Source organism: Mustela nigripes, chromosome 4 (genome assembly GCF_022355385.1).
Source record: "Mustela nigripes isolate SB6536 chromosome 4, MUSNIG.SB6536, whole genome shotgun sequence".
In the NCBI taxonomy this organism is placed as follows: Eukaryota; Metazoa; Chordata; class Mammalia; order Carnivora; family Mustelidae; genus Mustela; species Mustela nigripes.
The window spans coordinates 74,887,449-74,956,694 of NC_081560.1; the positions used below are offsets into that span (position 1 = coordinate 74,887,449).

General features: G+C 38.8%; 1 protein-coding gene and 1 long non-coding RNA gene across 3 annotated transcripts in view; one reads left to right on the forward strand and one right to left on the reverse strand.

The window, feature by feature from the left end:
- The first annotated feature begins 12,728 nt into the window (after positions 1 to 12,728).
- On the forward strand, positions 12,729 to 38,593 carry STEAP4 (STEAP4 metalloreductase). Of its 2 annotated transcripts, none has more exons than XM_059396898.1 (5): positions 12,729 to 12,911; positions 30,414 to 30,871; positions 31,720 to 32,247; positions 33,600 to 33,764; positions 35,649 to 35,812. In XM_059396898.1, the coding sequence occupies exons 2-5, from the start codon at positions 30,416 to 30,418 to the stop codon at positions 35,724 to 35,726; spliced, it is 1,227 nt and encodes a 408-aa protein (XP_059252881.1). In that variant the 5' UTR covers positions 12,729 to 12,911; positions 30,414 to 30,415; the 3' UTR covers positions 35,727 to 35,812. The 2 variants fall into 2 exon arrangements, with proteins under 2 accessions (XP_059252881.1, XP_059252880.1); XM_059396897.1 differs by having other exon boundaries at positions 12,732 to 12,911; positions 35,612 to 38,593.
- A 29,559-nt stretch (positions 38,594 to 68,152) lies between these two features.
- LOC132015971 (uncharacterized) overlaps positions 68,153 to 69,246 on the reverse strand; it is a 5,005-nt gene continuing 3,911 nt past the window's right edge. The window contains exon 3 of the long non-coding RNA XR_009403842.1: positions 68,153 to 68,221. This is a non-coding gene — a long non-coding RNA (uncharacterized LOC132015971). The remainder of the gene's footprint in view (positions 68,222 to 69,246) is intronic.

Here is a 69,246-nt window from a genome sequence, read left to right on the forward strand (position 1 = left end):
AGAAAAAAAAAAAAAAAAAAAAAAAAAAAAAAACAAAGACAAAAAAACAGGTACACATGATGTAAACAAAACGTAAAGTAACTAAAAAGAATAGGTGCTTAGTCATTTTTGGAAAATTGGAATGTTACTTACTGCCATTTGTCGATGCCCTTGAAGGGAACCGTGCTAAATAAGCCAGGTCTGCAGAAGCAAATGATTTGGTGGCCTCAGACCTTAGTTGTCTAAGAGCTAGGGCAAAGCAAGTTTCTTAAAATTTCCTGTGCCATTGACCTCTTTGGCATTCTGGTGAAGCCCATGGGCTCCTTCTCAGACTAAAATGTATAAACACATAAAATAAGTTTACAAAAGCAACCGAAATTAAATTATAATTGAGTTTCAGTTTGTGTTTCATAAAAAATAGAGAATTTCTGCTGTGAACCTAAATTCACAGACTCCAGGTTAAGAACCCTTGGTTGTCCCTTTTATAAATAGAACAGATATAATTCGTGTTCACCAATGATGATTATTACCAAAATATACACAAGTTTTTGCCTTCTAGAACCATTTGGATGTCAGTGAGAGCTCAGAGAGCAAAGACACAGAACTGTGACTGCAGCTGGCACAGGAAAGATGAAAGTCCACGGATGCAGAGAAATTCTGATACGCTCTGACAAGCAACATCCAAGAAATACACGTTACCACTAAACTGGCTCCTGAAAGTCCTGGAAGAAGGATGAGCACGGTGGTGTTCCTTCGGTGATTCTAGCCTCACATGATTTACTCTCTGTGTCCCCAAAACTCATAATGTGCACGTGACAGTCTTAACTATCCAAAATCATGTTGCCAAGTATGTTTCTTTCTGCAATATTTTGATTAAAATTCTCCCAGAACAAAGATCTGTTTCACCAAAATTCTAAGTTAGGCATTGTTAATTAAAATATTTTAAAATGTTGTTTATAATAATACACATTAAATACTTAAAAAGCAAAGCCACAGAACTACAGATTTCTTTTTGTTTGCTTGGTTGGTTGATTTCGTTGGTATCAGGTTGTCTTTATTGCAAAGGTTGGGAGCAACTGCCTTAACCAAAATATCACAGCGAAAGTGGGCAATTAATGAGATATGAGACAGAAAATAACCATAAAAGAAGCAGTAATCAGGAATAGCTGAGGATCTTCATGACCAAGAATTTGTTATTTTCCCACCTAAAACCAAGTATATTTATTTCCTAGAACTGCTAAAAACCACAAAAATGTATTATCTCATGGTTCTAGAAGCCAGAGGTGAAAGTCAAGGTTTCAGTAGGGTTGGTTCCCTCTCAAAGCTCTAAGGAAGAATCTGTTCCAGGCCTTTCTTGCAGCAACACTTAGCACCCCTTCACCCCTTCACTTAGGTCTGCATAACATCCCTTTGCTTTGGTCTGCTTCTGTCTTCACCTAATCCCTTTCTCTGTGTCTCAAACCATTCTCTTACAAATATCACAGACTTGTGTGTGTCTTACAATATGTAAGACTTGTGTCTTACAAGGACACAAGTTATTGGATCAAGAGTCCACCCTAAATCCAGGATGATCCCAAGATCCTTAATTACTTACATCTGGAAGGACCCTATTTCCAAATACATTCACATTCTCAGGGACTCACAGGGCTGAGGACTGGGATATATCTTTTAGGGGGACACAAATTCAACTTACTATACCAAAGAATCTTAAAATTTCATACATGCTAGCTACTGATGCTTTTGGTAGATGATGACAGGAGATAATGCAAAGTATAAAGCATTTTTTTTCTTACACATAGTCTCAGTAGATACTTCTGTATTTTTAAAAAACTGCACATCATAAATTCTTAGCACTGCAGATCTGAACAATAAACACGGGGAGTATATGTAGCCACAGAACTGAAATAGAGCTGGTGCAGACTGTGTAGCTGAAACAGAAAGTTAAGATATTTTAGGGACTTAACTTTGAGAAATTATAGACACAAACCAGAAACTCCCAGTAATCATCTCTGAAATGAGCTGTGCCCAGGCCAGTCCTGGAAGGTGTGGGCTAGTGTGGGATGGAAAAACAGGATGAAGACAGATGTCTCCTTAGTCACTGCTGCTTAAGGGTGTTCCTCGTTCTTGAAGGAAACAGGCTGAGTATCACCCACCACGTGTTGGAGCTATGACTGAATTGTTTAAGATATGCTGTCTATATTTGTTCTCAAATTACCACTTTGTGAGTTTTCAAAAATTTATAGTTCATCTAATGGTATGTAGCCAACTCTGCTAAACTAAGGTTTTTATGTTTACATAAAGTCCTAAAAAAGTGGGGAAAAGACTCTTAATGAGGTGTTAAGAAAAATGGTATCTAAGCTGGGTAGACCAACTGATACTTGCATTCAGAAAAGGGAGACTGCTTGATGCCCAAATATGGAAGTTTTTGTTTGGATCCAACACCTCTTTATATACCCTAAGACTCTGAAAGCCAGGGGCCAAGGTACGGTGATGTGGCTTTTGGCCATATATCGAACTTCATGAATATTTTCCATGTCTTCAGGATAGAATGAATATTTTCACCTAAAATATAGAATTATACATTCAAAGGTGTAAATATTTTGTCAGTTTGTTCACCTTACTTATTGATATTATACAGTCCTTGGTAAATTCACAGTCCTTAGATTTATTAAACAGATTAACCCTGCCTTTCCAGAAAGGACCCAGTCTTATTCTTCTTTGGCATCTCCTGTGATGCCTAGCACAGTTCCTGGGGTATAGTGAATCCAAGATCAATAGTAAACTACCAGATTGCCTGATAATTCATACGAACTGCCTATTCCTTCTTATAGAGATGACCACCTGCAAATGTGATCATCTGAGGGGATTTATGAAAGAGAAACACAGCTCAACAATTAAGCCTGAGTTTGGGAAACACCTAAGTGTGCTGGTACATTCTATGCCTCAGTCTCCTCACCTGCTGTACATGCTTCAGATTGTTGTTGTGAGGTTTAAATAAATTAATAGTTGAAAAGTGTCCAAAAGGATGTCTGGTATATTGAAATTTCTATATAAGCATTTTTCTTAGCAGTAGTGTTCACATTACTCTCTTCCACTAGCCTTCCAGAAATGGATTTGTTTGAACAAGAAAACATAATAATATACCTTTCATCTGCATTGCTGGGGAACAGTGTCTTCCAGATTATTGTAATTACTTCCTTTAAGTTGTCAGTCAGTCAATCCATCAGTCAGTATTTATTGAGCACCTACTGAATGCCAGTGACTGTTCTCCAGCAATACAGTAACACAATAGTGGAGAAGAAATGATCTCTGGCCTTCAATAAGCTTAAATTCCAGTGGGAAAAGAAACACATAAAGACATCGATAAAAAGTTAGGTACTTTCAGATAATATGTAGCATGAGGAACATAAAACCATGTAATTTGTGACATACTATGCCTACCTGAATGGTAGTGGATGGAAGAGCTAATTTGAGCTAAGAAGGTCATTAAAAGCAACAAGAAGAAAACCCGAGCTGAGACCAGAATAATGAAGTAGTCACTTGTAGCTCTGAGCAAAGAGTTTCCAAGTAGAAGCAGAAAGATGGGGAAGAGGAAGAAGATCCCTGGAGGAGTGGTCTTTATGCAGGTAGCATGGGGTGGAATCCAGATCATACCTGGAGAAAATGGCCTCAGGGGCAAAAGGACCTGGCAGAGTATGTGAGTATGAATTGGTGGGTTCTTAGAACTAGTGGTAGGAAAATTAGATCATGGTGACTTCACAACATGTGACTGAGTGGGGCAGGAAAGTGGAGATTTAAGGAGTCATTTCAGAGAGTTAGACATTGAATATGCTTGCCAGGTAAAGTAGGATGTCACTTAGTGTAATGTGCTATGTGTGGTCATGGTTTTGAAATGACTCCAGCCAGTACAACTATGTGATTTACTCCTGCAACACTTAGCTGCTTTGAGTGGAGGTGCAAAGTAGGCAGCTGACTGGGGGAAACCAAGGTTGAGATTTTGCCAGATAAGGGAAATGCACAAAGAGATAGCCAAGGGCATCAAAAAGCATTTGAAAGAAAAGAGTCATAGTAGTATATGGAATCTCAGCTGGGTAAGAGAAGTGAAAAGATGGGGGAAGCAAGAGCAAGTGACAAATAGAAAAATAAGTAAGAGCAGGAATTGGAGGTGTTGATGAAGCTAGAAACTAGCAAGAGTGCGACAGATAGGGTGAGTGGGCTGAAGGGACAGAGGTCATGATGAGAAAATGAGAGGTTCTAAATGAAAGCGTGGCAGTTATTAGTTATGAAAAGGTGGATATGCTTGTCTATGAGTGGTTTCTTGGGAAGGAAGGTGGGTCAGTATAAAAAAACTGACTTTATGGGACACTTGGGGGTCTCAGTCGGTTAAGCATCTGCCTTCGGCTCAGGTCATGATCCTGGGGTCCTGGGATTGAGTCCTACATCAGGCTCCTTGCTCCGTTGGGAGCCTACTTCTCCCTCTGCCTGCTGCTCCCCCTGCTTGTACTCTTGCTCTCTCTCTCTCTCCTCCCACCCAACAAATAAATAAAACCTTTAAAAAAAAAAAAAACCTGACTTTATGACAATCATTTTGGATAGAAATGCCATTAAAATGGTTTTTATACCATTCCTCATATTATTGAAGCACACTAAACATAATGTTTCTTGTCATTCTAGAGCTATTAATATAAAGATTAACATCTTATAACATAGATGGTAATTCCCTTAGTATTTCTTGATTATTTTGCTTCTACAATAAAGAATCCCAGATAGTCATATTTGGAGCCCTTGCGTCTGCTTTTTAGAGTTTTCCTGTTTCTTCCTTTTCCCTTTCAGGCAGAGTAGCCTCGAACCTGGACTTCTTAGAATTCACTAAAATGTCCCTGAGTGAGAGGATCTGTCACAGGTACGCTAGGACGGCTCACCCACCAGCTGTGTCTTTCCATAATGTCAGCTGTGTTCAATCATAAAGCAAAGTTAAATTGCAATTACAGAACAGGTTCAGGATTCCAAGCTCAGTGACATCGCACGATGTGATTAAACTTGGCTTCTTACATGGCACACAGAGCAGGACAGAAGACAAGCCATAAACACATAAGGTAACAAAAGGGTGCAGCAAGTGAACAAACCAGGGTCAGTCTGGGGGCATGCAGCTGAGGTAAGACTTTGGGCTGGTCCAGGTCAGCTCTCCACACTCACTGCTTCTCATGTTCAAGCCGGAAAGGATCCCGGTTCTGTTCCAAGGATCCATCGGGCGGAGCCTTCGGTGGCAGCTGCCTTTTTTTAAGTGGTCAGATGTAGAGGGGTCATGTTTGAGGAGTCTGACAGTTTGCTGCCCAAATCTTCCCTTTTGTAAGGGGATTTAATAGGTTTCAGGCCCCCACAGACTTCCTCTGTTTCTGCCCATTATCAGTTCTGGGGTGTCAGCTGACATTGGTTCCAAAACCTCATAGGTGCTATACCTTAACTGATTGTGTTGCTTGACACAGGCCCCTGCTTGACATGAGAGACTCCATTTTGCTCTCTACAGGGTTTTAATGGCACTACAGTTGAAGTCCATGAACTATACCAAATCTGGGTTTCTTCACTGGCTTCCTTCCTTCCCTCCAGTCAAATGAGGCTTTATTCTCTGAAGGGGAGAAAAGGCACCAGGATCAACAGATGTCAACCTCTCAAAAAAATAATAAGCTTTTATTTCTAGCAAGTGGATTCTGATGGCATTTGACAAACTTCTCTATTTAAATTTCTTGTGCTTAATTAAAACATGTCTCTTGCTTTCTTCTTAAAGGAATAGCCATTAAGATAGGATTGGCCCTGGATTTCAGTTCAAAGTTAAAATAGTTCTGATCTATTGTTTAAAGTAATTCCTATTTGAAGGACATAAAAAGTTATAACTTACCCCTCCACTACCTCCAAATATTCTTTCCTGTGTGGCCTCCTTCATGTATCAAATCAGTTATATAAATCACTGCTTTACAAAATGCAAGAAAGCACAAATTAAGAATATTCCAAATAGCCGTGGGCCCCACCAAATCAGATATCTACCTAAACAATGCATTTACCTTGTTTTCCTCCACCTCCTTTTTTTTAAACATGATTCCAGACTTTTTTTTTTTTTTTTTTAACTTAGGCCATTTGCAAGCATCTGTCCAACATCCCTTTGTCCTGTAATCATTATATAAAAACACAGGTGACTCTTCTGATGAATCCAAACCCCTTCGGTACCTCCTGTATGGTCCCCAAATGTGAAGAGGGTGTGCTCTCCTTCCTTTTCTATAATGAATACTGGACATCCTCCCACAGCCTGTTTACAAGCGCTAACTGCTGGGACTTAGTAAGATATCTTACTACAAAGACGCTTTCAGAAAGAAGACCCAGGCACTCCATTACATTTTCACAAAATGCTACTGCAGACGTAGGAGATACGGACGGAGCTGGGAGGGAAGTAATTAAATGAAAAGGTTAGAGCTGAAAAAGAAGTCTGGGGGGGGAAGAAAAAAGCAGAACGCTGGGAATAGCAAAGATAAGTAGCCAGAGGCATTGGCCTTTTCTGAACAATTTTAGCACAAAAATGTTTGGCAATCAGCAAAGGCAGTTACTTGAGCTTTCCGCTTCTGCTGGGGAAGGGCCGATTTAATCACATCAATATAGTTTTTACATGAATGTTTGCAAAGATCTTCAATTTCTACATATTTCTCTATGGGTTTCTTTTTTTTTTTTAAAAAAGATTTTATTTATTTATTTGACAGAGAGAAATCACAAGTAGACAGAGAGGCAGGCAGAGAGAGAGAGGGAAGCAGGCTCCCTGCCGAGCAGAGAGCCCGATGCGGGACTCGAACCCAGGACCCTGAGATCATGACCTGAGCCAAAGGCAGCAGCCCAACCCACTGAGCCACCCAGGCACCCTCTCTATGGGTTTCTACCAACGCATCATTTTTCCTTTGAAACACTCACTCATTCATTCATCCATTCATTCACCAAGATTTATGGAGACCCTGCTATGTGCCAGTCACCATTCTAGGTGTTACATACACAGCGGACCATAAACGGCACAAAAATTCTTTGTCCCTATGGCTCCTGCAATCCAGTGGAAAGACAAACAATAAACATAGTAAATCATTCAATTACAGCACAATAGAAAGTAATGAGAGCCATGGAAACAAAGTGGAGAAAGGGGGGAACAAGTAAAGGGAGCTGGGCCTGTAAGGGCATAAATTCAAATAGGCCTGCTTTGACTGTTCTTGCTGAACAGTCTCTAAATTGCATGGTTAAGTGAAAAAAAGCAAGGCGTAGAATGTGACTAGTAGGCTACCACTTGGATTTTTTAAGACTAAATAGATACGTTTTTATATGCATAGCCTGTCTGTGAAAGGAATCCAATAAATAATCAACAGGGTTGCCTCTGGGCATGAGAACTCAATATCTGGGGGAAAATGCTTTCTAATGCACTACTTTCAAATCTTGAATTTTGGACCGGTGCATCAATGTTTCAAACATTTTAATTAATCCTTTAAAATGAAGTTTTACATAACCTAAAACAATCTACAGTAGTGAAATCAACTATTTGGCAAATAATCTATATATATATAAAATAAATCATCTATATTTGGCCTTTCCTTACCAGCATGATAAAGTTCTATAGTTATTTTTAAGGCAATCTCAAGGAAGAAAAATAACTCTCAGCAAGTAATTGATCTTTATAAACAGTCAAAAGTATGCAGGGAAAAAAATGTCCTCGTATTTTCATTATTCTTGTCCTTTTCCTCCTGTGATCTGCTTTATACTCATTTCATTGCAAATTCTGTTTGAACAGAACAAAGGATTAAGCAACATTCACTTTTTTTTTTCCTTTCACTATGTGACAATTCAACAATTCAGCTAACCATCTTCACTGGCACCAGGCACAGATAAGCTCGCTATACTGGATACACCTTTACCAATAATATTTTCAGTACTAATAGACGCTACCACCACTGTTGAAACAAGACTATCCCAGCAGCTTGGCAATCAGCTTCTTTACCAGGAGACTGAGATAAAGCTTATTTTCAGTTTTTGAATTACAAAAGAACACCTCTCTTAATATATAAAAATACATATCATTTATCAAAAATTGCATTTACCAAAACATTAACTTCGCTTCAATATTTCATCTCTTCAAACTTTGAAGATCTGTTCTTAAAAAAAAAAAAAAGATTTTATTTATTTATTTGAGAGAGGGAGAGAGAGAGAGAGAGCGCGCTTGCGCTAGCAGGGAGAGGGAGAAACAAACTGAGCTGAGCATGGAAACGAAGGCAGGGCTCAATCCTAGGACCCTGAGATCATGATCTGAGTGGAAATCAAGAGTTGGATGCTCAACCCACCGAGCCACCCAAGTGCCCCTGAAGGTCTTGTTCCTTGATTATATCATGGCCAAGTGACCTCCTCTGAGTTCCGCAGGTGCGGCTTAGGCCACTTTCAGATTTCTCTTGGGGAAGGTCAGTCCATAGCTCTGCCAAAGAACCACAGACCCTGTGACTCAGAGAGTCAGAGACTCAGATAGAGAGGACAGGGATTCCTTCCCCATTTCCAAATCCCAGAAGTAGCTGCCCTTTACCTCTAGTCGGTGGCCTTTTAAAGTATGATGATTCACTCATCTCAACTCAACACTCAACTCTTGTACTTTTACCTGCACGGGAGTTTCACAGACTCCAGTCTGTGACTCCTCAGGGCAGGTTTTATTTTTAAATTCTTTATTGTCATTCCTGACATCATCGCCTAGCCCAGTCTCCAAGTATCGGAGTCAAGTGTCTGGCATATTTTCCCATCAGTGCTTTTCTCGGGTAACAGGTAGGTGGCAAAATGTTGTTTGGTTTTGCTTCCTGTTCTGGGTTGGCAGGAATCCTAGAGATTGGTACAGTAAATAAATTCAGGTCATGAACCTGGGTTTAGCCCCTCACAGTTTCACAGTTCCGAGGGGAGAGAAGGCGGTTCTATTAGCCCAGGAGAGTAGGAAAGAAGTAGAAAAAGAAGATGGCTGGGATAAGAAATTAAATTCACATATCCACCAAAAAGTAATTGCGAAACCTCGGGCAGAGATTATTTACTCAAGTCCCAAATCTGTTACAAGAAAATTCAGAAAGTTGGGGTATTTTTTTTCCCCCCACAAACAACAAATGTCATCCTCATTCCGGCTGTGCGGTGTGATGAAGAGACCTTAGCAGGCAGTCTGACTGGAGCAGCCAGACTGCGCAGGCGCCCTTCTCACCTCACCCAGTCTCACTTTGTCAGGCAGCACCGCGCAGCTAACCAACACACAATTACTGACACAGGCAACTCAAAAGCCCAGGGTGGAGAACCTCTCCGGTGCAGAGTTCCAACAACTTCAGAAATCTGTCCCTTCTCACCTCTTCACCCTCCTTTGCACTGACTGGCTTCTTTCTCAGGATCACTCTCTCCTCACAGTGACCTAGGTTTACCTTCCGGCAGCCCCACAACCTTCTGTAAAGAGCAGGCTTCCTTCTGAGTTGTTCTAGGAAAAGTACTGATTGGCCCAGGCTAGGTCACATGTCGCCACTGAACCAATCACTATGGACAAGGCTCTGTGTTTTGATTGGCTAGGCCTAGGTCATATGTCTGTTCTTGAACCCACCCCCCTAACTCTCAGGGCTGTCACTTCCACCTGGACCACAGGGGCTGCGATTGTGCCAGGGTGTGTTTCAGAGGAAAATAAAGATACGAATAGCAGAAAGGAAAAATGGATTCTGCAAGGCTAGGACAAGAAGTCAGTGAAGCAAACGAGGGGCCTAAAATTAAGGAGACATTCATTTTCTGGCTCATGGAGGTCTATTTTGAGAGTGAGCCCCTCCTCAAGTTTTGTGCCCTAGGCTCCCTATTTATCTCACCCTAGTCCTGACAAAATACTCATTATACCCATGTCCAAAAATATCTCCCAGAGTGCCTGAAATCTGTCGCCCCTCCATTAGAGATTTATTTCTTTGGATAAACCAGAAATCTCCAGGATTCCTTCAGTTTTGTTTTGTTTTTCAAAAGCAGCTAGAGGACAAATTTTAAGGTCAATAAGAGTTTCTCATATACATGCTAACTATAGACTATCAAGTCAGTCACCTCGAGAGCCGGCCGCCTTTGATGATGTGTGATGCACTGTAAGGAGAGGCCTTGGAGAAGAGGGAGGAGTGGTCGAGACCTGAGACTGCACAGAAAACAGCCCCTAAAGAGGAGAAAAATGACAAAGAAAAGGAGATACGAGGTTAAAGGCATATTTTCATTCGATCATTTAATACTGGACCTACGCCTACTTGATCAATTTTCCTAAGTTCTGCCACACAGAGAAAGGGAGAGAGCAGGCTGGCAAGTGACGACATGGTAGAAGAGACTCAGGACAGAGTAAATATGGAAATTTCTAAACAGGAATGCTTTGGTGTGTGCAACATCTGGGAAGGCTTATCTGGAGTTCTGATGATAAGCTTTCAGGAGAAGGATGAATTCGGCCAACAGCAAAGCCTTGTGTCTTCAGGTTGCTAGCATCTTTGAAAGTTTAATTTTCCCGACAGCAAGGAAAGACTAGGAGAATTATGAATTTTGTGTCCCTTTAGGACCAAGGGAAACACCAATCTTTAAACCACAAGATAAATAAGCCAAGCACCTCTTAAGTTTAGTACTAATAAAGACAATTTCTTCTATCCTTCATATTCCAGTAATTTCATCTTCCCTTTCTGGGACTCTGGTTGCCTTTGGCAAAGAAAAGAGCTTACATAACTGAAATATATCTGCTTCTCATAAAAATTGGGTTTTAGAATTTTTTGCCCACCCGAAAATAAGTATAAAAAACAATGATTCTGTTATTAGTTGGAGGCTGCATTTGAGAATATGATTGTCCATATGTCAAACAATCATGGATCCAAACACCACCCAGAAACCAGAGTTACCCGGACCACAGACCCAGCTACATGCTCCTGCACCAGATAGGTCCTGGTGGTGTCAGTGTGGATGGCTAGATGCCAGCAACCTTGGGATCTGATAACTCTCTTCCCGTTTATAGAGCAGACTTCTGTATAAAATGGTTTCCTCCGGATGTGTCTCCAGGGAAAGAATGTGATGGTTAGAATGTTTGATGCCCTCAGCAACTATATTTTCACAGTAGTTATTTCTTTTATAGTCCACTGACAACAAACAGATCAGCATTCTGGTTTTAAGTATCAAGTTTAGTGTGCTAAGAATCAAGTTTCTGTGCCCCAAGGCTTAAAGTCAGAAGTTAGACCAGGGGCAAGTAACCAAAACCCTGTTGATCAACCATGAGGCCTCTTAGGGACACACCAAGAAAGAAGGAAGCCTCCTTCTTTCCTAGTTGCAACTCTTTCTCTCACCCTCTCAGTCTTCAAGCTGGGAAAATTGACGCTATAACATCAATGAATACCCCTTCAAGTTCTTCCTCATCCAAAGAATACTATCAGATGATCCTTTTACAAAATATAATTAACAGTAAGTTTATTAAGGAGTGCAATAAATCCTGAGTGCCTATTATAAGCAAGGCACTGTGCTAGGTGTGGTGGAGAATCCCAGGCTGAAAAGATACAGTGTCGGCCACTGAGCTGGCCATTCAGGAGAGGAGATATGGACACAATAACTCTCCTAATAGTCAAACCATCCTAACTGCCGTATTGGAACTATCAACTACACTATATGGAGAAAGAAACGTTTAATTGAAACAAGAGGTTCAGGGGCACCTGGGTGGCTCAGTCGGTAGCTGCCTTCAGCTCAGGTCATGATCTCAGGGTTCCTGGATGGAGTCCCGCATCAGGCTTTCTGCTCAGCAGGGAGCCTGCTTCCCTCTCTCTCTTTCTCTCTGCCTGCCTCTCCATCTACTTGTGATCTCTCTCTGTCAAATAAATAAATAAAATCTTAAAAAAAAAAAAAAAGAAAGAAAGAAACAAGAGGTTCAGAGAAGACTTCTTGGAAGATGTGGGGTCTGAGCTAATACCACAAGATACTCTGGGGAGAGCTGCAATTCAGGCAAAGGAAGGGTTGGCTCAAAAGTGCTGGGAACAGGACTTCATGTGGCTGAACATCTGGGTATTAGCGAGTAGGCCACGGAACTTAAGACCAGATGGCTAGGCAACAGCCAGATTGGAGGACTCTATGTTCTAAAATGCAGAGTTTGAGAGTGCAAGGGTGCTTTGCCCCACAGGGTATCATGGTGAATTAAATCTTAAAGCCCTCTGGGCTATAGCTTTTGAGTTCCTCCTACAAAAAAGACATATCAATCCAATTGCATATATATAAAATTATGCAATATATTACTATTAAGTATATTCGATATTATATAGATGTATATCAACAATAAGGTATGTGCACCATCACCCCTCTCTTTCATTTGGCTTGTTTCTTTTGAACCATTTAATCTACCTAAATTAAAACCTCCAAATCCAGGATCATCCCTGCTATGGGCCCCAAGAGAACCCAAGGCTTCCAGACAGAGGAGGAAAGATGTCACCTCTTACGGCTGAATTGAGACAAAATGGCAACGGAGAACTGCCTCGAAGCCTAGAGCAGGTAGTGTTTTTGCAGTTACTCAGAGCTGTCTGGCTTCTTCGGGAGAGGGATCCGCCTCAGCCTCAGCTTCCATCTGCCTGGAATGCACAGCTTCCAAGGACTGGGGAAAACCCTTGAAAACTCTCGCAGGCTGACACCATCAGCAACATCTGCAACAACCGCAGCGATAGAGCACCGGAAATTCTAGTTCTTCCAGTTGCCCGGGATTCCCACTTTGAACTCTTCCTGGAAGCGCTTTCTTCACCCCTTATCTTGCGAAATCTAGCGGGCCCTCCCTCCGCTCTGTCCCGCCTCTTATAGCTTCGAGAGGCGCCACCCGCTGCTCTGAGCTGAGCCGCAGCTGCGCGTGACCCCGGCCGCCTCGCCTCCCAAGCGCTTCCCAGCAGGTGGGTCCCGTCGCCGCTCTTGCCTCGTACCTTTCGCCACGCTGCCCCGCTCCCTTCTCTGCTTCAGCCCAGCTCGAGCCCCTGCTTCCAGGACCTCACTCCCTCGCCAGCTCGCACCGGGAAGGAGGTGCTGGCGAACTCCCTGCCGCGCCCCCCTGCGCCCCTCTCCAGGAAAGACCATCCAAGGGTGTCGCGCGTTGAGTTAAGCAATGCAGCAAGCATCTAGCTTCCTGGAGTTTTCTCGCTCATCTCTACCCGAGGGTGCCGAGAAACCCAAAGGTGGAAGGCTTAGGGTTTGTATTACTCTCTGTGCCTTATCTCGACAAGAGCAATCTTGTGGCGCTCACCCAGAAGGGAGCCTGGAAGAATGTGGTTTTGGCAATCTCCGCAGTCTCAGATCTTCACCAAGAGCTGAAATTTGTCCTGAGATCTGCAACACTTCCGTCCTTGATCTTGACTTAAAAATCTCCTTCTGAAATTTATCGATTGCTTTTCCAGATAAATATCGTTTACAAGTAATTTATTGTGAAGAATAAATACAGCCTCGTTTCCCTTGTTTGTCCAGAGGCAGCTAGAAAGTAGTCCCCCCCCTCCCCCCGGTGGTAATTTAGGAATTTTTTTTAAAAAGATGACTATAATGAATGTGAATTGGATGGAGAGTAGGGGAGGGAACTTGAAGAAGTCTATTGCTAAATCTAACTAGCAGTTCACCACCTCTGCCTCCGTTTCCACATTTGTAAAACAAAAGGCTGTTGGACCAGATGATCCATGCAGTCCCACACTCTAAATCTAACAAGGTGAAAATCCATGACCAAAGATGCTTGCTGGTTTGAAACATACTGAAAATCTCATTAATGCAATAAGTATGGCCAAGTGATTGCTTTCTTCATAATAATGCAAGTTTCATTTTTATGGGGAGAGTACCCAGTTGTGGAGCATCTCTTCGCATACAAGTATCTTAGACATCTGCCACATTTCCCATTCAGAGAATACGTTCAGCTTTCTTTCTTTCTTTCTTTCTTTCTTTTTTTTTTTTTTTTTTTTTAGGGTTTTATTTATTTATTTGGCAGAGAGAGACAGGCAAGAGAGGAACACAAGCAGGGGGAGTGGGAGAGAGAGAAGCAGGCGCCAAGCAGTGAGCCCGATGCGGGGCTGGATCCCAGGACCCTGGGATCATGACCTGAGCCAAAGGCAGATGCTTAGTGACTGAGCCACCCAGGTGCCCCTACTCTCAGCTTTGAAAACCATTCTTCAGCCATGCTATGTGAGAATGTCCTATTCCCTATAAATGGCAGTCATATAAATGTCACTCACATGAAAGAACATTTTTTCTGATACAGTAGGTGTAATTTTATAAAATGGCACATTTATTTGAAGCAGTAACTTTTTTGAGATATGGCCTTTTGCAAGGCCCCGAGTTTTTCAGAATGCTGTGATTTAGCACAGAATGAAATTCCACCTGTGTGTATCCTACCTGCATGGCAAACATTGCCAACCCAGAAAACGGGATGAAGCTTTCCCCTATTTATCAGGCTTCGAGGTTGTAAAGTAAATGGTACATGTGTACAGAGAAATTGGGTCATAGCACTTTCTCCACCGGCAATGTTTATGGTCCTGCTGAAGTTCATATAGAAACTGCAGGTTCAAAAACTAATGTGTATAAGACCTAACCCCTAACTTGAGAATAATTTCCTGATTTGTGCCTGGCTTAAGCTTGCTAACTGGTGTTAGAAGTAGCGAAATACATTTTTATAAGCCTGTTGATAAATTGAAAACCCTGAGCCTTGAGCCTTGTTCTGCGCAGTTTTAAGAAAAATAGATCCATATGTCAGAGAATTTTAAAATTGAAGCAATGCTGGGCAGTCATTTTGCTCTTCCCTGTCTCCTGAAGGACCACCCTTAGTCACTCTACCATTGTTAATGCCATTATTAAAAGGACATACATTCTCCTTTTAAAATCTCCCAAGTAGCTGATTCTGCAGTCTCCCACAGAAACACAATCCAATGTTTCATGATCCTCACCATCTGGTCCTCTTTGCAAGTCATTCGGATCTTTTGTCAACTGCTATTTAAAAATCATTTCCTTTTAAAATCTTAAGAAGACTTAAGCCACTGTCAGATTTATGTACCTAATCACCTTTCAAACTTGAAGACTTGCTAGAGTATCTTGTACCTTGTTTCCTCTGGGTTGTCCTCCAAGAAGGAGGTCATTCGCCATGTGCCTGCACCACGTCTACCTGTAATTCTTACTGTGAGACTCTACACAGTCTATGAATAATGTAGTTGTCTGGGTGGGAGGGTTTTTTTGAAGTTACAGTTCCTCAAGAAATGACAGAAATTAGACTTTACAAAGATGAGAGCTCTGAAGTCACCTCTTTGACACTGTTCTTTGTAAATCCAAAGAATATGAGTCAATAGTTAATGATTAAGACTTTCTGAACAGTTCTGCATGATGTGTTAAACCTACTCAAGATATTTTGAATGACTTTTAGGACATTTCTGAAATGTTCAGAATTCGCACTTGTTCTTTTGTTGACAAGAAATCACTTCTGGAAGGAATAAAGCCAAGTAAGGATAATTAATGCTCAAAACAATGCATGATGGGGTGCCTGGGTAGCTCAGTTAGTCAAGGAACTGCCTTCGGCTCAGGTCATGATCCCAGAGTCCAGGGATGGAGTCCCACATCAGGCTCCAGTTCCAGGGGGAGTCTGTTTCTCCCTCTGACCTTCTCTCTCATGCTCTCTCTCACTCTCTCTCTCAAATAAATAAAATCTTAAAAAAAAAAAAAAAAGACAAAACAATGCATGATAAGAAAACATACTTGGCCTATATACCTAAACAATTTGTTCTTCCAAAATCATTAAGGAAAAGAGAACAAAGATTGGGTGTACTGTTTGAAGATCATCTTTCAGAAATATATAACTGCAAAAAAAAAAAAAATGCACTACTCTAACAGAAGTATTTCCACTCTAACTAGGCAGGACATTGACACCCTGATCCAAATGCTTCTCCACAATAAACTCCCAGAAGAGTTTATTACACCATGTGTGAGATTCTTACCACATTGTACTTTGACAGTCACATATTTCTACAAACTTACTTTGAGAGAAATATGTTTCTTTTAAATGTAGATTGTATGAACCATCCTAATGCCAGGCTAAAGTAAAGTCCACTTTTCAACTTAAAAGGGAAAAAAATGTGACAAAAGGTAATTTTGAAAAGTTAGGAATTATAATTTTAAAAAAAGAAACTAAGAGGTAGCAATGTCATTGCATATCACATTTCATAGGTTATTAGAACACAATTAGGTAGTCTCTTTTGCCTGAGTGCCAAATACTGAAGGGAAAAAAATCGCAGGGGGTTCCAGTCAGGTCTTCAGTGATGTTGGCACTAATGCTGGGAATCCAAGGGGGCACTTCACAGTCCATGCTGATTCTGCGTGTTTCACCTCGACCTGCTCTTTTTACACAGTGTGGAAACAGCTTTGAACCCAAGTTAAACAGTGGCTGAAGCCATTTTGCACAGACTTTAGTATACTTTCTTGTCCTGTTTCCCAGGTAAATTAGTTCCCAATCTTTAACATGGGGTCCACTGTGTACCTTCCTGTGCTTGGGTCCTTACAGGTCACATTAGAGCAGTTTGATTCTGCGTCTACATCCTCCCCAAGACTAGAGCCTGGCACGGTGCCTGGCACGGTGCCTGGCACAGACAGTCTGTTCACAAAGTTTACTGAAAACATGGAACCCCACAAGATATTGATCAAACTGATTCTGAAGTTTGGAATACATGAACCCTCATGGATGTACTGGGTTATGAGCCCGGATGCCCCCTGCGCTATACTACCTAAGGTCAAAGTGTCCAGAGTTCAACTGCTTGCCATTTGAGGAAAAGCATGAGCTTGCTATGTACTGTACAGTACATATAAAACAAAGGGTGGGAATTGTTATTTTTTAAAAGAAAGAAGAAATTGGCAGGAACCTTAGTGTTTCTTCTCATTAACCTTAATTTTAGTGACCTTATTATGTTGCTATACTGGGTAAGTTTCATTAAAAAAAACTGTAACTATAATACTTCAGAGTCTAATTCATTTTAAGGAGTGATATAATATGATTAAAGCATTTAACTGAGGTCATGAAAATTGGAATATTGAATTCTTAATGGTTTTAATTAGTTTAACTTAAGTAAAACATGTTAACCCTTCTTTAATACCTGAAAGCATGGCATAAGATACAAAGCCTAGTGAACAGTTCAAAAGAATTGTTACACCAAGTCATTCTTATACCAAAAAAAAAAAAAAAAATGGATTATGCTCCCAGTTGTTTCTTCATAGGAAAGGAAAGGATGTTGAGGTGAAAGCAGTTCACAGGTTGGCAAGTGGTTCAATTCAGTTAATGATGAAAGGTGCCAGTTGCCTCTAGTTTTCCCAAAGTGTGATCCCCAATTGTGCATTCTTGAAGCATATCTGGAAAATGGGAACGTATGTGTTTGGGGATGGAATTCACAAAGATGTTCCTGTTTCTGTCTCCCCGAGGGAAGCAGGAGTCTAGAAGGATCAGATTCACAGTCAGCATTGTGTTCATTCCATGTGTGGGGCGGAGAGGGTGTGGGCCCTTTGCCGGGGTAAGAGGGAGCCAACATGGACCCTGTTTTCATTAAAGCCTAGGAGCTTTCTGAGAAGGGAGGCTCCTAAGGAAAGAGATTTAGGGCTAAGTTGCAGACAGGACTGGAAAAGTGTATCATCCTATCAGCCAAATTATTTTCCAATTTCCCTGGTCACATGCCATTCTTAAGGAGAAGGGATAAGAGGGAGGGAAAAAGCCAGTGGAGTGCTGGTAAAGGACTCTCTAAGGAAGAAAAAAAGAAAAAGTCCTGATTTGTAGCATTTGCTGATTCCTGTGGTGTGGAAACTCCCACCATGGCTGATTTCAAGACCTCACCTGGCAAGCCAGTCTCCAACCATACCATTGAAAAGAGCTGAGATTGAAAACCAAGGAATTTTAAAAAGGTGCTGTCTCATTAAAGAAATATTTTAAACTAGCACAGCTCTCAAGCTTGTATATTAGAGTGTAACACAAGGAAAGGGGAAGGAGTTTCAAGAGCACTTTGTCCCCTGGGGTAAGCCAAGGAAAGTCTGCAAGGCCAGATCCTGCCCTGAAGCTCAAGCTGATGGGTCTTGGCAAACATCAGAGGCACTATGGCCCCTGAGGAGTCCTCGCCTCTGAGAGCCAGCTTAGAAATAAAAGAAAATGATACCCCAAAGATGGAGACTATATTCCTAAGAATGTGTAAATCACTCCCAGGAGATTTTTTCTTTCTTTCTTTCCTTTTTTTTTTTTTTTTTCCAGATTTATTTATGTGTTTGAGAGAGAGAAAATACCTGCACTGAAGAGCTGGGGGAGGAGCAGAGGGAGAGGGAGAGAATTTCAAGCAACTCAATGCTGAGCACACAGCCTGAGGGGAGCAGGGGCAGGGGAGTAGGCAGGCTCGTTCTCATGACCCTGCAATCATGACCCAGGGGGAAACCAAAAGTTGGACACTCACCCAACTGAGCCACCCAGGCTCCCCAGCCCCAGGAAATTTCTAACAAATGATAAGATAGATAATGTGAAGCAGAATGAGTTTCATCAGCAGGGACTTCGGAGTGGGATCAGATCCAGAGCAAAACTCCTCTACCCCAAAACTAATTTGGCAATTCAGATAATTATATTCAGATAATTTTTAGTGGCCTCAATACGAAGATAAATGACTATTCATAGGAAATTTACTGAAACAACGTTCATTCAAAATTGAAATGATCAAGGGCACCTGAGTAGCTCAGTGGGTTAACTCTGCCTTCAGCTCAGGTTACCATCTCCAGGTCCTGGGATCAAGCCCCAAATAGGGCTCCCTGCTTGGTGGGGAGTCTGTGTCTCCTTCTCTCTCTGCCTCTCCCCACTTCTGGTGGTCTCTCTGGCATGCTCTGTCTCTTACTCTTGCATATAAATCAATAAAATTTTCAATACCAAAAAAATGGAAATGATCAAATCTTTTGCTAAATGTCTCTGGCCATAGTAGTCCTAGAAAAAGCAAAACCCACTAACTGACACTGAATACTAAGTGGGTTGTTGCAATCACCAAAGTATCCAATAAGCAAATGCTTATGTAGCCTGTATGAGCCAAATGTCACGTAATCAGTGAGACAGAGCTGTTTTTCTGTTGGTGACAGTCCAGGTTCTGTCCTGATGCTGAATCTTTGGTGAACTACAGATTCCTAAGAAGTTGTTCGGCATTTAGAAGGTAAATAGAGGTCAAGACAAATTAACTCAGACAAGACTAAATTCCTGACCTTGTCATCATGAGCCCCAGGCTTTAATCAAATGAACTAACTATCCTAGTCAGCGGATAATGAACCTACATGATAAAATTCTTGGCCAGGAAATCAGAATACAGTCTTCATTTATCCCAACAGATGCACTGAGATCTAAATGCAGAAACATGTATTAATAAGATTTCTGGATGAACTAGAATTTCATGAAGAACTTAAATTAAAAATAAATAATTTTTCTTTTAAAGTACAATTAAAATAGATAACAGAGTTCTGCATCTCCTTGCTGTCTTGGTAATTCATTGGGTGGTAGTAAAATGCTACTAACAGAATCATAGCTATGGCACAGGCCATAGCTGGTTCTAGTTACTAGCAATTCCTGAGGAAGTATATTTACCCATAAGAACATAAATGTGAAGGTTAGATTTAGTTGTGCTCTTGTGACTTGATCAAACCATACAAGTTAAGATTACTGTTTCCTTTTGTATTCTACTGGCTAGCAAAAAAAAACAAATCATCAGTAAACTTGGTTGCTATGAGATAAATAACATTTTCTTACAAAATAACTGAAATAATTTATCAGATTTTCAGTAAACAACCTGCAGTTGGTTATTTAGATTAAATGCATTAGATGCTAGATATGTTAGTCTGTGACTATCACTAAGTGAGGTACTTCTAATATAGAGGCTAAAATAAGAAATACACTATTATATTTTCAAATAACATATAGACACTGAAAACTAAATGTCAAACAAACAATTAGTAGAAAAATCCATTGATCGTAGATATGTTACATTTTTCATAAACTGCAATCAGAGGTCTTTTTAGGTCAAAGTCTTCTGGTTTTACTGCAGTAATATATACTTGTCAGAAAAGGATATCGGCTTAACTGTGGATATGCTTGCTTTCCCTGAAGAACCTTGATCTCACTAAATACAGAAATAGCTCAGTGAATAAGTTGGATGAGTTCATGTGTTAGTGGAAGCTTTTAAATTTTTAAAACTATTTTTTTGCTTTCCATTTGTCCCTGGGATATATTAAAACAAATGTTTTAATCACACAAAGACTGGCACCGTTGCAGAACTCCCTCCTGCCCCTATGCCTTGAGATGAAAGGAAATACTTGATAGATGGGTTTCAGCTCATTACAGATATGTTGTCAAGTCATGTAGGGCTTTCAGGTCAAAATTCAGAAGGAATAATAAAACAGAAGGAAGAAGTTAAAAAAAAAAAAAGTCCCTATTTACAGGTCTCAAATTAAAATGAAAAATCATGTCACATCTTGCAGAGTTTAAAAGCGTTGTTTATACTCTAGCTCTCCGGAAGGAGCCAAGACAGATCACTGGATTTGTGTGCTACGACCCCAGTGGAAGTGTACGAGTCCAGTGGGGGCACTACTTGTGGAAGAATCCAACATCTTGGATGAACAATCATTTCAGGATTCAAAGTGAATTCTTAAGTGGGGACTATCTTTAATAGTGATTTCATCCAAATGATAAAGGAGGGAGTGTGTGGCCCTATGTGAGAATCAGTGTTCAGGAGTACTCTAGGACATCGGTGGGGGGATTTGACCCAAAGGACTTTGTGGCTCATGGAGAACAACTTGTCAGGGTTTCCTTGAGGCAGTTACAGAGCAAAGCCTTCCTGCAGTCTGACACCAAGCCCTGAGACCTACTCCCTTGATTCTCTTTCCTGTGGGGACTACATACACATTCGTCCCTCTGGTTTTCATAAAAATATGAATTCTTGCCTCTCAGACTCAGCCAATGACTATTTTGTGGAAAAAGTTGTGGTAAAGCAGGTGAAATGTTCCTGCAACCGCTTACAACCTCATCAACACCCTGCTTTCTCTCCGACTTTTCCTTCCCTACCATCCCTCTCCAAAAAAGATAGCCTTATCTTTTTTCATTTGCAGTGGTTCTCAGTCCTGGGTGCTCCTTCAAAATTGATTGCTTGTTTGGGTTGGGGTTTTTTGTTGTTCTTGTTTGTTTTCTGTGGTTGGTTGGTTTTTAGAATACAGATGTCTGGGCTCTACCTCAGACCAATTGATTCAGAATCTCAGGGGGCAAGGCCCTAGCATTAAATATCTACCTAGCTGATTTTAATGTGTGACCAGGGAAGAGAACCACTGTAGCAGGCCATTAACTGAAAGCTAACAAATGGGCAATGGTTCACAATTTTGGCTCAACAGTAGAATTATCTGGGGGAGCTATTTTGGAGGAAAAAAAAAATGCCTCTGCTCTACCCTAGACCAGTTGACTGAGAGTATCCAAGAGTTTGGTCATCTGCATTTTATACAAGTTCTCTTTGTGATTCTACCATCCACCAGGATTGAGAAGCACTGGTTTCTAGCATAACCCTTGGTAGTAGTATTTGCATCTTATAAACCTTGGTGATTCTAAGAAGTTGCTTTGGTGGTTGAACAAAGGTCTGGAAGGAGTGCCAGGGAGATATCTCACTGTCTGTACCACCATCATAACCCCGTCTCCCTGCATTCCCACCCAAACCAAATTCTATAAAGAGTTTCTGCTTTGCCTACTTATAGTCTTTATGGTTCCCAGCACACTATTTCTATTACCCCAAATTGTGCATTATGATGATAGTTTTATCTTTATAGTCCTTTTCATGATTATCTCCAAATCGTTTTAGAGAAAGAATTTTTTTTTGCATTTTTAGTTTGTCTAAAAAATATAAAATTGGGTAAACTGAAAAACAATATAATACTATGTATAACTAAGTTTGAATCTTTATATAAAATAATTTGCCTTAATTTGTATTTTCTATAAATTTCTCAGAATAAAAAACATAAGAGGATTCATGGAGGTTGATTTTTCCTTTCAGGTATATCTGCACCTGAGAGGGAGGGGGGATTTTCTTTCCTCTTCTCATTTTTACAAGTGGTCTTATATTCATAAATATTTACATATTTTCCCCTTCACTCTCTGAACACATTAGGGGAAACAAAAGGCCCATTTTCAAAAAACAAAACAAAACAAAAAAGACAAGAAAATATTCACCGTTCAGAAGTGGCATGGTTGGGTTGTTGATTCCTGTTCTTCTTACTAAAAGGAATGATGAATAGGGTCTCTTCCAGGGCAAAGAGAAGGGAGAAAGGTCAATTTGCTCTCTTGCTGCTGATACACAGGGATTTTAAAATTTTATTTTGACGTATTCTCCAAATGAGGGCTATGCATATACAGAAATATACTGCTTAAGATGAAAAGAAGTCCATTATACAACTTTAGATTTATTAGATAACTGTATTATCTATTTATTAGATAACTGTAATATCTATTTATTAGATAACAGTACACTGCCACTACGCTTTGACATGAATTAATATCATAATAAAGATTGTGGTTATCTCCTAAACAAACCAAATAGGCTGCATTGTATTTTTGGAATATGCCAAAAATCATTGATTTGTTAAGTATAAGCATTTAAAATAAACAATTTTTTATAGCTATGGACAAGATTATCCTAAAACTTCTATGGGAAGGCAAAGGAACTAGAATTTCTGAAATAATTCTGAAAAATGAAAAATAATAAAGTGAGAAGAATCAGTCTACCTAATTTTAAGTCATCAAAACCGCATAGCATTGACAGAGGGTAGACACATTGATCAATGGAACAGAATAGAGAACCCAGAAATAGAGCCACATGTGTATGGCAACTGATTTTTGAAAAAGGTACAAAAGTAATTCAATGAAAGAAGGATGGTCTTTTAAACAACTGATAGGGAAGTAATTAGATATTCATAGGGAAAAAAATGAACTTGGCTTAAACCTCAGAATTTATACAAAAATTAACTCAAAACAGATAATGGATTTAAATGTAAAATATAAAACTATCAAGTTTTGAGGAGAAAATATTCAGGACTAAAGCCTAGGTGAGGAATTCCTAGATATGAAATGAAAAGCATAATATATAAAAGAGAAAAGGCAATATGTTAAATTTAATCAAAATTAAGCACTTCTGCTCTGTCAGCAACCCTGTTAGGATGATGAAAATACAAGCTACATATCTAGAGGAAGTATTTGAAGGCCATGTATCTGACAAAGACCTCATATCTAGAATAAACAAAAATTCAACAGTGAAAAAACAAAAATCCAACTAGAAAATGGCCAAGATGAGATGACTTTTCACCAAACAGGGCATATAGATAGAAAAGAAACAAATGAAGGAGCCTGTACAGTGGACCACTACTCCACAAGAAAAAGGAACCAACTGATAGGCTTACCTGCTTGGAAGGACCTCGAGGGCATTATGGGAAGTGAAAAAAAAAAATTTTTTTTTGTGAAAAGGTTACATGTTGTGTGATTTTATTTATAAAACTTTCCCCAAATGACAAAATTAAAGATTTAGACAGCAGATGGATAGCTTCCAGGGGTTAGGAGAGCAGAGATGGAGTGGCACTGAATAGTTCTGTATCCTGATTGCCCCTAGTGGATCCACGAACCTACCTTTGGGATAAAATGACATAGAACTATCCGTACACGTTACACCAATGTCAGTTTCCCAGTTCTGACTTTGCTCTGTAGCTATGTACAATGTAACCATTAGAGCAAACAAAGGATTTGCAGGAACCTCTGGTACTATCTCTAAGACTTCCTGTGAATCTATAATTATTTCAAATAAAATGAGTCTTTTGTTAGTAGCACTGATTTATTAAGTATAAACATTTAAAATATGCGATTTTTGTTTTCTTGTTTGGACATTTCCACGTTTCTCACATGCTGGAATTCTCCTAAATTGGGACCCTCTCTAATCTCTGACTCTGGGAAGTGACAGAAGTAAACCGCAAAAGCCAGACAAGTGCTAACATCCTCATGGGATGCTTCATTGGAATGTCCCAGAAGAAGGCCTCCTCAGGCCTGGGGTGGGATCTGCAGACCGAGGGGCTTGGCATCTACATGACCCACACCTGATTCCCCCCAGGCCATGTACAGATGTGCATGCATGCGCGTGTGCACACACACACACACGCTTCTCCAAAGTCATCTTTGCCATCTTTGCATCTGTGTTGTTGGTTATCAGTCTCTTAATCTATATGAACACCAGGTGTAATCACTTTACCTGTGTTGGCCCCACAGTCTCCACCAGCCTCTCTAGGAGACGCAAAATCGGTCCTGGAGATTTTCCAGTCCAGAGGTACTCTTGTTATGCTTCCTGTTACAGAACTGAGGTCTGTAAAGAGCAGAAGGAAAAAGAAACTGCCCTGCTATGTTTTAACTATCTGAACCCCCTTTCCCTTAGTAACTCTGCTTCCTGTGTACTACCTTTCTTATTTTCTTTATTCCCTCTTCCTACATCTAAGAGTAAAATAGGATTAGGAAACTTTTTTTAAGTCATTGCATAAGAAATCTTACACTACTTCCATAAATCCATGTTTACACATGGGAGCTATTTTGAATTACAAATAGTCTGAAATAGGCATAACTTCCTTATTTACATAGTACTTACTGTAAGACGAACCCTCAACTTGATCTCCCTTGTGGTTTAGATTATGCATACATCTCATTTTTATGAACTCCTATTATTAGAATTTTTTCCGAGAGTTCAGAATGAAATTCTTCCAAAGAATTACCAACTTTTTTATTTTTTACATGTTATTTCATCATCCCAGTTATGGGAACTGAGGTCTGCTCATTTTTCTTTTTCCACACACAAAAATAACAACAATAATAATAGCAACAACAAAAATGTTGTTCTTGTCCTGGGTTGATTTGCAAGCAGAGCTGGTGACAGTGGTTTGCAATGCAAATAGTTTACCAGGGAAGTGATTCCAAGGAGCAGGAGTGAGAGGCAAGGGGCTCTCACTCGGCTCATAAGAAAGGTCGCAGGAGAGAATATTAAGTCAGCCACCCCTATAGAGGAGTGGTGCTCTATTCCATTGGGGCTTTCTTTCTTTTTTTTTTTTTTAAGATTTTATTTATTTATTTGACAGAGAGAAATCACGAGTAGACAGAGAGGCAGGCAGAGAGAGAGAGAGAGGAGGGAAGCAGGCTCCCCGCTGACCAGAGAGCCCCATGCGGGACTCGATCCCAGGACCCTGAGATCATGACCTGAGCTGAAGGCAGCGGCTTAACCCACTGAGCCACCCAGGCGCCCCCATTGGGGCTTTCTGAGGAGCTTTATAAAATGTGTCAGAACTGAGTGCCAGATGATGAAAGTGTAAGCACCTGTTTATTCATGGATTCCTATTCTCCATTGGTCTGTGGTGGCCCCACGGGTCATACATGTCTGAATGCTAAGCAGGTATGGGTATCAGAAAAGTCTCGGGACAAGAATCCAGAAACACAAGATGTGGGTCCCCAAAGTGGACCTCTCTGTTAGGCAATGGAAGTTCAGCAGATCTCCATTACTACCCAATGACCGGAAATAGAACGTAGAGGATTTAAAGAACTCAAGATGTCGCCAACACAATTATCAACCTTCGAACTTCAACAACTTGATAAGGACTAATTGCCCAATGGAATGACTCTATTTCTTTCTAAGTCAATCAGTGATATTTTAATATTTCCTTACTGTCTTTGTACCTATAATTTGCCCAGTGAAGTGTGTGAAAGTTTAAGAAATTGAAAACAATTTCAGTGGTTGGTATAACAGCCCAAGTGTGTTACACTGGATTGCCAAGCTGCATTTTAAGAGGGAAAAATTAAAATGAGTAAGAATTACAAATGAGAGAAATTCACACTTGAGCTGTTTATACATCTGTGTTTTGATAAACTCATATGTTCTAAAGTCTTTTCTTATAGGGTTTCATTTGTACGAAATAAGTGGGGAAAGCAGAAACTTCTTAAGAATTATTGAATGTTATTTCAGATAAATTTTATCTATTTCCAATATTCAGTTAAAGAAGCATAATTAACCCTTAATTTATAAAATTTATATAAAGGTTATATTAATTAGGTAATCAATAGATTGAAAAATTAGAAAATCACTAGATTATTTGAATAATCTATTAATGACAGCCCATTTACTAAGTACTTACTATGTCTCAAGAAACGTTTTAAGATACATTAACTCATGGGGCACCTGGGTGGCTCAGTTGGTTAAGCATCTGACTCTGATTTTGGCTCAGGTCATAATCTCAGGGTTGTGAAATCAAGCCCCTCATGTGGCTTTATGCTGGAAGGGGTGCCTGCTTGGGATTCTCTCCTCGCCCCCCCCACCCCCCGCCAAAAGAAACAAAATATACATTAATTCATTTAATCCACACAATGTCTCCAAAGCAGGTGCTATTAATCTCTCATCTGAAAGATGATGAAACTGAGACATCCAGAGTCTCACACTTGAGAGACTCACTGAGAGTCTCTGAGAGTGCCAGCAGGAGTTGGAGCAACAACAAAAAAAAAACCAGTGCTGTTTAGTTAACATCTCCATTAAAAAAAAAAAAAAAAATGTTTATGACAGGTCAGAATAAATTAAGGTAGTGGCCAAATTGTCAAAGTAGAGTCTGGACTCTCTGTTTGCAACGATTAAGGTGATCCAAGTGAGAATATGTCAATAAAGATAGCATCCATCCCATTAAAGGACACTGGTAACTTTATCATATCTTTATTTTACTTGCAAATGTCTGTCTGAATAAAAGAGAGAGAAAAATAATATATGAGGGGAAAACGCTGGATAAAAAGTGAGGGGATAGTCAGCCAACTGACATTCTTTGAACACATTCATAATAATGAAGGCATCATTCACCAGTTTGAGAATTTGAGCTCTAACAAGTAGGTATGAACTGATTAGCAGCTTATATTACAAAAGTAGTGACTTATATTATAAATTGTTAAAGTAGTTTGCATTGGCAGATGCTACAGAGAATTTCGGAAAGACCCAGCTATGTTTTCATAGGAGAGGCTTGGTGTCCTCTTCAGGCATTCCTCCAACCTTGCTCATGCCCTTCTCTGACTCAGTGTAGGCTGTCCGTCACTAGCTAGTTCTACAAATGACTCAGCTGTGGTGATTCAATCAATTATTCAAAGAGTTTCAGTGGAAGTACAGGGTAGTCTTATATTTCCTGTCCATTTCTTCCATGACTTCTCACTACCTACAAAGCTCTAAATGGTCTGCTTATGATACAGGTGCACCTTTCGATAAGCTCAGGTAAGAATATAGGTATTTTCCAAAGGCTACAATGGAAAGGGCAAATTTCTGAAATCTCATTAAAAAGGTGTGAGCTTCCTGTGCTCTACAATTGGCATGAAATCCACCATGTAAGAACTGAATAGTGACTACATCTGGTTTAAATTTCACAGCAAATTCACTGACGGTTTCTTGAAAGCCATTTGGGTGATAGAAGCAATGTCTTTACCACATCCTCCCAACTTCTTTCCTTCTCCCTTATTCTTCCCAGTGGTTACACTTTAATCACTCACCCTTCTCTTCATTATGTGTCCTACACTGTGCCTGGCACACAGAGCAAAGAGCTCCTTCCAACACCTCCATTCCACCTTTCTAATATCACTCAACAAATTTTGTCAAGGAGTGCCCTTTCCATCATAGTCAGTGCTCTTACTAGCACTGGGGATACATTACTGAACAAAAGAGACCAAAGAAAGAAAAGAAAGAAAGGAAAAGGTAAACTGAAAATTTACACTAAAAGATAAATGTTATTTAAAATAAATAATTTTTTGAGAAAAATTCATTACTGAAATAAAAAAATAATGTTCTTCAGAATAACCTAAACTATATTATTGGACCATGGGAATTTGAGCATTTTTATTTCGTTTGTCTTTAATTTAAATTTCAAAAGCTTTTAAAAGGTAACTCACATGCTTTATAACAATATTTCAGTTTAGTTTTAATTTGCATTTCTTTTATTTTGAGTAAGATTAAAATTTTTTTTACTATATTATATCACCTTAGGATGAAAATCAACTTATATCTTTTTCCCAATTTTCTATTGGGCGATGTTTTTTTTAATTTTTAGGAGTTAAAAATATTTTTTGTTCTTTGTTGATGATCTTCTGACTTTGCTTACAGTGGTTTCTGCTTTGTAGGTATTATTCATTTTTATGAAATCACAGTTTTATGTAATATATATGACAATTTTTACTTTTAATTTAGATACTAGATTTCAGGTTGAGAGAGATATTTTGTGTTTTTGTTTATTCCTTTATTCTTTACCGATTTCAGGGATTTGTGGTATAGAAAAGGGCCATTTCCCTCTAAAGTTACAAAAGAATTCTCCATAGTTCCTTCTAGTTTTATTATAGTTCTATTTAAGATAGATAGATAGATACAGGGGCACCTGGGTGTCTCAGTCATTAAGTGTCTGCCTTCAGCTCAGGTCATGATCCCAGGGTCCTGGGATCTAGTACCACATCGGGCTCCCTGCTTGCTGGGGAACCTGCTTCTCCCTCTCTCCTTCTGCTTGTATTCCCTTTCTCACTGTGTCTTTATTAAGTAAGTAAATAAAATATTTTAAAAAATAGATACATAAGTAGATACATACATACATACATACACACATGATTTAAATCTTTAATATATTTTAAATTTCCTTTGAAGAGGAGTATGACATGTAGATTCAACTTTTTCTCCCAATTGGCTATTTAGCTGTCCCAATATTTGCTCCTGAATAACCTTCTTCTCACTGACTTGAGATGACATCTTTATCATATATGCAGAGGTCAATTTCTGTACTTTTTACTATTTCACTGAACATTTTCTATTCCTGTGACACTGCCATATTACTTCATTATTTTAGCTTTATAGTATTTATTTTTTAAGGAGTTTATTTATTTATTTGACAAAGAGATCACAAGAAGGCAGAGAGGCAGGCAGAGGGAGAGTGGGAAGCAGGCTCCCCACCGAGCTCGATCCCAAGAACCTGAGATCATGACCTGAGCCAAAGGCAGAGGCTTAACCCACTGAGTCACCCAGGTGCCCCTTAGCTTTATAAAAAGGTAACTCGCATGCTTTTTAACAATATTTGTTGTTATAAAGATAACATATAAAGATAATTTGTTGTTATAAAGATAAATTAAAAATTATATAAATTCAACAATATTCAATAGAACTAGCCCTCTATTCATTACTTTGTTTTTCAGAATTTAGAAATTAATTTAGGGAAAACTGAGAGCAGCATAAAGTTGATCAGCCCATCCAAGAACATGCCTTTAGATTTACATAAACCTTCTCTGGGTCTTAAGGGAATTTTATATTTTTCTTCATATATATCTTGTACTTGTCTTGTTATCTTGCTAGATTTATTCCTAAATATTTTCCCTATTCTGCTACAGCTTTAAGTAGAGTCCATTTGCAAACTAATTTTTTTAGTATGCGAAGAATATTGATATTAATTGGGCTCCTAAACAAGATCCTGGATTGATTTTATATATATGGTACTTCTTCAGTTGACTTTCACAAGTTCTCTGAGACTACAGTTTCATCATCCACAACCCCTTTTGAATTTCTATACCTAAGATTTTTTTTCTGTGGTCTAGTTGTGTTAGCTAGAATTTCCAAACAATAAAATAAAGTGGTCAAAGCAGATACATTTGTCTGGCTTATGGCCCATCTGGTTTATGGCTTTATTGGGAGGTTTCTGGAATTTTCTTTTTCTTGGTAATTCTCTCTTAAGTTTGATTCTAGATTTTAGGTTGAAAGAGATACTTTATATGTTAAGGAAATACTTGTCTACTCCTTTTTTTTTTAAACTATAAGTCAAAAATAAATGTCAAATTTTAACATCTGCCCATTTAGCATCCACAAATAGGACTATTTTTCTCTTTAAATCTTCTAATATGGCGAGTTAAATTAATAGAGTTTCTAATACTGAGTTTACAGAACTCATCTTTACATTCCTAGAATAATCCCCATTTGATCAATGTCCATTTTCTTTTAACAAGCTGCTGGATTCTGTTTGCTGATGTTTTATTTAGGAATTTTTGTATCATGAAACATAAAGAAATTGCTCTACAGTTTCTTTACTAGTGCATTCTTTGCTAGAGTTTGCTCTGAGAACACTTGGAACTGTTAGGTTTTGGGCAAAGTTGGTATCATTGCAACACATATCCGTAGTTTAAAGCATCCACCAACAAGTGTCCTGATTTTTCACTGCATCTCTTTATCCAACAGAAGAAGTTTTTGACTAGTGATTTTTTTCAATCAGACACATATGAGAATATATATGACAATAATTTTTCCATGTTGAACATTCCTGTATTGTTGGCTATTTCTGTTATTATCTTTCAGGTATGGAAAAGACTTCTACAGGTGCATTTCCTTCTACTATGAATTCTTCAGAAAAGCAAGAGACTGTATGTATTTTTGGAACTGGAGATTTTGGAAGATCACTGGCACTCAGAATGCTCCAGTGTGATTATTCTATTGTTTTTGGAAGTAGAAACCCACAGAAGTCCAGTTTGCTGCCCAACGGTGCAGCGGTCCTGAGCTACTTAGAAGCAGCCCAGAAATCAGACATCATAATCTTAGCAGTCCACAGAGAGCATTATGATTTTCTCAAAGAACTAACTGAGGTGCTCAAAGGAAAAATATTGGTCGACATCAGCAACAACCTCAAAATTGATCAGTATCCGGAATCCAATGCAGAGTACCTCGCTCAGTTGCTGCCAGGAGCCCACGTAGTAAAAGCATTTAATACCATCTCAGCCTGGGCTCTCCAGTCTGGAGCACTGGATGCAAATCGGCAGGTACGGTTAAATTATTAATTTACATTCAATCTTTAAAAGGTGAAGGTTTTGGGGTGCCTGGGTGGCTCAGTCAGTTACGCCTCTGCCTTTGGCTCAGGTCATGATCTCAGGATCCTGGGACTGAGCCCACCATTGGGCTCCCTGCTTAGCGGAGAGCCTGCTTCTCCCTCTCCCCACCACTCATGCTCTCTCTCACTCTCCCTGTCTCTCTCTCAGATAAATGTATAAAATCTTTAAAAAAAAAAAAAAAAAAGCAAATGTTTTAATGCACACTTACCTCAAAAATGCCAAAACAGAATTCCAAAATAAAACACCAACTAAACATTTCCATTTGCTAATATGTGCTGCAGATAATTTTCTTGGGTTTAACCAAGTAAAGTCGTCGATGTTGTGATTTATTCCTCATTGTCAGGACTCTCAGTTTCTAGTTTGATGGAATCCAATGACGTCAGGTTCCATGCACGTACTAAAAAATAACACTGTTGATGGATAACCTTTCCATTCCTATAACACTATATGAAACTGATTCCATTTATTCATGGAGATTAAACATAATCTGTAAGTGTTCTAGCACCCATGAATACAGAAGAAAAACCATTCACCCTGTGGAGAACCAAGTCCTATGGTATCAGTGTGATATGCTTAGAACCACTCTCAACTTGAACCCTGGTACTTAACCATCTAGCACATTTGTCCAAGTTTAAAACATACTGTGTCCATGCCCTTGTCTGAAAAGCATGTTCTTATTTTCTTGTTTGGCATGGTGCTTACACAGACTTTCAAAGTAATGCCCAAAGTAAAGAGTAAATATTATTTCATTATTTATTAATTGATTATTCTTAACCCAGGTGTTTGTCTGTGGAAACGACAGCAAAGCCAAGCAAAGAGTGATGGATGTTGTTCGTACTCTTGGACTTACTCCACTGGATCAAGGATCTCTCCTGGCAGCCAAAGAAATTGAAAACTACCCCCTGCAACTATTTCCAATGTGGAAGCTCCCCTTCTATTTGTCTGCTATTCTGTGTGTCTTCTTCTTTTGCTACTGCGTTATAAGAGACGTACTCTACCCTTACGCTAATGGCAATCAAGACAGCACATTTCGCTTGGCTATTTCCATTCCAAATCGGATCTTTCCGATAGCAGCACTTACATTGCTTGCCTTGGTTTACCTCCCTGGTGTTATTGCTGCCATTCTGCAACTGTACCGAGGGACAAAATACCGCCGATTCCCAGACTGGCTTGACCAGTGGATGCTCTGCAGAAAGCAGCTTGGCTTGGTGGCACTGGGATTTGCCTTCCTTCATGTCCTCTACACACTTGTGATTCCTATTCGTTATTATGTACGATGGACCCTGAAAAACAGAACCATTACCCAGGTAAATCTTTACTCATTTGCATTCTCCAGTTCCTTAAATCAAAGAGAAGTCTTGCTACATCATATTCCATTTCACAATTATAGAAAATTGCTCTCTCCTAAGCATCTTTATTTTTTAAAGTCCTAGACCTCCTGTTAGGTTTGGGTTATTTTCTCTTTTGTTGTTGTTGTTGTTGTTGTTGTTGTTGTTGGTTTGGTTTGGTTTTTGGTTTTTGATTTGTTTTTTTTTTTTTTTTTTTAATGAATGCAGTTGAGACATTATACAACTATTGAGAATGAAAGTTAGATTCCCAGGTTCACTTGGATCCAGATGTGCATTCCCAGGACTCATAGGGCTACCGGCAAACTGACAGATTTGGGGGCTCAGGAAACCTAATAACACCTACTTGAATTCCTTGGGGAGGGGGTACAGTCAATAAACATAAACCAATGTGTTTTCAAGCTTCTATTTTTATGCATGCTGCTTGCTTTTGGAAGTCAACACCAACTACCTTCTAAGTAAGGGGGCTATTCAAACCTGTGTCACAGGAAGGTAAACAAATTCACAAAAGGGTGCTTATAACTTCATTAATGTTTGACTTGCAGAGAGCCATCCTCAATAACCAGAAAACTAAACAATTCTGAGCAAATGTCAAATACTATTTTCTGCATAGTCAAAAATGCAGAGAGAATCAGCGCAGAGAGTTTTAAAGCAGTCCCAGAGGAAGTGCTATCCATCCATTCTAGTTTGGAAATAATTGGTTTTGATCAATCTTACTGCATTTTCAAAGTTTATGAGTCGATAACTCATTGATGGGACTTATGTGGAATTTTCTACATTATTTCCCTCACAAATACACGGGAAGTTCTTGGGTAGGAGTCCCATCTTAAGGGCCTGATTTTTCTCAATCTGTGGTGTGACAGACTTGATGCTATATTATGACAAAAATAAACATGAAAGAACCCAAACTTTGTGTGTGTGAATAATCAGCATATAAAGCAGAAAAACAGAGTCCTGATACAATCATTTGAGAACAACGAGTTTTGCTTGGGGAATGAGAAACCATATGGTAAAGAAGGTTTAAGTAAATGTTTACTTTGTTTTAGAATTTATAGGGTCAATTAAAACTTTCTACACAACTCCTAGAGTCAACTATTATAATAAAGTCCCAGCAGAACCAATTACTATTTCTACCAAGAAATATCATTTCCAAGTGTATTTTTCTCTACAGCTATTTTTAAGTGATTATTAAGAAATACATACAATTCACTGGGAGCCAATACACCCTGCAGAAGTATTTTTCAGTCCCCTTAAAAGTTTGGGCAATTTGTAAAAAAATTTAATTTTTAAAAATTGCTTTTAATTTTTCTTAGGCACTAGCCAAGACAGACGATCCATTTAGCACCACTACTGCCTGGCTTAATGATTCGTACATAGCTTTGGGAATCCTTGGATTTTTCCTGTTTGTCCTCTTGGGAATCACTTCCTTGCCATCAGTTAGCAACATGGTCAACTGGAGAGAATTCCGATTTGTCCAGGTAAGGACTTCTAATATTTAATCTCCTTTATATTGCAAAATAATTCTGATTTTACAAATATTTTCATTTTTCTCTCTTACTATGCATAAATTTTCATTTTGCTCCTTCACTTCCCTAGCAATGTCACAAAAATAGCAATTGAACCAAATTCAAGTGAGAAAATGCTAAACTCTGGTACCAAAAGGCATACCATAATAGTTTTGTTTCCTAGCTGGGCATCACATGCCAAGATCACTGCCTACTCCCAGAGCCACAGGTCAGAGGAGAGAGTGAAAAATACCAACACTATTAAACTTTGTATGTAGGAATGTGCTAGATGCAATGTGAAGAGACCCAAAGACAAAATTTCTACTTCTGAAAATCAACCTTAACATCTGTACTGATAGATATTGATACAAAAGGGCATATACTAAACTCAAGTTTAAAACCATCAAAGCAAGCTATGTTAGACTGTAATCATACCAGACCCAGTGTTGGTCTGTAAGGGGGAAAATTGTTGTTTCCCACGTATCAACCACCAGATATCTCACTAAAGGCACCTAATTATCATTCTTATAGACCAGTAATACTCCAAGTGTGGTGCCTAGAACCTCACCATCAGCTGGGATCTTATTAGAGACACAAGTCCCCAGGCTCCACCCAGACCTAATGAATCGGAAACACTGCAGGTGTGGCCCAACACTGTGTTTTAACAAGCCTTCCAGATTATTCTGATGCATGCTTGTTGTGAACCAGGATAATAATAGAGAAGATCATTAGTAACTGAAATTAGATTTGAATTTTATAAAACTATTTGAATTTCAAAAGTCTTGCAGTTTCTCCCAGAGAACAAGTGCAGTCAACATTTTCTCATGTTAACACCTTTAGTCAAGGCATTAAGACAGAAATAAACATTGAGCTTTAGAATTTAGGACAAAACAAGCAAATAAAAGTGAATTTGCTAATTGTTCTTTATTGCAATAGAAATTAGCTAGCATCTGCTTTTAGTCAGTAACATAAACTAATGTGGTACTTCTTGAGGACATACTGTAACTTATTCATCTCTGGCCTCCAGAAAAGTTGATCAAGGAAAGAGTTTTACCATTGGGGAAGAAATCAAGGTATATTATTTATTCTAACTGAGAAGAGTTTACACTTAACAAACTTTCCCATCCCCAGCCAGGTTAAGATGAAACCAACTTAATCCCCTTCACCTAGATTGCCCATCCTGGGAATTAAAGTACAGCACAGGAAATATAGTCAATAGTATGGTAATAACATTGTATGGTGACAGCTTGTGCCTGCACTTATCGTGGTGAACAGTACAAAATGTACGGAATTGCCAAATCAAGATGTTGTATACCTGAAACTAAGACGATGTTGCATGTCAACTTTACATGCTTCTAAAAACTTTTTGGGGGTACCTGGGTGGCTCAGTGGGTTAAAGCCTCTGCCTTTGGCTCAGGTCATGATCCCAGGGTCCTGGGATCGAGCCCCGCATCGGGCTCTCTGCTCAGTGGGGAGTCTGCTTCCTCCTCCCTCTCTCTCTGCTTGCCTCTCTGCCCACTTGTGATCTCTATCTGTCAAATAAAATAAATAAAATCTTTTAAAAATTTTAAAAAAATAAAAACATTTTGAAGGATGAAACCACCATATCATTAGTAAGCACAATCTTCTTTTTTTTAATGCAATATTTATCATCCCAAAGGAGGGTTAATGCTTTCTCCAGTACTTAGCAGAGTGTTCTAAATATTTCAGATGTCAAACATTTATGGTTGGTAATGAATATCCTTCATTGGCTTAGAGTGTTTCACTTTAAAATATAAGTACAGTATTGATATATATATATATTTTTCTTGCTTGTATAGTCCAAACTGGGTTATCTGACCCTGATCTTATGCACAGCCCACACCATGGTGTACGGCGGGAAGAAATTCCTCAGTCCTTCAAGTCTTAGATGGTATCTTCCTTCTGCCTACGTGATAGCACTCATCATTCCCTGCACCGTGCTGGTGATCAAGTTCATCCTCATCCTGCCGTGTATAGACAAGACCCTCACACGAATTCGCCAGGGCTGGGAGAGGACCTCAAAACCAACATCAAATGGACAATATTTAAAGCAAAATTCAATTTGCATGGACTCTCAGCTCTAGTATTGTATATTTAGAGAAGACTATGTAATGGGCACAGTTAAGAAAGCATTTTTCTCCCACGATTGTTTGAAGTTTGTTAACAGAGAAGGAACTATTACCTGACTTTGAAAAATTGACAGACAGGACTAGAACACCATTTAATCTGGAGGTTAGTGATGAATCTATGTAGGTCTCTGCCTCTCTTCTTCCTAGAGGCAGTGGGCTGAGGTAACAGTGAGCTTTATGGTTTCACACTAAAGTGTTTTTTTTGTTTTGTTTTGTTTTTTAACATGCATGACCTAATGTCTTGCAAAATCCAGGACAAATATATGCAACTTCCTTCTCTGGTTCAAGGGCTGAGTGCAATGAAAAGGAAAACGGTAAGATGGTGGCCACTGATAAAGGCTTTCTGAGACATGTCTGAAAAAAAAAAAAAGGGGGTCAAATGAAGTAAAAGGAATGAGAATCTTTCTTACTGTTCTTTCTAAGTGAAGGTGATCCTAAGTATTGCCATAGTGAATTCTATAGTGAAAAGTGCTCTTCAATTTTGCTTTTGCCAACCCGGATGGGTGCTGTGGAGAACTATTTCACAACACAACAAAAATATCACCATTGATGGAAAGAAACCATGGGCTGAATACATGCAAATCTATTACTGTTGTTAAAAGATTCTTCCTCTACAAGGAATAGGTGTAGGGAAGATTGAGTTCAAACGGAGAGATAGCCACTTTTCGTTTTTCAATGTACAATAAGCAAAATAAAAGCCCTTGCACAGAAAGTTGAAATAAGCCAGAATTTTAGACAGCAAGCTAAATAAACTTTATAAAGTTGCACTCTACTAGGTTTTGTATGATTTCAGTATTGAAAATGCTTTTTGAATAGCATATTCCAAATATATTGTTCAGTACTAATCATCTATGAAATGGATTTCTAGCATTAAAAAAGTAGCTGCTGTAATTTTTCAAGGCTTATTATAATTTTAAGCAGTGAAACTAAGTGAATAATGAAAGAATAAGTTTGACCCAGGCATAGATGAGAGAATTATGTAAAATCTTAGAGTAGAAAGGTGTGAACAGTAGCTGAAATATGAGACTTGGTTCTTTCTCCAACCTTTGCTGGAATGCGGGGTGGTTTTCTCTGTTTTTCCTGTGCTGACTATGCCATTTCCAAGATGATCTTCAGCAGGATTAGCCTTCCTGGCTCATGCATGGAGCTGGAAGAGCCTCAAGCACCCTCTTCCCACAAACTGAAATAACCAAAAGCCTTTGGGATTGACATTTTTCTGCCTGCTCTATAAAGGCCATCTATTTTTCTTTTTTCTTTTTTTTTCAATTTTTATTATCATATATGCTACGTGATGCAAAATGATTAAAACACATGAAAACATCACCCACCACCCAGGCTATTTCTCTACAAAACTTTTTGATAATAGTTTCATCTACACTATGTATTCAATTTTACATCCTTCCTTTTTCACTTAATATATCAGTGGTTTTGTTCTCTTACATGGTATGCATGTATTATTAGTGGCTGCAATATATTACATCAAATGGGCATTTATTTAACCCCTGCACTAATTAAACATGTAGGTTATATCTATCTTTTTTTACTAAAACAAATAACATTTCAGAGAATATCTTAGCACTTATTAATTTTCCATATTTTAAATTATTTCCTTAGAATACTTGCAAAGAACTGGGATTACAAAATTAAGAAACTCTTAATCACACTTGATATATATTGCCAAATTATTCCTAAACTGACCTCGTCGATTTCATTGCCATTGGATGAGGGTGTTGGTTTCATCATACCTTTTACAGATTTTGGTTTTTATATCAGTTTGTGTTCACTGAGAAGGAACACAGAACACATGCTCCATTAATTTATCCCTGATCCACCTAAGCAAGCTTACAAAAAACCTGGAAAACCGAGAGCAGAGCTGGGTTATATGGTGTTATATGAGGGGGGAAAGACAGGGAAAACATTACTACTCATCCGTTCTATTTTGTGCAAAATGGCCAAGTCTTCCAGGGTTGGAGCCTGCTTGTTGTCTAGAGAATGGTTGCTTCAAAATTAAATACTACCCAGGTTGAAGTAAAGAAAGCCTCTGTGGTTAACCATGCTCTTTGGTGATGAGTTTTTACTGGGCCATAGTTCATCATTAAAATAGAAAATGCCACACTTAGGTTAAAAAAAAAAATCCTACCTAAAGTAAAACTCTACTTTTATAACCCTAGTAAAAATGTTCTGCCTGGGTAGTTTATAAAAGCCATCAAACGTTCTTCAATGGAAGTTGAAGAATGCCTCCAGTGGTTTTAGTGTAACAAGGCCTTGGCAACCCTGACCTCAGCCTCAACCACAAGGGCTCCAAGCCCCACCAGTAGACCAGAGAAGCCAATTTCCTCCCCTTATCCCTCTCAAGCTCCTTCCTCGTCAAACCATCAAACCAACTTGATCCTCCTAACACAGCAGACTCCTCCCTTTTACCTAGGGTTGAAAAGAAAGAGTTTGGAACAGATGGGGGTAGTGAACTTCCTTTTAACAGGACCAACCTGTTCTCTATTAAAAAAAAAAAAAAAAAAAAAAACTTAGATTAAACTGCACTGTATTCTAGGAAAATTTTTAAGCTCACAAAACTTTTATTTTTGTATGTTCTCCCCATGGTAAATGATGACTGCTTTTGTCAATTTGTACTCATTAAATATTATTTTAAAAATATGTTCCACTTTTGTTTGATTCCAGTTTTGACTCATCAGCATTGCAAAAAAAGAGAGAGAGAGAGAGATTAAAAGGTTTTAAATCACAATAGTTCCTGTCTGGAAGTAAAATACCTCCCTTCAGGCATAAGGAAAAGGAGATACAGCACATGAGCTTAAAAGCACATTAACAGATCTGTGGCTTCATCCAGGACATACTTGAGCTCAGCAGTGGGTACACTCCAGTATCCTCTGTGCCTCACTTTCACCCTCAGAGAGGGGAGAGCATTGGCTGGCCAAGCGGGGGGAGGGGTATATTATCCCACACTGGACTTCGGTAAGAAATAGACAAAAAAAAAAAAAACCTTTCCTTCTTCCACGTAGATGCTGCCAGGATGGAGCTAATGACTTCACTTGGCTTCACTTCACTAATGGACTGACTTCAGGTTGGATTTCAACCTGCAGAGCAAACATCAAACATCCTGCACAACTGGACAGCCTCAGCCCTCATGAGCATAATCCTTCTTTCAAAAGCAAGATAAAAACTGATAAATAAATAGAGGCTAGCAACCTGGAGAAAGCAAGAAGCAAACAGAAAAGCCCCTACTCAAAAGCCACTTCAGTTAGAAATCACACTAAAATCTCTTCATGCATTAATTGTTCAGGGACTACAGAAGAGCCATGATAATGATGAAAATGTATAATGAATTTAACCTCTAGGAACCCAAAAAATTCTGGGCCTCCTCCCAAAGTCAAGGTGGAATGACAGTCAAAGACCTGGTTTTATTCTCCATCCCCCAAACCAGTACCCACACCACCTGTCCATTGCACACTCACAATCCAAACACACCCTTGTAGGATCCTACTCCAATTCTCTATAATGAGTTAAAATTACAATGTAGAAAAGTCCTCTACTCTTCTAAAGATTTGTTCAGGGGAATTTAGGAAGAGAGAGTGTTAGTTCTTCTCCTAGGCACTGCCTTTCCTCAAGCTCAAGCCAAAGCCCTGAGCATTCTGGGCCAAGATTGCAACTGGGGAGGCTCCTGAATTCCCTTCCTCCCACGGACACACCATACTGATAGCTGCACAAAGTGCAATTCCCTCCGAAACCCCCTGAACCCCCAGATAAGAGCAAGTAAGAAGACTACAATGAGGAGGACCAGGATCAAGGGGGAAAGGGAAAGGAATGGATGTTAGAGACAAGAGGAATGAGGATGAACAGGACCGTGCACCCCCTCCCTCAGCCTAACAAGACAGAAGCATCCAGTTCTACATACTTCCTGCTTCAAGGGGATCCTGCAAGGCTTTGGATAATATTTGTTGCATGAAACTATGGGCAAACCCTCTGCTGAACTTCACATACTGTATCTTTTTTAAGCCTCCTACTAATTCTCTAAAGTACGCATATTATCCCCGTTTCTCAGAAGAAAAAAAAAAAAAACTGAGCCTTGAAAACATTAAGTGCCTTGCCTGGTGAGAGGCAGAGCTGGAACTTGAACTGGAGACAGTGTGCCTCTAGGGCCACTCCCTTTCAACATCACAGTATAACGGAGGACACGCATGCTGTCCTCCAAAACATTCCTTTGAATCCGTATCTCAGGCTGGATGGACTGAACCATCTTCTTTGAAATATTGCTTGAAAAGGAAGCTCATTAGCACTTTCAATATTCTTGATTGCCCATCCTTAACGCTCCACATTTGCCTAGTGTTGATTTTAGTGCACCCTATAAGATTGTAGTGACCTGCAATTCGCAGTTTCGGCATTAAGTTCAACTCTGTAGCAACTGCTACGTTCATCTTCCCACTCCAATCTGACGACAGACTGTCCTATGCATCAGAGAGAGCTGCCTTCTCCGGAGGCAGGCAAAACCCCTGGCCTGAGGACTCAGAGGAGTAGCCAAGGACAGTAGAGCTCTTTTCCAGGAGCTCAGAGACAAATGTTTGGTTTTTCTCTGGTTTCACCTTAGTGCTTTATGCATTGAGTGAATGTATTCACTCTTGAGATTCAGTGAGTCACCTAGGAAATTTCATAACACTTTCCACTTAGTATTTTAATACCAGGTGAGAAACTTTACTGAAAAAAAAAAAAAAAAAAAAGATTCAGTGCCATTACCTAGTTCACAGTTTCTCAGTTTGTAAATTAAGAAGAGCTGCTAAAATGGAACTCACAATACACCAAAAACTATCACAAGAGGATCACCTAGAATTAAACTTTCCTCTGTAATTTTTAGACACTCAATAGGTTTTTTTTTTTTTTTAAGATTTTGTTTTTTTATTTGACAGAGAGAGAGAGAGAGATCACAAGTAGGCAGAGAGGCAGGCATGTGGGTAGGGGGGGGGCGGTAAGCAGGCTCCCTCCTGAGCATGGAACCTGATGCGGGACTTGATCCCAGAACTCTGAGATCCTGACCTGAGCTGAAGGCAGAGGCTCAACCCACTGAGCCACCCAGGCACCCCTCAACAGGGTTTTAAGAAACGTAACCAGCATATTAATTCCATTTTTACTAATCCTTTCTTGTAAAGAAAGAAGAAAAAGAAACAGCTAGAGAAAGAAAAACAGAACTTAGGGAAAGAGGAAATTAAATTAAAATTAAAAATAAAAAGAGAAAAAGAACAACAGAGTTCCTGCTCAAATTTTATTAAGACAGAATAGTAGAATCTGTTGAAATGGAAGAGCTCTGTTACCAAGCATAGAATTCTTCCATCTCAACAGCCAGCCAACCAGCCAAACAGGATCACTCTTCTCATAAGAGTGTTGACTGTCACGAACATGGAAATCTCTTCCTGTTTTAGACACCCTGGGCAATTAGAAAATTCCCTTATACATAACCAAAATTTTTCTAGTTGTTCTACCACCCGCTGTTCTTAGCACTATCATGTGAAGTAGTGGCTCTCCAACTACCTGAAGCAAAGGTCAGATTTTTTGTTTTTGTTTTTTGCCCGTTCATCACAGATCACATGCTTAAATATTGTGGCAACATCAAATTGCTATAAAAGTTTCTTTTTTCTTATAGGTGCCTGGGTGGCTCAGTGGGTTAAGCCTCTGCCTTCGGCTCGGGTCATGATCTCAGGGTCCTAGGATTGAGCCCCACATCGGTCTCTCTGGTCTGCGGGGAGCCTGCTTCTTCCTCTCTCTCTGTCTGCCTCTCTGCCTACTTGTGATCTCTCTCTGTCAAATAAGTAAATAAAATCCTTAAAAAAATTTTTTTAAGTTTCTTTTTTTAAAGATTTATTTATTTATTTTGAGAGAGAGGGAGAGAGCATGGGAAACAGGGGCAGAGGGAGAAGGAGAGAGAATCTCAAGCAGACTCCATGCTGAGCATGGAGCCTGAGGTAGGGCACATCTAGAGACCCTGGGATCATAACTTGAGCCAAAACCAAGAACTGGATGCTTAACTGACTTCACAACCCAGACAACCCAAAAGTTGCTGAAGTTTTAAGCTCAATTTCTGAATTTTATCAGACTGGTAACAAGCAGGTCACAAACTAGCGCCATCTGCAGACCACACTTGGAGTAGCACTCAAAAAGGACTAACAACATGGTGTGGCTTGTGTTCCTCCAGAAGCCAATGCTGAGGCAAGAATTCTACTGCACACATTTACTTTGGAAACAAAATCATTTAGCTCTGTGAATAGAGTAAGAAAGTAGTGCAGAGAAAAGTGTGGGTTTTCAAGCCAGTTTCCACTGTGGACCCAATTCCACTGGAAACTCTGGAAGACAGTATTAAAAATACCTCAGATTTATCCCTATCAAGGGGAGAAGATGATGGGGATTTTATGCACAAAATCCCTGTTTGTTATTGGATAAAAGAAGCTTGTAGAGCATTATCTTTCGGCTCTTCTGACTTCTACTATACTCTTGCCCCATATGTCACTGTGGCTAGAAGAAACGCCTGCAGGCAAAGTGTCACAGGTATTCACACAAGCAGCTTTCAGTCTGTAGAGGTGAACGCCACCAGGGGGAGGGTACGACATGAACAGTGCAGTTCACAACTGTGCACAGGGCATGTAAACAAAGAATTCAAGGGGGGAAAATGGCTCTCCAACATATGAAAATATATTCTCCGATATTTATAAACAGATGCATGAAAACTGAAACAACACCGAGCTGCTATTTCTCACCTAGCAAAATGTAGTCAAAAAAAATCTAAGAGTTTGAGCATATTCTGTGTGGGTGAGGCTGCGAAGACCTGTATTCACATACACTGCTCCTGAATGTGTGTACTGGGACCGGCCCTATGGACAGCAATACAGCAAAATCTTTCGAGATTAAAAATGCAACTGGTGACTCAGTTAAGCATCTGCCTTTGGCCAAGGTCATGATCCTGGGGTCCTGAGATCGAGCCGAGTCAGGTTCCCTGCTCAGCTAGGAGTCTGCTTCTCCCTCTGCCTCTGCCCTTCCCCATCTCATGCTCTCTCTCACTATCTCTCTCTCAAATAAATACAATCTTTAAATAAATAAATAAATAGATAAATAAAAATAAAAACCTATCGTTAAGTTTGAACCCAAGGGCCCCACTCCCAATAATTTATCCTATGGATATGCCTGCAAGAATTCCAGGTGAAAAATAAGTATTGCTGCTCATTTTGTCTTTTTTTTTTTTCATGAATAACACCATTGTAAAAACAGAACATGGACAAGAATTCAAGCATTATTTTTTTTTAAAAAAAAGAGATTTCATTTATTTATTTGACCTAGAAAGAGAGAGAGATCACAAGTAGGCAGAGACACAGGCAGAGAGAGAGGGGGAAGGCGGTTCCCCACTGAGCAGAGAGCCCGATGCAAGGCTCGATCCCAGGACCCTGAGACCATGACCTGAGCTAACGGCAGAAGCCTGACCCACTGAGCCACCCAGGCGCCCCTCAAACATTGATTTTTGGAACAGGTTAAGTAATCTGTGATGCCTTCACAAAATAGAATTCTATACAACCATTTAAAATAAATGAGGCACCCTCATTTCATACATATATATGTATATATAGAGAGAGAGAGAGAAAGATCTCCAAAATATATTACATAAAAAAAAAAAAAATCAAGGTGCAAAATAACATGCATCATTTGTTTGTATTTGCTTGTAATTGCCTAAAGAAACACTGTGGGAGGATTCAAAAGAAAAAAATTTAAAAATCACACTTAATCCAGATGGGGGATCAGAGTAGAAACAGAAGTAGAAGCACTGATATCTATTACATCACTTTGATTTTTTGATTATATGACTAGTCTACCTAATTTTTTAAAATAAATTTAACTTTAAAAGGAATTGGTTGCATGTTTCTGCTAAGTCGGCTCTTGTTAAGGCGAAACCTCATCTGCTCATCCGGTCTTTCCTCTTAGGTAATAACTTTCAAGTCTTTCATCACACTGCTCCCTCATCTTTTGGTCTCCTACAAACATTTCAGTGTTTCCTGAACCAAAAACAGAACTCTAGATGAGGGGTAGCTAGGCTGGAGCACAATATGATTGTCACTTCCTTATTCTGGATCATTAATGTAAGTCTCTATTAATGTAGGTAAGCTTATGTTAGGTTGCCATGTGGGGTTTTTTTGATAGTCAATAACATGCCTAAATTCTTTTTTTTCTTTTTTATTTATTTTTTTTCAGTGTTCCAAAATTCATTGTTTATGCACCACACCCAGTGCTCCACGCAATCTGTGCCCTCCTTAATACCCACCACCAGGCTCACCCAACCTCCACTCCCTTCCAACAAAACCCTCAGTTTGTTTCCCAGAGTCCACAGTCTCTCATGGCTTGTTTCCCCCTCCGATTTCACCCAGCTCACTTCTCTTCTGTTCTTTTCACAGAAAATGTTAAGTCCAGTCTCTCCATAAACTGTCCCAGTAGCCCACCTCAGCCCCCTCCACCACCAATACCAACCACCCAACACTGATCACCACAAATATTTTTAAACCTAAGTGTGAAGCAAAAACAAATAAACACTCTGTACTATCTTTGCTCTAATTGTGTAAATCTAAAGCTGTTCTAAAATAAAAGGCTTATTTTTTAAAAACAGACAATCCACCATATCCTTAATAAAGTTTACTTAGTAGAAAATAATCTATTCTTCTTGCCTGGAAGATTGTTTTAAATATTAATTGCATTTTCCAACATTCATCTGTCCACATACTTCCTAAATATAGCTTCCATGTCTTTATTTTAGTTTTTGATAACAAATATAGAAACATTTTATCCATAACCTCCAACTTCAACTGCAATATTTCATAGGCTAGATGAAGCCTAGAGATTATATAATCTAATAAACTCAATTCACAGGTATGGAAACTGAAGCCCAATGGGGTGAAGTAATTTCTGCAAAGTCACACAGCTACACTGTAACAAAGCAGAATTAGACCAGAGATGACCTGATTCCCAGGCTCAAAGTTTTTCTGGTCCTTTTGGAAGGAGATGACTCCATTGAAAACAAAATGGCTGGAGATCAAAATCGAAATGGTCAAAAGAACAGACTGATCAGAAACAGGTATATCCAGTTACTGATTTTGTACTTTTCAGTCAAGTGATGAGGACTTTACCTTTAGAAAAGTGACAAATAAGACTAAAAAAACAGCATTATACAATCTAATGGTGTTTTTAGACTGCCTATGATTATTAGAGTGCTAAATAATGATAAATGATATTTTAATTCCTTTCACATCCTCTAATTTTTTTTAAAAACTATATTAGAGCCTTAGTAGACATTTGAGGACTATCCAGCAACAAATGTACATTATTAATCTCTGCTGGACTCTTTTCCCCAGGTAAAGAAGACTTTGTCAAACTGCTTTAATAGAAAAGAAATGTATAGTAAAAGTGGTGTGTTTTTTTTTTTGAACTGGCTAAATATATCGAGTAGACATCAGTGGCAGCCAGAGATGACCCACCCCATGGCCTTTAAAGAACCTCCTGATTGACAGCCTCCAACTGCCACATCCTGGGACACAGTGCCTCATCCACTTAATCCATGATCCGTGTTGAACCTGGGCTCTCCTGGCCCGTGACCCTGTGAGACCAGGACTGGATCCAAGCAATGGCTGCTTTGGCCAAGATTTCTCTAATGCGCAAGTTTTATTATTTGGGTATTTCCCTTTGCCTCACCCCACCACGAGTCTTTCATACCTGCCCCAGGATGTGAAACTCTTCACTTTCCCCTTTTACAGGTATGAGCCCTCCCTGCATTGCCATAGGAAGGCTTCCGCCTGCCTTGTCCTTCAGGCACAATGTATCTCTTGTTCTACCTTGCTGTCTGCCTCTTGGAGGACCTCACTGACAAGGCATCAGTAGATGAAAAGTCAAAAAATCAATTAGTTTTATTATAATGCATCTTAAAAATCATAACATGTATTGTCTTTCATTGAAATAAACTCTTTAACAATGAGTTTCACTAACTTGTTTATTAAGAGAAGACAGGCATAAATAAGCCAAGACACACGAAACAATAGTATGTTGGGAAAGTGCTTCAGGAGGTGACATCGACTGTCCCAACCTCCAACCCCTTCCCCATAAAACAGAAGATAACATGTGTTCCTAAAGATTTAAAGACATAAAATACCCTGCAAAACACACAAAGGAAAAATATGTATTTCTATTTCACCAAAAATTATTAGACTAATGGTCTCAGAGAGGAGCTAAATGTGCTGAAGCGGGTAGCGAAGGGAAGAACCTTGGGCAACGAGATATGGAAATGGCCAAATCTGAGTGAAAGGTAGGAGTTTAGCCCCTCCTCTGCTCAGAAACCGAGGTGGCTGGAGGAATGAGGGTTGAGGAAGGAAGCATCCCAAGTGATGAATCAGGTTTTACTGAATCTTAGTAAGGCACAAAGGTTTTTGTAACAATCTTCTGACAATGTAGTGAAGTGTTCTAAGAAACATCTCTGAGGACCATCAAAGCAAAGAGACTACATTGGGCCAAATCTTAAAATCATTATCAAGTAGCCAGAGGAGCCAGAATAAAGACGCCAACCACCACAGGCATAGGAACAGATCCCTCCCCATCTTCTAGCCACAAGCAATGATCAGATTCTGCTTTGATTAAAAAAAAAAAAAAAAAAAAAGTGAGGGAGCATAAGCCACAAAGAGTTACTTAAATTAAATCTTCTATTGGCTAGTTGAGTGGTAGCACTGTGAAGAGTTATTCCAACCTAAAGAATTAAAGAATTGTAACATTCCTTATACTCAGGAGTTGTGCACCAAAAGATATGGAAAGATAGGAAATGAGAATTGACTGATTTAAGAAAGAAAGAATTTGGAAAGAAAGAAAGAATTGGGAAAAGAGAGCAAAAAATGAGAAATGAAAACTAAATCAAAAAGAACACATGAGGGGCACCTGGGTGGCTCAAAGGGTTAAGTCTCTGCCTTTGGCTCAGGTCATGATCTCAGGATCCTGGGATCGATCGAGCTCCACATCAGCCTCTCTGCTCAACGGGGAGTCTGCTTTCCCCTCTCTCTCTGCCTGCTTGTGATCTCTCTCTCTGTCAAATAAATACATAACATCTTTTTTTTTTTTAAAGATTTTATTTTATTTATTTGACAGAGAAAGATCACAAGTAGGCAGAGAGAGAAAGAGAGGGAAGCAGACTCCCCGCTGAGCGGAGAGTCCGATGCGGGACTCAATCCCAGGACCCTGAGATCATGACCTGAGCCGAAGGCAGCAGTTTAACCCACTGAGCCACCCATGTGCCCCTAAATACATAACATCTTAAAAAAAAAAAAAAAAAAAAAAAGGAACACACAAAAACATGACATAAATGATAGAAAAGGAGAAGTGAAGGAACTCAAAGAAAAGTTGTTGGTGTTGTTTTTGTTGTTGTTGCTGTTATTAAGATTTAGGAGAAAGTACTAGAAATAGCCAGCAAACAAAGGATATCTAGTATAAATGCAATTGGAGAACCGTAAGATAACATCTAGGAAATAGAGCAAATAAAATACTTATGACTGTAGTTCAAGAAAAGTTTCCTGAAAAAAAGAAAAAGAAAAAGAAAACTTTTTCTGAATTTAAAAAGTCTTGGATCTATGTATCAAGAAGAAATGCTGTATTGATCTATAAACAACATATTTTATTGGACACATCTTAATAAAATTATTAAACTTCAAAGATAAAGAAAAAATTCTTTAGGTAGTCAGGAACAATGAAAATCAGATTGTCATCCTTGTTTTTTTTTTTAAAGATTTTATTTATTGGGACACCTGGGTGGCTCAGTTTGTTAAGCAGCTGCCTTCGGCTCAGGTCATGATCCCAGTGTCCTGGGATCGAGTTCCACATCGGGGTCCTTGCTCAGCAGGGAGCCTGCTTCTCCCTCTGCCTCTGCCTGCCTGTGCTCGCTTTCTCGCTCTCCCTCTCTCTGACAAACAAATAAATAAAATCTTAAAAAAATAATTAAAAAAAAGATTTTATTTATTTATTTGACAGAGACAGAGAGTACAAGCAAGGGGAGCGGGAGAGGGAGAAGCAGGCTCCCCCTGCGCAGGGATCCTGATGTGGGGCTGGGATCATGAGCTGATGAGAAGGCAGACATTTAACAAACTAAGCCACCCCAGTGCCCCTGTCATCCATTTCCCAAGCAGCAATATTTTAAGGTAGAAAACACTGGAGCAACATATTTAAGATACTCAGTGAAAGAAAATGTGAACTAAGGATTTGTATCTAGTCAAATTGCTCTTTAAATGGAAACACTTCGGGCACCTGGGTGGCTCAGTGGGCTAAAGCCTCTGCCTTTGGCTCAGGTCATGATCCAAGGGTCCTGGGATCGAGCCACACATTGGGCTCTCTGCTCAGCAGGGAGCCTGCTTCCTCTTCTCTCTCTGTCTATCTCTCTGCCTACTTGTGATCTCTCTCTGTCAAATAAATAAATAAAATCTTTTTAAAAATAAATACATAAATAAATGGAAACACCTAGTGGTGCCTGAGTAGCTTAGTTGGTTAAGCTATTAAGCATGAGACTCTTGATTTCAGTTCAGGTCATGATTCCATACTCTTTGGGCTCCATCCTGGGCGTGCAATGGAGTCTCGCAAGATTCTCTCTCTGTTCCTCCCCAATTCTCACTCTCTACTCCCCCCAACTCTCTCTCTCAAGCAAGTGTAAACACAATTTAGTGTAAACACACTAAAGCTCTTCCCGAAGAAGTTACTAGAAAACAATCCAGCATGAAAAGACTGCAAAAGCTGGAGCGTAAGGCTGACCGAGAAGCACTGAATATATTCACCTGTAGGACAAAGACTAAAAGATAGGGATAAGGGTGACAAAGTGGTATATAAACTCCAAATGTTCTGACACGGTAAGTAATCCATACAAAGAGCAAAACTGGGAAGGGAAAGAAAAGAACACAAGGAAAGTAGAGTGGATAGTAGGTATGAACTTCCCAGCTCTACCTTTTAAGACGCCCAATGAAAGAAAACGTGAACAAAGGCTATCTCCCGAAGCTGATAAGCCAAATAATGGTTGTTTGATTGTACTTAAGAATATACAGATCAAAAGTAGATAAAACTTCCAGGTTTTGTCTTTTTAATATTAAAGATCAAAATTAAGACAAAAAATGAAATTGAATGGTGAGAGAAAGGGCAGAGGAGAGGCAGCAGTAACCACCTATTTTAAGACCTGGTTCTTACAGGAAGTCACTGGAGCAGATCTAAGTCAGTAGAAGACTAAGGACATTAGCAGAGAACTCATAATGATATAAGAATGAAAAGTATTCTTAACTATCACCAGATATTGAGACATCCTTGACAGCCACTATAATTAAAACAGTGTGGTGCAGACAGACACATAGAACAAAAAAGAGAGTGTACGAAAGACTCAAGTGTGTATAGAAACCTAGTACCTGATTAAGGTGGCATCTCAAATTGCTGAGAAAAAAGATGAACTATAATGAATTGTGTTAGGGGGGCACCTGGGTGGCTTAGTCGTTGGGCATCTGCCTTTAGTTCAAGTCATGATCTCAGGGTCCTGGGATAAAGCCCCGCATCGGGCTCCCTGCTTGGCCAGAAACCTGATTCTCCCTTTCCCACTCCCCCTGCTTGTGTTCCCTCTCTCACTGTATCTCTCTCTGTCAAATAAATAAATAAAATCTTTAAATAAATAAATACATAAATAGATAAATAGGACAACCTGACATAAATTTAGAAAACAGAATAACATCAGGAAAAATTCAAGATAAGTCAAAGTTTAAATGTTAAAAACTGAGAACATGAGAGAATTGCTTATCACCTGAGTTGAGGAAACCTTACTAACACAAAACCTAGAAGCTATAAGAGAAAACACAGATAAATCTAACCGTGTTCTTTTTCCTTAAAATGTTGGCATGATACGACACAACATAAGGTAAAAGCTAAAGGTAAATCACAAATGGTGAACTGAGATATTTGCACTTAGATAGCTAATATCCTTAACATATTAAGAATTCTTACAAACTGAGAAGAAAGGACTAACAACCTGATGGAAAAGTGGGAAAACATATCAGCACCATTCCCAAAAGAAGAAACAGAAATGGTGCCCAAATGTATGAAAAGATGCCCAAACTCACTCTTATTCAGGAAATGCAAATAAGAATGACAATGAGCTACAATTTCTCATATACCAGATTGGAAACATCCTGAAGTCTGCCACTATCCTCTACTGGCAAGGTTCTGGCAAACAGCTGACCTTCCAGGCAAAGGAATTTGATCAGATCTTAAAAAACAAACAAACAAACAAAAACAAAAAAACTACCCATTTATCTAGCAGTTTCACTTCTAGGAACCTACCTCCAAAATATTCCCACAAAAATAAAAAATGACATATGAAAAAATGAATATAACACTGTATGTTAACTAACTGAAATTTAAGTAAAAACAAAAAATGGCAAATGAAAAGTTTATTTTTTCAACAGCAAGATAGAGAACATCATACATAATATGATAATATCTGGCACAGAACAAGGTAGCCAAAAAAAGCGTGAAACAGCAGTTAACCAGAATAACTTCCATGAGTTCCCCTTAGTGAAGTAAATAAGTAAGATTACATTTTTCTAAGATGTCTCCTAGTTCTAAAATTCTGTGAAATGTAATAGCTGTAGCCATTGTCCAGACCAAAAAAAAAAAGAGTTTTGTATCAAACCCTAGTGGCTGATGTTAGCACTCATTCTCAGCAAGGCTGTTGTTTCTGTACTCTGGATAATATGCTTATTTATCAACAGGATAGGAAAACAGGAATCGACCAGTTGGTTTCCAACTTTCTTATCTCTGGATCAAAAAAAAAAAAAAAAGAGCTTTTTTTTTTTTTTTTTTTTTAAAGAAAGAGCTTATTAATGATGAAGAGAGAGTTAAGTTTTTTAGTGTTGTATGACAACATCTCAAGAGACACCTAGTGCTCAGTGCCCCAGATGAGCATCCTTAAACATGGGCTCTCCGGGAAAAACAAAAGTTAGAGTTAAGACAGAGACTGAGGGGCAGCTGGGTGGCTCAGTCAGTTAAGTGCTGCACTCTTGATTTCAGTTCAGGTCATGACCTCCGGGGGGTCTTGACATCGAGCCCTGTAGGGGCCTGCACGCTGGGCGCGGCACCTGCTTAAGATTCTCTCTTATCTCCCTTTGTCCTTCTCTGCCCACGTGCTCATGCTGGCTGTCTTTAAAAACAACAACAACAAAAAAAAAAGATTGATACTGAACTGGAAAGTATAGAGCATTAGCACGTCAAACAGAAGATCAGAATTAAAGCAGTCTTGGGGCGCCTGGGTGACTCAGTCAGTTAAGCGTCTGCCTTTGGCTCAGATCATTATCCTGGGTTCCTGGGCTTGAGTCCAGCATCCAGCTCCTTGCTCAGTGGGGAGCCCGATTCTCCCTCTGCCAGCTGCTTCCCTGCTTATGCTCTCTCTCTCTCTGTCAAATGAATAATATTTTTAAAAATTAAAGCAATCTTGTTAAATGATTGACTCTTAAAATATTACATCCGATGAGTTGTCCTAGTAGGTGGAAGGGGTGAAAGTAAGCTGTTGGCCATAACTGAGACTGAGGAAATTTTAAGTTATAGAAGACGCTATGCACTAGCTTCTTTGAGTCTCATCTCTACTCTTATATAATTCGTAAAAATTTTTTACAGATTTTATTTGAGAGAGAGAGAGAGAGAGAGAGAGTGAGCGCACAGCAGGGGGAGGAGCAGTGGGAGAGGAAGAAGCAGGCTTCCTGTTGAGTGCAGCACCTGACTCAGGGCTTAATCCCAGGACCCTGAGCTCATGACTTGAGCTGAAGTCAGATGCTCCACCAACTGAGCCACCCAGACACTCTCAAATTTACAAATTTTATAAATTGAACGATTCAGGCAATCATTCAACAAAGAATTTCTAAAAGACAACTACATGCCAGAAATTGGTAAATTCCTTATTTTCGTGTTGTTTTTACTCTACTAAGAGGAGTCAGTTTTAATCAATGATTTTTAAAGTTACATATCACACAATCATTATATTGTACCTGAAAATAATATAATGTTATATGTCAACTATAACTCAATTAAAAAAAATGTCAAGTGGTAAGTATTATGAAGAAAAGTTAGTGAGTAAGGTAAGAAGGCAGCTATTTTAGATTGGTTTCCAGGAAAGCATGTGTCATAAGATGACACTTGGGCAGGAGCCTGAAGCAATTTGAGGGAGGGAACCACATGGATATCTAAGAAGAAGGCCCTGGAGGATGGAGGAGCACATGCAAAGACCCTGAGGCAGGATAGCATTTCATGCCCAAGAAGGACAAGGACACAAGTGTGGCAGGAGTAGACCGAACCTGAAGAACAGGTGGAGATAGGTCAGACAGATAACCGTGCCATTCCATGACTCTGGTAACCCAGGGCAAGGACTCAGGCTCTTTGGTGTCTCTGAAAGGGAAGTCATTGTAAGATTTTAAATGGAGAAATGCCATGTTTCAAAAGGATCTCTCACTTTGCTGAGTATAGAGTAGACTGTGAAGAAACAAGGGAATACTGGAGGAGGAAATTAGAAGGTAATAATCCAGGAATGAAGCTATGGTGGTTTGGACAGGAGGAGGTGTGAGAAATACAGCCAGGCATGGTCAGGTGTGGGAGGAACAGGTTTGAGGGAGAAAATTTCATTTTGGACCTGTCAAATGTAAAATGGGATTAAATGAATCATCTGAGATGTGAATGAGAAGAAATCAGGTCTAATGGCTAAGACATGATTGCATCCTAACTTTAGAGGGTGGGAAGACAAGCAAGATCCCGTAAAGGAGATTGAGGTAGGCGGACAATCTCGAAAGAGTAGAAACCTGGAGGCCACGTGAAGAAAGTGTGTCCAGTAGGAGGGACTGATGACTATGTTAAGGGCTTCTGATATGCCCAAAATGAGAGAGGCAAATAATTTGATTTGGCAATTTGGAAATCATGGGTGACCCTAATAACCCTTATAATTCTGTATCACTGAGAATATTTTACACATAGTATATTTTAAAAACATTTTGTTGAGGGGAACCTGGGTGGCTCAGTCAGCTAAGTGTCTGCCTTTGGCTCAGGTCATGGTTCTAGGGTCCTGGGATCGAGTCCGGCATCAGACTCCCTGCTCAGCCAGAAGCCTGCTTCTCCCTCTCCCACTCCCCCTGCTTGCATTCCCTCTCTCTTGTATGTCCCTCTCTGTCAAAGAAATGAACAAAATCTTTTAAATATATATATATAGTAGAATAAATAAAAAGATATAGCTAAATATCATAATTCTAAATTTTCCATAGAATTCTGCAGTTGAGCTACTTAAAAATACAGGATAACATAAGTTATTTCTCTGATTTAGCAAGACAAAAGTACAAAAGAAATAAACTCGATACAAACAGGTTGCGCAAATGCTTGAGATGCACCGGAGAAATTCTTCACATATGATTTAAAATAATTTTCAATGCTGTGTGTTTATTTTGATGAATAATTTTTTTTCATTAAAAATATATAAAAGCAAAAACTCACCAGATAGCCTGCAGGAAGAGAAAGTAATGTGTATGATTAACATAAAAACATTAGCTTCTAAAAGACAGCTACAGTAAGAAGTATCCTGCCTCCAGGGTGACCAGTCAACCAGAGATCCCAAGGTAGACTTTCCAAATACCTGCTTAGAAACTGGCTTATTTTCCCAGATCTATTCCAGTGTTTTTAATTAAGCAAAAGATCACATAGCATACTTTAAGTCATTTCATTCTGGGAAGAGGTTTAACACCAATACTGAAACAGGATGGAGAAATGGGAGAAGTGAAGGAATGAGTACAAAAAACTGGATCTGGGGCGTCTGGGTGGCTCAGTGGGTTAAAGCCTCTGCCTTCGGCTCAGGTCATGATCTCAGGGTCCTGGGATCGAGCCCTGCATCGGGCTCTCTGCTCAGCAGGGAGCCTGCTTCCTCTTCTCTCTCTGCCTGTCTCTCTGCCTACTTGTGATCTTTCTCTCTCTCTCAAATAAATAAATTCTAAAAAAATAAAAAAAAAAAAAACTGGATCTGAAAACCTGTGAAGATTTTTCTAAAACAGCTTCACATTTGACTAAGTATGCTGAGTACCCTAAAAATCAGAATTTATATTTCAGCAGTATTAATCAATTAAGAAGCATTTGAACCACATACTCTAGGCGATACTAAGAAATATAAGAAATGATGGACATATAATCACCTGATTTACAACAAACTACACAGCTCACATTAGTGTCAGTAATTTAAATGTACCTAATACTTGAGCATCTTCTATAGGCCAAAAAGGAAGACAGTATGAAGTATGAAGAAAGTACTTTGAAGTAGAAATTATTTTTTCCCTACTTCAAGGTAAGAGCAGGTTAGTTGAAATCACTGATGAAGGTAAGGGAAGTTAAACAACTAGGCAGCAAGTCAATTTTGAGGGTTAGGAAAGGCCTTTCTTTATACCTGGAGAGAGGACAAGAGAGCAGTGTTAGGTTTTGTGACCAACAAAATTAAGAAAATAAAGGGGAAATGCAATGCACAAGGAATAATTAAGCTAACTGGAATACAGACTGGGTATTATAATTATTCATAATTATTAGGAAACTGTTAATGTTAATGGTGTGAGTTGTTAATTAACATTAATAGGAAATGTTAATTTTAACATAGGATATTGTGTTTACGTAGAAAAGGTTCTTATCACTTAGAGATGTCATATGACATATTTGGGAGCAAAAACATCATGATATTATTTATCTAAACCACTTCAGAAAATCAAAGCACAAGAAGTAAAATGCAAGTGTATCAGATACTTTTACCTGTTGTAAATATTTGTTGAGGGTGGCACAGTTGGTTCAGTGTCCAACTCTCAATGTTGGCTGGGGTCATGATCTCAGGGTTGTGAGACTGAGCCCCGTGTCAGGCTGTGCACTCAGTGCCGAGTCTGCTTGAGATTCTCTCTCTCTCCCCCTCTGCCCTGCCTGCTCCTGCACGTTCTCTCTCTCTCAACTAAATAAATCTTTAAAAAAAAAAAAAATTGTCTGCTGTGCAACTTCAGTCCACAAAAGTTGGAGGGATTTTTGTCTATCTCTCCATGCAACAGATACATAACTTCTGAGAACAACTGTGGCAAGGTACAATCACAGTTCAGCTGAGAATTCAATGTGTTTTTAGGCGGCTAATCATGCTGACAGAATATGTCATATAAACAGATTTTTCTCTCATATACAATATTATTATTTATGAGGAAAAATACCTCACATTAAAAAATATATTTAACTTTTGGGGTACCTGGGTGGCTCAGTCGATTCAGCTTCTGACTCTTGAGTTTGGCTCACGTCATGATCTCAGGTTCGTGGGATGGAGCCGTCTCTCCCTCTCTTCTGCCCCTCCTCACCCCTCTCTCTCTCCCTCCCAATCTTGAGTATATATATATATATATTATACACATTATATTTATTTTATATTTAATATTTTTATATTATTATACTAATTTTGGAATGTCCCTATTCTTGAACACTGTATGACTCTCCTCTACATTTATATTTAGGTCTTGCTTTAATATCTTTTTACAATGTTTTCTAATTCTCCACAAAATGGTCTTCCACTTCATTTGTTATATGTTTTTCTAGGTGTGTTATTTTGTTGATATTGTTGTTCGTGGTAATCATTTTTATTTTTTAATATTCTATTTAATGCCAATATAAATAGCAATATACACATAGATGTAGATATACATATTTACCCAATATATTATGTTGGTCTTATATCTGGGAACCAGGCTAAGCTCTATTACCTTTAAATTCTTTTGAGTTTCTACATAAACGATCAAGGAATCTGTGACTCTCTCTAATTCTTACATGCATATTTCTCTTTCTGGTCTTGTTGCTCTGGCTAATGTCTTTAATGCAATGTTAAATAAAAATGGTAGCAGCAGGAATTTTTTCCTATTCCTAATTTTAGACAGAAATGTTTTCTAAAGTATATAAAATAAGTACATCTTTTTATCTGTTGTGTGTATTTCACTTCATTTAGGTATCCTTTATAGGCTAAGGAATGACCTTCTATATTTAATGTTAGAGCCTGTATCACAAATTAAATTATAGTGACTATGAAATTTTTCACCTTTAATCTACTATACTACTATGGTGACTTACATGAATTATATTGCACTCCTGAAATATTCTAACTTGATCAAATTGCATTGTTTCCTCTATACCTTTGATTTACCAATATTTTATTTAGGATTATTATACTGATGTCATGCACAAAATTGGTCAAATTTTCCTTTCTCATATTATCTTTATCTAGTTTTATCTTCAAAATTATACCAGCCTCATCAAAAGAGGTAGAGAATGTTTCCCTTTTGTAAGTGGTTTTAAGATGGGAATTTTCTGTTCCTGATGTGTTTGCAGAACTTGCCAATAAAACCCACAGTATTTATGAGAGGGATAATTTTTTACTATTGATTCAACTTTTTTATGCCTTACCTGTATCCTACAAATTTTCAGATGTAATGTTTTTATTTTACAGTGTTAAGTATTTTCTAACTTCTCTTATAATCTCTCCTATGAGCAAAAAGTTGGTTTCAAATGCTTTTAGCATCTAAACATATTTAGAATATGTTCTAAATTGAATTACAAGTAAATATGTATATCTACATCTATGTGTAATTCAATTATATTGGTCAGAGAATGTGGTCTCCACACCAGGTCTTAAATATTTGCTGAAACTTGGTTTATGGAAGAACCTATTTTTCACCTTTATAAAATTTCAACGTGTGCTTAAAAAGAATTCTCCTGTGGTTGACAACAATGTTCTGTATATGTCCATTAAATTAAGCTTGTTGATTCTGTTCTGTTTTGTGTTTTTTTTTTTAAGATTTTATTTATTTATTTGACAGACAGAGACCACAAGTAGGCAGAAAGGCAGACAATGGGAGAGGGAGAAGCAGTCTCCCTGCTGAGCAGAGAGCCCAATGTGGGGCTTGATCCCAGCACCCTGAGATGATGACCTGAGCCAAAGGCAGTGGCTTAACCCACCGAGCCACCCAGGCGCCCCAATTCTGTTTTTGTTTTATTTTGTTCTTTTAAGTCTTCTATTTCCTTAATCATGTTTTGTCCACTTGATCCATCAAATACTGAAATAAATGTGTTAAACTTTTCAAATATGATGGTGGATTTGTCTTGTTTCTTTTATAATTCTATGAGTTTTTACCTTATATAACTTGAAAATATTTTCAAGGGACATATACACTTGCATATATTATTGCAATTATGTATATTATTTATTACATTTATCAGCCCATTTAAATAGATTGTGATTACTGATATATTTGCATTTATTTCAAATGTTTTATTTTGTTCTTTTTAATTGTGTTGTTTTACAATAATTCTTTCTCCCCTTTCTTGTCTTCTCCTGGAGTGATGGACTATCTCCATTCCATATTTCCCTTTTTCCTGCTTTGAAAGCCATAGTCTATTATAGCCTTATAATAAGAACCCTAGAGATAGCAACATGCATATATAGCTTTTTTAAAAAGATTTATTTATTTATTTATTTGACAGAGATCACAAGTCGGCAGAGAGGCAGGCAGAGAGAGAGGAGGAAGAAGGCTCCCTGCTGAGCAGACAGCCTGATTTGGGGCTGGATCCCAGGAGCCTGAGACCATGGCCTGAGCCAAAGGCAGAGGCTTTAACCCACTGGGCCACCCAGGTGCCCCGCATATATAACTTTTTTAAAAGTTTAAAGATCATCAATGTTTTCACTATCCTACTGAATAATACAAGGACCAAAAATGTTTTAACTCGAACCACCATCCCCTTCTACTGATATGCTGTTGACATATTCATGGTGTTTACTTATACTACCTCTCTTTTCTACTCTGCTCTGTGCTGAGATTCCACAAACTATATTTCCCAGATTTCTTGCCTGCTGACTTCCTACTGGGCCATTAAAAGGAAGGTAAAAGGTCAGGAGAGAAGAGAAAAGCATTCCTTGCAATTTTTCAGTTCTGGGTGACATTGCCCATCAGCAATTTCATTGTTCAGCCCTCCCTGATGCCCAGAAGTCCTAATGCGAGCCTTGGCTGTCTCCCTCTAGCGGCCTCCAGGGGGACTCCCTCTAAGAAGTCTGGCTTACTACAAGTAGAAAAATTACGAAGGGTGAAAATAAAAGGCAGGTTCCAAAATAAATATGGCGTTACAATGACACCTTGTGGATATTAGCAGTATAGCATGGACCCATCAGTGAAAAGTAGCATTAGCTCTATAAAGATACTAGGTTTTTTGGAATTTAAAAGAGAAACAAATAAAAACAAAAACAAAACATGTTTTAGTTAAACTAAAAAAATGAAAAACAAACATAGGACAGGAGAAAATACAAGTTGGTGAAATCATGTTTCTATTCCTTGTGCTGCACAACACTAAATCACTTCTTTAAAAGATAAGCTTGCTTCCGTTCAGTTTACTGTCATTTTTAATTTCAGGTTTAAAGACCTGATTTTTCTTCAAATAAATCAATGATCCTCACCCTTTTCTTACAATTAATTTTTTCCTATTTATATACTTTTCCTTGTGTTCTGCAGATTTCTACCTTTTTCAAAATTAAAATTTTCAACTTTTCACAAAGAAAAACTGAACTTTTAGAAATCTGATCTAGAAAATTAGTTGTGTTCTTGTATGAGATGAAGTCATTAGCCCTAATATAATCATAGTTCATCCATGAATTTTTCTAAATTTTCCCTTTCTTAAATAACTTTTGGGGGGGTGGGTTTTTTTTTTTTTAAGATTTTATTTATTTATTTGACAGAGAGAGAAGTAACACAAGCAGGGGGAGTGGGAGAGGGGAAATCAGGCTCCTTGTGAGCCCGGAGCCCGATGTGGGGGTCCATCCCAGAACCCTGGGATCATGACCTAAGCCGAAGGCAGACGCCCACCGACTGAGCCACACAGGTGCCCCATAACTTTTTGGTTAATGATATTACGCATTCTTGGTAATCTGTTGGATTTTTTTCCATATAAAACAACTTTCTTCAGCCTTTTTAACTTGGGCGATTAAAAGCCCAGAAGCTGACTGTTAGCAAGAGGAGCACATCCTGGTGTTCCTGGGCATCTGTACTAAAAGCTATGCACATTAAGGGAGACAAGCCAAATAGTGGCTTGCAAAGTCAAGTAAGAAACCTTTCAAACTACATAGCAAGAAAATAAGTAAATAAAGATAAACCACCAAAGAGATTCAAGAGCGAAAAAGGAAAAAGAAAAAAAAAAAGAGGGAAGAGGGAAAGAATTAGAGAATTAGAGGATAAATCTAAGAAATCTATTATGCAAACAAATGTCCCAGAAATAAGAGAAAAATCAGATGAAACAGGTTATAATTAAAGAAATAAGAGAAGAACTTTTCCCAGTGCTTAAGATCTAAATTTCCCAGAAGGACTGATGAATACACACAAACACACACACACACGCACACACACATGCATATACACATACAGCCAGAGGTACATTCTAGAGATTCCTAAACTCCAAGGAAAAGGTAAAAAACTTTATAAGCATTCAGAAAGAAGAAAAAGTTGCCTAATGAGACTGAACCAACATCAGAAGACAAAACAGAGGGAAGATGGAGGAGTAGGAGGACCATACACTTACCTTGTGCCACAGATACTCTTAGATAACATCCACATCAGTATAAATAACCCAGAAAATGACCCAAGGACTGGCAGAACAGACTCTCTGCTGCTAACTGTAAAGGAGAGGCCATATCAAAGAGGGTACACTGTTGGGAACACTGAGGGACACTGTTGGGAACCAGGGTAACCTACAAGACCATCCATGGGAGGGAGAGACAGGACAATCAGACAAGGGAGAGGAGCAGAGCCCATATTGGGCACCCCAGGCATGGGGGACCAATACCCAGAAGATGAATCCCTGCAACATTTGGCTTTGAAAGAGGGTCTTGACTTCACAAGTTCCTACAACTAATGGGGCTTAATGTCTGGAACTTTAACATCAGCTGGTCTGGCTCTGGGAGAGCAGGGAGGAAGACAGAAAATGGAGTCCCCTCCCATAAAGAGACCACACAAGAAATAGTTCTGCTAACACACAGTATAGAAGCAATTTGAAAATTGTCTGGGTTATACAGGAAGGAAATTTGTTTTCTAATCTCAGAGCATGTGCTAAAGGGGCAGAGATCTTTAGGAGACTACTCCAAGAAAAAAAAGAGCTGGTGGGCACCACCCCCACCCCCCTAACCCACATAGACACAGGGACACCTGCAGGAAATAGTGCAGCCTTAACACTCTCTACCTAGCTTATTAACAATGCGCCCAGGCCCCACACCCTTCTGGAGACAGCCCAATCCAACCCACCTTCAGCAGGTGGGTGTGGTTATCTTTCCCTGTCCCCAGGGCAGGAGTCACTTTGGAGTGGCGCTGACACTTGTTGGGGCTGCTTCCACCTGCCATGCTTGAGATGCCCACTTTGGATGAGTCCCAAAGACAGTGACCTGGAGGAGGCTGGGTCTGCAGGAAAGTACGGGAACAGGGGTTGGGGTGTTAGCAAGGTTTGCACAGGTCTGTTGTGGGAGGGGATGATGGAGCCACTTGCGAAAGCTCCTGCTGAATGTGGGTTGGATTGGGCACCTGGGTGGCTCGGTCAGTTCAGCTCAGGTCATGATCCCAGGGTCATAGAATTGAGCCCTGGGTTGGGCCCATGCTCAGTGCTGAGTCTACTTAGAATTCTATCTCTTCCTGTGATCCTCCTCTGACTTAGGTTCTCTGTATGAATGAATGAATGAATGAATGAATAAAATCTTCTTTAAAAAAAATACAAAGAGTGACAGAATGGATAAAAAAAAAAAAAAAAAAGCCAGACCCATCAATATGCTGCCTATAAGAGACTCATTTCAAATCTAAAGACACATGAACACTGAAAACAAGGGATGGAAAAGGATTTATCAGGCAAATGGAAGTGAAAAGCTGGAGTAGTCTTACTGATATAGGACAAAATGGCCTTTAAACAAAGACTATACCAAGAGACAAAGAAGGATACTATATAATCATAAGGAGAAAAAAATCCAACAAGAAGATATAACAATTACAAATATTTATGCACTCAACATGGGAGCACCCAAATACATTAAGCAGTTAATAACAAACCTTAGGGCGCCTGGGTGGCTCAGTGGGTTAAGCCGCTGCCTTCGGCTCGGGTCATGATCTCACAGTCCTGGGATCGAGTCCCGCATCGGGCTCTCTGCTCAGCAGGGAGCCTGCTTCCTCCTCTCTCTCTCTCTCTGCCTGCCTCTCTGCCTACTTGTGATCTCTCTGTCAAATAAATAAATAAAATCTTTAAAAAAAAAATAAAAAAAAAATAACAAACCTTAAATAAGTAGTCAATAGAACACAATAATAGTAGGGAACATTAATACCCCACCTACTCAATAAACAAATCGTCCAAACAAAAAACTAATAAAGAAATGGTGACTTTGAATGACACGTTAGACCAGATGGTTCTAACAGATATCGTCAGAACGTTCCATCCTAAAACAGTAAAATACACATTCTTTTCAAGTGCACATGGAACATTCTCCAGAATAGATCGTGTGCTAGGCCACAAAACAAGTCTCAACAAATTCAGAAAGACTGACATCATACCATAATTGCTTCTGACCACGACACTACGAAACTAAGTCAACCACAAGACAAAATCTGGAAAGGCCATAAATGCATGCAGGGTAAATAGCATATGCTACTAAACAGTGAATAGGTACTCCAAGAAATCAAAGAAGAAAGCAAAAATACATGGAAACAAATATAAATGAAACCACAATGGTCCAAAATCTTTAGGATAAAAAAAAGTTGTTCTAAGAAGGAAGTTTATAACAATACAGGTTTCAACCTCAAGAAGTCAGAAAAATCTAAAATAAACATCCTAACCTTTAAAAAAATAAAAACCAATAACAAACAAAACCTAACCTGACACCTAAAAGAGCTAGAAAAAGAACAAACAAAACCCTAACCAGTAGAAGGAAGGAAAAAATTTAAAACATTAGAGCAGCAATAAACAAAATAGAAAATGAAAAAACAATAAGACCGTGAAACCAGGTGCTAATTCTTTGAAAAGAGCAACAAAATTGATAAACTTTTCCCCAAATTCATCAAAAGAGAAAGAGAGAGAGAGAGAGAATGGCTCAGGTAAACAAAATCAGAAATGAAGGAGAATTAACAACTGACATCACAGAAATACAAAGGATTATAAAAGAATATTATGAAAAATTATGTTCCAAAAACTAGACAACCGAGAAATAATAGATAAACTCCTAGAAACATATAACCTCCCAAAACTGAGTCAGGAAGAAATAGAAAATTTGAACAGATTAATTATCAGCAATGAAAGTGAATTAGTAATCAAAAAAACTCCCAAAGAACAAAAGCCCTTGGTTTCACAGAAAAATTCTATGAAACATTTAAAGGAGAGTTAACGCTTATTCTTCTCAAACTATTCCAATAAATAGAGGTGGATGGAAAGCTTACAAATTAATTTTATGAAGCCAGTATTACCCTAATACTAAAATTACATAAAGACACTACAAAAACAGAAGAACTACAGGCCAATATCTCTGATGAAATAGACCTAAAACTCCTCAACAAAATATTAGCATAACCAAACCCAACAATACATTAAAGAGTGATTTGCCATGATCAAGTGGGATTTACTCCCAGGTTACAAGGGTAGTTCAATATTCACAAATCAATCAATGTGATGCACCACATTAATAAAAGAAAGGATAAGAACCATATGATCATTTCAAAGACGTACAAAAGAATTTGATAAAGGACAACATCCATTTATGATAAAAGCCCTCAACAAAGTAGGTTTAGGGGGAACATACCTCAACATAAAAAGTCTATATATAAAAAACCCACAGTGAACATCAAATTCAATGGTGAAAAGTGGAAAGCTTTTCCCCTAAGATTAGGAGCATGATAAAAACTTCTGCACAGAAAAGAAATCAACAAAACTAAAAGTCAACCTACTGAATAGGAGAAGATATTTTCAAATGACACATCTGATAAAGGGTTAGTATCCAAAATATATAGAGAACTTAAAAAAAACTCAACACCCAAAAAATAAATTAATTAAAAAATGAACAGAAGACATGAACAGACATTTCTCTTAGAAGGCATACAGATGGTCAACAGACCCATGAAAAGATACTAACCATCACTCACCATCATGGAAATGCAAATCAAAATTACAGTGAGATATCACCTCACACCTGTCAGAATGGCTCAAATCAAAACACAAGGGAAGGGGCACCTGGGTGGCTCAGTGGGTTAAAGCCTCTGCCTTCGGCTCAGGTCATGATCCCAGGGTCCTGGGATCAAGCCCCACATCGGGCTCTCCGCTCAGTAGGGAGCCTGCTTCCTCCTCTCTTCTCTCTCTGCCTGCCTCTCTGCCTACTTGTGATCTCTGCCTATCAAATAAATAAATAAAATCTAAACACACACACACACACACACACACAAGGGGAAAAAAAAAGAAATAAAAGGTGTTGGTGAGGTTGTAGAGAAGGGGAACACTCTTGCACTGTTGTTGGGAATGCAAACTGGTACAGCCACTCTGGAAAACAGTATGGAGGTTTCTCAAAAAGTTAAAAATAGAAGTACCACATGGTCCAGTAATGCTACTGCTGGGTATTTACTCAAAGAATACCAAAACAAAAATTTGGAACGGTATTTGCACCCCTATGTTTATTGCAGCGTTATTTACCATAGCCACGATATGGAAGCAGCCCAAGTGTCCACTGATTGATGAACAGATAAAGATAGATAGATAGATAGATAGATAGATAGACAAACATATACATATATATGTATGTGTGTGTGTATATGTACGTATACTACTCAGCTAAAAAAAAAAAAAATGAAAACAGGGCGCTGGGATGGCTCAGTCGGTTAAGTGTCTGTCTTCAGCTCAGGTTATCATTCCAGGGTTCTGGGATTGAGTTCTGCATTGAACTCCCTGGAGGCTGGTTGCAGAGCAAGGATGACAAAAAGATCTCATCATATTGAGGATAACAGTGGGGTAATGAGCATTCTGGTAGGAGAAGAGTGGTTATCATGTTTTAAATAATAGAAAAGAACTAGATGTCTAATTTTAAGTGGTAAAAATTAAAAAGTAGAGTGGCATTTACAAATTAATAAGAGAAAAAGAAACAGTAAACACCCAAGTAAAAATAAATCATAAAGAATTATGGAGGGGATATGGGGATAAAAATATATGTTTATAAAAAAATAAAAAATTAAAAAAAAAAGAATTATGGAAGGGATATCAAGATATTGGTCAAGACTTAATTCTCCTACATATACTATCAGGAAAGACAGCCAGACTCAGTTGAAACAAAACTTTACTCCAGGCTGTTGATAAGAAAAAAAAATCCTAGAAAATGGGTAAAGAGAGACTAAAAATAAAAGGAGGGGCAGAAAGATAGCATAAAAATATAAATTAAGTAAAACAGGGGCAGGACAGGCAATATTATTATTATGAAAAATTAAAGTTAAAACTGATACAGTAATAGGTTAAGTTTCTTTCTGTAGATACAGATATAAATATACATACAGACAGAGACATACGCAAATTCTTACAACTTGTAAAAAAATTTCCAATGGGAAAAATGTCAAAGGGTAGAAGTTGAAATTTTCACAAAGCAGCAAATGGAAACAGCCTACAAACATTAAGGGGTACCTGGCTGGCTCAATCGTTAAGCATCTGCCTTGGGCTCAGGTCATGATCCCACATTCTGGAATTGAGCCTCGCACAGGACTCCCTTCTCAGCAGGAAGCCCCCTTCTCCCTCTCCCACTTTCCCTGCCTGTGCTTTCCTCTCTCACTGTCTCTCTCTGTCAAATAAATAAATAAACAAATAATCTTAACAAAACAAAATAACCGATGTTTCAACTCTATTAGGGAAATACAAAGTAAACTATCAACAAAACATCAATTTACTCTCATCAGTTCGCAAAAAGTAAACAGAACAATAGCAGATTTCTATAAGGAACCTATGAAAACAGGTTTTTGGTTTGGTGGTTTCTTTTCCCAACAGTGTGAGTAGACATGTGAACCACTATAGCTTTTCTGGAAACCTGTCTGGCAAATCTCTTAAAATTTGAAATAGCCTTCAATTCAGCAACCCACTTCTGGGAATCTCTCCTGTAGACAGAAGAGCATTAGAAGGTAAGGATATATATACACAGATGTTTATCACTCCATCACATGTTAAGACAAAAAAAGGTAATAAAGGAATGGTACATAAAATATAGAATATCCACACCATGGAATATTACACAGTTATTTTATTTTTGCTTTTTAAAAATATTTTTTTATTTATTTGACAGAGAGAGAGAAAGCACAAGCAAACACAAGCAGGGGGAGCAGTAGGCAAGGGAGAGGGAGAAGCAGGCTCCCCTCTGGGCTAGGAACCCAATGTGGGGCTTGATGCCAGGAGGAGAACCTGAGCCTACGGCAGACACTTCATTGAGCCATCCAGGCAGCCCCTTAAAGTATAAATTGAAGCTGTACTCGTCTACTGATTTTCTTTCAAAGTAGTATAGTTAATTTAGAAAGGCAAAAAGCCTTTTTTTTGTTGTTAATTGTTATTGTTTCAATTGTTAATTGAGAAAGGCAAAAAGTGTACAAAATACCATCCCACTAAAACACATGAACATTGAATCCTATAAGTATGTGTACAAATATGATTATATGTTTGATTAGGCAAGCACAGATGAATTAGAAATAACAAAGAAACCAACAAAAGACCTTTGAGTCCTGAGAGTTAGATGGACACAACCCACACTGGCAGCTTCCCAGAACCTACAGGAGAGAAACACCTAAAATAATCGCTTAGGTCCAGTCACTTGCAATGTTTAAAAAAAAAAAAAAAGTCTGCGTTTGGGCTGGGGGTCTTGGAGGTGGTGGTGGTGGCGAATCTCCTAAAAGAAAAAGAATCTGAAGCAATCTCTCAGGCTTTTTAAGTCTTTTTAAAGCAGAATCAACTTGTTTTTGCTTTACAACAGCAACAAAGGATAAGATTTTGAATTTCAAATGCGTGGGCTGTGAGGGCATTTGCATCTGGGTCAGTGGTTCTTATCTAGGGTGATTTTGCCACAGACCCCACCCATACATCTGGCAAGCTCTGGAGACATTTTTTATCTTGACGACTAGAAGGTGGGGAGTGTTCATTTTATGTATTGGGTAGAGGCCAGGGATGCTGCAAACATCCTATAAAACAGGACAGTACCCCAAACAACAAATTATCTGACCCACCATGTCCATAGTTCCAAGGTCGAGAAATCCTCCTAGAATGATAAACTATCGAGGACTGGAGAGTTTCTCAGAACTGAGAATTTTCAGCTCAAAAACCAGGGAAGTCCCAGGTTATTGCAAATAAAAATAACAGGCAAAATAATGTGACTACATAAGGTTGCACTTTTGGACACTGAAGATCCTGATCTAAGGTGGACTCATCTCTGCGAACTGCTTCACAGCTCCTTTAAAGTTAACTTGGAGCCACAAATATAAAGAGTTGTACTCCATTTAGAGAAAAATTTTCTTCTCAAGTAAAAACTGAAATCAGGACAATGTCCTCATAATTTTTTTTATGTGGTAAATACGCATAAAGACTAATCCATAAAGAAGTATACATTTGTCAAAATCAAAACTACATATTTAAAAAGTGGGGTTATACTGATTGTAAATTATACCTCAATAAACCTGATTTTATAAAATGAAAGTCTTCTCTATATTTTTAAAATCAGTAATCCTAATTTATAGATTAATTCCTAGGTGTAATGTAGTTTGTTTTTTTTAAACAGATACATAGTTAAGATAACTTACCAAAACCTAAAAAACAAAACTATGCTTTAGAAATATCCTATTTTTTATGGAGGGTGTTTCTATGTCGCAAGTAACATTTAATAATGATTCAGAAGTGTGACAGCTTTATAGATGCAGTAACTCACTGGTCTCCTTATGTGCCCTGAGAGTCTGTTGGTGTATTTATCTTTAGAATAACAATAATGTAGATGTAAGGGTTACAGACAACCATTTCTACTTACATCACTTTCTTAAAAGCAAGACAACATTTTCCGGATGCCCCCCACATAACTTCCCTTTCAATCTTACTGCAAGAATTAGGTCATATGCTCATTTTTAAAAATTGTGGTTAAAAAATGCATACAGGCAAAAGACAAGGGTGCCACTCCATATTCCTATTGAATTAACATAATACTGGAAGTCCTAGCTAGAGCAATCAGGCAAGAAAAAGAAATACAATGGAACTGTATTTAGAATTGGAAAGAGAAGTAAAATTGTCTATTTGCAGATGACATAAAAAAAAAAATACATAAAATTCTGAAGACGCAACCAAAAAACTGTTAGATCTAATCAATGAAGTCAGTAAAGTTGCATGGTGCAAAATTAACATACAAAAATCAGTAGCATCTCTGTACACTAACAACAGATTTTCTAAAAAAGAAATTAATCTATGCCATTTGCAATATTATCAAAAACAATAAAACACTCAGGATAAATATAACCACAGAGGTGAAAGATACCTACTCTGAAGACAAAAATTGATGAAAGAAATTGAAGAAGACACAGATAAACAGGAAAGAATCCCATGTTCATGGATTGGAAGAACTAATGCTGATAAAATGTTGGTATTATCAAAATCCATGTATAGATTCAATGCAATCCCTAACAAGATTCCAATGGCATGTTTTATAGATAAGTAGAAAAAATACTCCACACTCCTAAGTAGAAAAAACTCTCCTAAAATTTATAGAGAACCACAAAAGTCCCTGAATAGCCAAAGAAATTCTGATAAAGAGCAAAGCAGGAGGCAACACGCTTTCTGATTTCAAGCTATACTATGAAGCTTTAATCATTAAAACAGTATATTGAGGGTATAAAACAGACAAATCAACCAACAGAACATAAAAACAAACCAAGGTATATACTCGTCAAGTAATATTTTCCAAGGGAGCCAAGAATATCCAAAGGAGAAAAGATAGTTTCTTCAATACATGGTGCTGAGATAATTGGATATTTACATGTAACAGAATGAATCTTACACCACTCACAAAAATTAATTCAAAATGGATTAAAGACTTACATGTGAAGACCTGAGACCATGAAACTCTTAGAAGAAAACACTGGAATAAGGCTCCTGGCATGAGTCTTGGTAACGAATTTTTGGATATGACACCTAAAACAGAAAAAACACAATAAAAAATAAACAAGCAGGACCACAACAAACTATAAAGCTTCTGTGCTAGGGAGGCGGGGAGGGGGAAATCACCAAAAAGACAACCTACAGCACAGGTATGGTTCACGATTCGTTACCACCGATAGTGGGCCAGGAACACATTCAACACTTGTCACGCAATCACTGAAACATCAATGGTGGAAACCTCACTACACCCATTACTAGCCCTTGAAAAGGATTACATAGTTACATGACTAATTGAGCTCTAATTCTCTGCAGCTAGAGGAAAAGGGTGTCTTTCATTCCCAAGTGAAGATGCTAATTTTTCCCAATCATCTTAAGAAAATGGAGATAGTATTTATTGGCTTCCTATGTCGTTATCAAATAACCATTTCCACATTGTTTGAGATCTGAGTCCTGTCTGAGGCAGAGGTCTTTAAATCATGAGGCAACACACCCAGATTAGAGTTAAAAGAAAATTGAGACCTTAATCCGGCAAATGTTATTGCTCATTTCTTCCTGATACATTAGATGCGGGCTTAATCCAGCTGCAGGAAATGGGAAAACAATGTGACAGAGCTAGAGTGGTTTTTTCACCCCTTACTGGAGCAAAGAAGTACCCTCTCGATGTTCTATGGAGTACTCCAATTTCTTATTAAAGTATAACTGACACACCACATTACATTAGTTTCAGGAATACAGCACGGCGACTGGACACCCCTATACACTATACCGTCTCCCCACAAGTGTAGCTCCCTTTGGCCACCACAGGACCCTGTTAAAGTACCTTTGACTCCATTCCCTAGGCTGTGCCTTTCATCCCTGTGACATATTCATTCCACAACTGTAACCTACACAGTACTTTATACTAAATTTTTTCTAGTGTGAGAGTCCACACGACCTTTTGTCTTAAAAATAGCATAAAGTAGGGCGCCTGGGTGGCTCAGTGGGTTAAAGCCTCTGCCTTCAACTCAGGTCATGATCCCAGAGTCCTGGGATGGAGCCCCACATCGGGCTCTCTGCTC

Coding starts and splice junctions, on each gene's coding strand:
- STEAP4 (XM_059396897.1), top strand. CDS start 30,416: ATGGAAAAGACTTCTACAGGTGCATTTCCTTCTACTATGAATTCTTCA. Junction 30,872..31,719: donor CACTGGATGCAAATCGGCAG/GTACGGTTAAAT, acceptor TTCTTAACCCAG/GTGTTTGTCTGTGGAAACGA. Junction 33,765..35,611: donor GAGAATTCCGATTTGTCCAG/GTAAGGACTTCT, acceptor TTGCTTGTATAG/TCCAAACTGGGTTATCTGAC.